At 41.1% G+C, this 71889-nt stretch overlaps 3 protein-coding genes across 4 annotated transcripts in view; all 3 read right to left on the bottom strand.

Moving 5' to 3' along the window:
• mgat3b (beta-1,4-mannosyl-glycoprotein 4-beta-N-acetylglucosaminyltransferase b) overlaps positions 1–2810 on the bottom strand; it is a 64957-nt gene extending 62147 nt beyond the window's left edge. The window contains exon 1 of the mRNA XM_053331905.1: positions 2507–2810. The gene's annotated coding sequence lies outside the window, so the exon portion shown is untranslated. The remainder of the gene's footprint in view (positions 1–2506) is intronic.
• Positions 2811–26628: 23818 nt separating this feature from the next.
• Positions 26629–61188, bottom strand: tab1 (TGF-beta activated kinase 1/MAP3K7 binding protein 1). Of its 2 annotated transcripts, none has more exons than XM_053334549.1 (11): positions 61155–61188; positions 57472–57602; positions 55335–55488; positions 53733–53828; positions 52805–52940; positions 46189–46305; positions 40749–40860; positions 35755–35899; positions 34359–34572; positions 31362–31515; positions 26629–27248 (listed from the first exon to the last, which is right to left on the bottom strand). In XM_053334549.1, exons 1-11 carry the CDS (start codon positions 61185–61187, stop codon positions 27023–27025), a joined length of 1518 nt encoding a protein of 505 aa, XP_053190524.1. In that variant the 5' UTR covers position 61188; the 3' UTR covers positions 26629–27022. The 2 variants fall into 2 exon arrangements, with proteins under 2 accessions (XP_053190524.1, XP_053190531.1); XM_053334556.1 differs by having other exon boundaries at positions 26629–27245.
• A 5464-nt stretch (positions 61189–66652) lies between these two features.
• LOC128374282 (synaptogyrin-1-like) overlaps positions 66653–71889 on the bottom strand; it is a 30022-nt gene continuing 24785 nt past the window's right edge. Inside the window, exons 3-4 of the mRNA XM_053334570.1 lie at positions 71112–71257; positions 66653–66871 (exon numbers count right to left, since the gene is read on the bottom strand). Of these exons, the coding sequence (XP_053190545.1) occupies positions 66653–66871; positions 71112–71257 (365 nt within the window). The remainder of the gene's footprint in view (positions 66872–71111; positions 71258–71889) is intronic.

The raw sequence follows: 71889 nt of genomic DNA, 5'->3' as shown, positions 1-71889 counted from the left end.
TTATAGTTACTGTATGTTAAGTAACCAGGAAGTGATTGCAAGTCTGTGTCAATACCCTACAAGTGGGTTAAGTAAACCTGTGTGTGTGTGTGAGAGAGAGAGAAAGAGAAAGAGACAGAGAGAAATCATAGGAGTTTGTTCTTAATCTAATCTGGCACAAGACGTGAGCTTCAGCTGTGGGGCTCAGGTGGATCTCTGGAGTCTGGAGTCCGAACACTGTCAGACAGACGACTGGATAACATCCCATCGCTTCCATTTCCTCCAATGATTCTCTCATCTTCATATATACACACACACACACACACACACACACACACACACATCCATCCCATTCTCTCCATTTCACCCTGCTCTGACCTCTCACTTCAACCTACTCTTCTCTCCGCCTCTTCTATAATAAACACAACATTACATATCCAGGTTTGACAGCTGTGTTTGCTTCCCAGCTGTGACATCCAAAAAAAAAAAAAAAAAAAGACAATTTTTATGTATTTCTCTGCTCTTTCTGCACACACACACACACACACTCCTTCCTACTCCTCCTGCTCCCCCCTCACACACACACACACACACACATCCACCCACTGCCTTGTCTCACAGCATCAGCATCACTGCGGAGTGAAAAGGCCAGCATCCCCATGAGATGTGGTCTTTGTTTATGTTGTTGTTTTGAAATGTGGGGCTCTAGGATGTTGGTCGGGGCATCACCGAACCATTTGAAGCCACGTTTAAAAAGAAAGAGAAGGAGCGCTGGCTGGTGTGGGCCTGTGCCACTGCTTGTTGCTTGTTGTGAAGCATCTATTTCAAATTCTTTTCCTTCTCTGCTGTCTTTTTTACTACCTGGCATGTACAGTACAGATCTACAGCCAATCTGCTGTCCAAACGAGTCAAAAAACATATACATCATCAACACACTGCCATCTGGGTTCAACGGGCCCAAATCAACAGTGGTATCTTTCACATGTGATCTGATCTCTCCTGGAGCAAGCTTAGATTCTCAAATAATTACCTCTACACCCCCCACATGCATCTTTAAAAACCTGGATTCCTCCTAAGGGAACTCACTGAGCATGCTCATCAGCAATGCCCGGCTTCACACGTTCACACCTGGGAGCTGCCAGGTACAGCTACAGTCTGCTGCTACTGCTGCCGCCACGCTGAAGCTGGAGCTGGAGCTGGAGCTGCTCTCTAATGGAGTTATTGCTGATTAATTGCCTTGCTCAAGGGCAACATGTCAGCAGGTATCAAGGGAAAGAGACAGAGAGAGACTGTTTCTCCACAGCCACAACACCTTCATATGCTTCTTTATCACATCTTCTTCTTCTTCATCATTATCACCAAACCAACGCCTCCTCATTCATTTCTACTGAATTTACACTTAAGTGCCTATCAGTGGCCCGCTTACCTAATCCCTAATATACTATAACCCATCTGGTTCCCCGGATCAATACCTGACCCCTAAGCACCGGCTAGGGAGCCCGGCCTCCTCTCGTGGGAAATTAGAAATGGATTCAGCAGATGATGCGGTGTTGGGTTTCTTTCTTTTTTTGATTTGACTACTCAGTAGATGAAAATGTTTTTTTTGTCAGCGAGGCAGTTGCAGTTGCCGCATACAGAAGACAACCCAGACCCGGTGAAAGAGGGAAAGAGGGAAGAGGGAAGAGGTGGTGGAGGGGAGTAGGTGAGTGGGGAGGGGGGTGATAAAGACGCGGTGAGGTGGCGGTGTCGCGTAGCAGGGCTTTCCTCTGGATTGCAAAGAGCTGTGACAGGGCTGAACGGCTGCCATCAGCTCAGGTGTTTGGGAGAGAGAGAGAGGGGGGGGGGGGGGGGGGGGGCAAGGTGTGACAGTGTGAAAAATGGAAAAAGTAGCTTGTGCAACACGCAGGGCAGCATCAGTGGATACTTTTATGCCTTCATCACATCAAGCGTGGATAGTTTCAACAAGAATCAAAAGCTACTCACATGTGCCTATAGCTCATTTTTAAAAATCTGAAGGCCTAAAATGTGTTGAATATAGGTTATAAGCTTGGTTTCTAAGTGCTGAACTATCCAGGAAGACTATTTTTGTTTATAAAGAAACTAAATCACACACAAGCAAGTAGGATGCCAAAAAACCTGACAGCATAGAAATAAATAGAATAGACTAGAATCCACTCAGATGGCATATATGGTGTTGTATCCATGCTGACCGGCAGCAGAGGGCCATCTGTTTCATTTACTCCCCAATTTCGTGAGAGGCAACTTCATCCCAACATCACACACACACGCACAGACACGGATCCACCCCCCTTTTTCTTTTTCTTTTTTTTTTTTTTTGCATTGCAGTCTTAAAAAACACTGAGTGCAAATGGCAAAAGGGGTCCTCACGTCACAATCCTACAAACAGAACAACCCTCCTATAGTCATACCTCCTCCTCCTCCAACCCAAAACCTCCATATCCTGGAATTATTATTATTATTATTATTAAAAGAAAGAAAGAAAGCAGAGCAGAGCATCTCCCCTTACCCATCTGTGCTTGTGTCGGATGTCTTTCAGAGGTTCATGGTGGATGATGAGAGCCCTGCTGATCGGAGTCTGGTAGTTTTTGCTGCAGAAAGCGCTATGCCATCGTATTGGTGATGCTGGAGGGGGGCCGGGGTCTCTCTCTCTCTTTCTCTTTCTGCTGTGCTTCAGCCCAAATAAAAGGGGAGGGCTAGGGGGGGTTTACCCGACAGTCATCTCGCAATGCTTTCACCCCCCTTCTCCGGTTTTATCCACCGGCTCGGATGCGCCGATGATCGTCCCGGTCCCGAGCTACACTGTGTGGATCCTGTCGGTGTCGGCGGTGATGTCTCAGCTCAGCTCAGCCTCCCCTCTCTCTCTCTCGCGCTCTCTCTCTCTCTCTCTCGCTCTCTCTCTCTCTCTCTCTCCCCTTCCTCCTCGTCCTCCTCCTCGTCTTGGTATTTATTCTACGGAAACACCGAGCTGGATGATTTTAAAATAAAATAAAAATGAAAAACGGAGCAGCGGCTTTTCTTCTTTTTTTTGTTGTTGTTGTGTGGTTACGCGCAGGGATGAGCCAAACAGCGCAGAAGGGATGGAGATGGAGTGATGAGGAGGGACACGGGGGTGGCTGGTGGGGGGTGTCTGCCGTCCTATTCGCCGTTTTCTGTCGTGTTTACGAGCCGCTGTCGCCTCCTCCCACCGCCTCTCTCTCTCTCTCTTTCTCTTTCTCTCTCTCTCTATCTGTGATCCCTGTCTTCCGTCCTCCGTCCTGCCTTTTCCTGCGCGCACGAACATAAGACCCCCCACCACCAGCTTCTCTTCTCTTTTTACTCCTTTTTCATCATCTTCACCCCTCTCTCTCTCTCGATCAGGCAGCAGGAGGAGGAGGAGGTGTATACAATGAGTGTGTATGTGTGTGTATGTGTGTGTGTGTGTGTTTGGGCCAAGTGAAGGAAACCGGAGGGAGTGGAAGGAGGAGCCCCGCAAGAGGAGAGCTCCTCCCCGCTATGCTGCTCATCAGAGGCGGACGAGGAGTAAGAGAGAGAGAGAGAGAGAGAGAGAGAAAGAGGGGGGGTAACTGTTATGTATGATGGAGATGCAAAGCAGGAAATATGATGAAGTGGTCGCAGTGAACTTGTAACTACTGCTATCGTTATTGCCCTTTTTTTTCCTTTCTTTCTTCCCCCTGTCACAAGGCTGAGAGGTCTCCCCTAAATTTATCCACCAATAGGCTCTAATAGAAATTCTGCACACAAGGTAAAGTGTATGCGGCGACACAGAGCCCCCACCAGGCTGAAATGCACATTACACACCAGAAATAAAATATGTTGAAGGGGAGGGGGGGCGGCTATTTGTAGATTTGTGCTATTAGGGGGCAAAGAAGGTGAAGTTTAAAGGGGGGGGGGGGGGGGGGGGGGGGGGGCCAGATAGAGAAGTTACTTAAAAGCCCCGCCCCCCCCCTCCTCCTCCTCTTTGTTTGAGCTTCATTGTGAAGACTGATGCATGTGCAGAGTATGACACATTCACCTGCTTAATGTGGAAACTTTTCTTTATGCATATATTTTCCAAATCTCATTTTAATATAATTAGCAGGCCAATTAGCAGGATTTGTGACGTCACACATAGTTTTGAAGCCAATCCTGGTCCATTGTTCAGCTTACAGGAGTGTGATATGGAAACTTGAGGCCTCCACTGAGTGCACAAACACTGATAATGGACTCTGCATGCAGTGAAGAAGGCGATTTGGAATAGGCCATGCTATTTATACATTGTGGGATTTTTTAATGAGGGAGAATAAGTAGGTGGTATTTTATGAATTTTAACAAGATTATGTAACTTGTTTGTGGAAACAGCATATCAGACACAAATTAGTATTCAAAGTAGATTATTTTTCATATATATCAAGACATGCGTGGAGGGGTTTTATTCAGTTTCTTTAAATACTTTTACTGTGTACTACTTTTATTATTATTTTTATTCTTATTCTTATATTCCATTAATTTTTTTATTACTTATGCTTTCTTTTCTGTTCTTTTTTTAACCCTTGTGTCGTCCTCCCCGGTCAAATTGACCCCATCTCTCGTTTGACTATTCCTTCTTTCCTCCCTCCCTCCTTACTCCTTTCCTTCCTTTCCTTCCTTCCTTCCGTCCTTCCTCCTTTCCTCCCTCCCTCCCTCCTCCTTTCCTTCCTTCCTTCCTAAATTCGTTCCTCTTTTCATCCTTACTACTTTCCTTCCTTCCTTCCTTCTCTCCTAAATTCCTTCCTCCTTTCCTCCCTCCCTCCCTCCCTCCGTCCCTCCCTCCTTTCCTTCCTCCCTCCCTCCCTCCATCCATCTTTCCTTACTCCTTTCCCTCCTCCTGTCCTTCCTTGACCTGAGGACAACAGGAAGGTTAAAACAATGCTTTATGCTCCTTTTATTTTCCTTTTATAGAATATAGAAAGCTCTATTGTCATTATATTTAACATATAATGGGATTACAGGTGCCACTCTATTTGTGCTTTAAAGACAATAAAAACAAGCCACACACACACAGCTAAAAAGATAGTTGGAGGGTATTGCACTTATTAAAATCAATAGAAATAAAGTTATTATTATAATTATTAGTAGTAGTAATAGTAGTAGTAGTAGTAGTAGTAGTAGTAATAGTAGTAGTAGTAGTAGTATATTTTAAATGAGCTTAAAAGATTTTAGCATTTTGGAAAATATGCCTGTTGTATTCACTTCCTTACAGAGAGTTAGACAAATATAAACGTGTCCACTCAATATGAAGTAGAAGCTGCTTTCTTCACGCATACAAAAACTTCAAGCTTAATCTTTATGTACCAATTAAATAAGACAAGTTAGTTGTGGTAGATAGATTTTTCCACTTATGCTAAACCAATAAGCTAACTGGTTTTAGCTAGCTGTAGCTGTAGGGAGTGCCCATTAATCCAAAACCCCAGTAGTACAGAAAATGTCCCATTGGACCAGAAACCCATTAGTCCAACAGCCCATTACTCTGAAAACAAACATTCATTGCTCCGAAGATCCATTGCAGTGGGTGAGCGACGACCACACGGCCATTATTTATGGTTAGGCGTTCCAATTAGACTACCCCAATGTCGTTGTTCGGGTTAGCGTTAGCATGCATTAAAAGCACTAAAAAGCAAGCATTTTGGTAAACAGTGTCTTTGGATTTGCACATCAAAATACACATTATGTGCAAAAAACCCCAGGGAGTGTATTTTCAGAGGAATGGGCCCTTCGGAGCAGTCGGCTTTTGTTTTTTGGGATGAGGGGCTGTTATACTAATGGACTTTTGGTCTAATGGAAAGTTTTTTGAAGGCTTTCTGACCAGTGACTCAGTACCGTTAATCTCCATTTCCTGAATTTGATTAAAAAACAGGATGAGACTCAAATCTAGGATGCTACTGTGTGTGTGCGCGCAAGTGTCGTCACTGGGAGATATAATTCAGCTTTTGTCAGAGCAAGTTTTGTCACCATGGCGATGCAAAAACAACGGCGTTAGCAACAGGATTTATGGACTGCTTGGATCTGTTGAAACAAGGAGGGATTACCAGACTGCTACGCAATCAGGGGGACAATCAGACGAAATTTGAGCATGTAGACACTGGCCAGAACACGGAAAGCAAAAACATGTCATTAAGGGTGTACCCAACACACACACACACACACGCACGCACACACGCACGCACACACGCACACAAACACACACGCTATCCTAGGTCATCTTTGGGGACATTACATTGACTTACATTAATTTCCTCAAGACCTACTTTAACACTATAACATTTAACATGGACCCCACGAAGAGTAGCTGTTGCCTCGGTAACAGCTAATGGGGATCCAAATAAACTAAACTATAACTTTAACCTCAACCACTGACCCAAAAATCAGCATTTCACCAGTTTTCTCCCCAATTGGACAAGGCATCCCCAGTCAACCAGTCTTTAGTCTGAAGTAGCCCATGACAAGAGTACAAGTTACAGTGCAATGTAAGATATTAATCAAAAGCCTCAAATGTGATTTAATGAAAGGCAGTGGCAAACAGAAAAGTCTTCAACATTAATTTAAAAGAACAGAGAGTTGCAACAGACCTGCAGCATCAAAACTGGACGCTGCTTATCTATGTTAAGTTTGAAGTCTGAGGACATAAAGCAGGCCCAGATCCCAGACAGTCTAAGACAGTGGTGTCAAACTCATCTCCATTAAAGGGCCACATACAGACCAATCTGATCTCATGAGGGCCGAACCTGTAAAAAGAGGGAAGGAAGGAAGGAAGGAAAACAAGACAGTAAGGAAGGAAGGAAGGAAGGAAGGAAGGAAGGAAGAAAGAAAGAAAGGAAGGAAGGAAAGAAAGAAAGAAGACAGGAATACAGGAAGGAAGGAAGGAGGGAAAGAAAGAAGACAGTAAGGAAGGAAGGAAAGAAAGAAGACAGTAAGGAAGGAAAGAAAATAAGGACAGATGACAGGAAGGAAGGAAGGAAGGAAGGAAGAAAAGAAGGACAGATGACAGGAAGGAAGGAAGGAAGGAAGGACAAAAAAGAAAGGAAGGAAAAGAAGACAGGAAGGAAAGCAGGAAATAAAGGTAGAAAGAAAGGAAGGAAGGAAGGGAGGAAGGAAGGAAAGAAAGTGGGCCGGTTTGGACACCTCTGCGTGCCGGTTCTGGCCCACGGGCCACATGTTTGACACCCCGGGTCTTCCTTCCTTCCTTCCTTCCTTCCTTCCTCTTTTTGTCCTCACTCCTTTTCTTCCTTCCTTCCTTCCTCCTTCCTTCCTTCCTCTTTTCCTCCCTTCCTTCCTTCCTTCCTTCCTTGGCCTGAGGATAACAGGAGGGCTAAGAGACAGTACAGCCACTGTACAGATCTGAGAACTGGAGTGATCTGGTCTATTTCTTGGTCTTGGTGAGGATGAGAGCAGCAGCGTTCGGATTCAGCTGCAGCTGTCTGATTGATTTTCTAGGGAAACCTTTGAAGACACAGTTACACTAGTTGAGTCTACTTAAGATAAATGCACCGGCATGTTTTTCCAAATCCTGTTGAGACATAAGTCTTTTAATTCTTCATATATTTTTCAGATGATCGTAGGTTGACTTGGTAATAGTCTGAATCTATGAGTACGTTAAGATATCTGGCTTGGTTTGAGGAATAATAATATTAATCCTTGTGTTATCCTCCTGGGTCAAATTGACCCCATCTCTTTTGACTGTTCCTTCTTTCCCCCCTCCTTCTTTGCTCCCTACTCCTTCCTTCCTTCCTTCCTTCCTTCCTTCCTCCCTCCCACTCTCCTTCCTACCTTTAATTTTTCCTTCGTTCTTCCCTTCCTTCCCTCTTTCTTTGCTCCCTCCTCCTTCCATACTTCTTTCCTTCCTTCCTTCCTTCCTTACTCCTTTCCTTCCTTCCTTGCTCCTTTCCTTTCTCCCTTTCTCTCTCCCTCCCCCCTCCTTACTCACTCCCTTCCTTCCTTTCTTCCTTCCTCCCTTCCTCCTGTCCTTCCTTACTCCTTGAGGACAACAGGGGGGTTAAAGCAGACCTGTCATGGATGGTTCATAATGTAGAAGAGTATAGAGTAAGTGTATAAGATGCACTTTTAATGCAATTTTATTTACATTGAAAAGTGGGGTGCATCTTATACATCGGTGTGTCCTGACATCAGTAAAATACAGAGGCAGGTTAGATCTGATAGATATGATTATAGGTATGCAAAAGGCTGTCCACACTGTTAACTATAACTATAAAGATAATGATGTGAGTGTCCACACTTTAACGTCCTATAAACAGTGGTGTCAAGCACGTGCTGCACGCTCCAGCAGATAATGATAATAGACCCGGTTTTTGGGGGGGGGGGGGTTGTGTATGGAAAATTAAACAAACCAGGCAGGTTCATAGGCATGTGCTGATTCAGTGTATTGATCAGAAGTATTTTGGGACACTATTCAAAACAGCAGCAGATTTTGAAGCACGATATGCAAACGCACACAGATGAGCAGCTTTTATTGAGCTGTGGCAGCGTCACACAGTATGAGCACATCAGATCTGAAGAGTAACGATTCACTAACTTAATTGTTTTTCCACTGGATGGAACAGAGGATGATCCTTTGTTTGACTCTGGGACTGACACAGAGTCCAGGGACAGTGCGCTTGGTGAGACTAACAGGAGTTTAAACGTATGTGTTTATAAAAGAATAGCTACTGGTACATTCAAATAAACTAGCCTTTTAAAGACAAGTGTTTTTCCCCACATGACATCCCCCAAAATAGACTGCGACTCATACACCGGTTTTTACTGTATTTTGAAATCAGTTCTTCAAAAGACAGGAAGCAGATCTGAGAACTGGAGTGATCTGGTCCACTTTCTTGGTCTTAGCGAGGACTAGAGCAGCAGGGTTGTGAATCGGCTGCGGCTGTCTGTTCAATTTGTTATGGAGACGTTTGAAAGACGCCCTTACAGTAGTTGAGTCAACTGAAGATAGATGCACGGGCAAGTTCTTTCAAATCCTGCTGAGACATAAATCCTTTAATCCCTGATATATCTTTCAGGTAATGGCAGGTTGACGTGGTAATTGTCTTAATGTGGCTGTTGTGGCTGTCAGGTCTGAGTACATGACTAAGACTAGATTTCTGGCATGGTTCAAGGGTGTTAACATTATTGACTGAAGCTGAGCACTGACATTTAAATCTTTCTTCTTTGGCTCCAAAAAAAATGAATTCAGTTTTTTTTCTTTGTTTAATTGAAGAAAATCCACATCCAGTTGTTTATTTGTGAGATCCACTTCTACCAACACTGAAATTCTACCACAGTTTGGCTCCCAGCTTGGGATCAATAAAGTCTATCTATCTATCTATCTATCTATCTATCTATCTATCTATCTAAAGTTGAAGTTATTGAAACCTTAAGAAGAGCAGTCTCAGTCCTGCTGTGTGGACAAACTCCCGACCGGAGGAAAAGAAGAAGAAGAAGTGGTTTGATATTGGCCTTTAGTTGTTCATGAGTAAAGTGTCTCTATTGTTCTTCTTTTAAGTGGCTTAATGACCGCAGGATTCAGGACCTTTGGAAAGAAGATCTGAGGCCATGCAATTTGAAACATTTTGGAAAAGGCCTGTTGGCAGAATATCACATTAGCAGCAGGAGGAAGAGGAGGATTTCAGATGTTGTTTAATGTCATCCAGGTTTTTATGGTTGATTGGATGAAATTGTGTCGAGGTATTTGAATTGCTTTTAAATGGACACAGGTACAACACACACATTTACTGCAGGCCCTGGAGGGTTCATCTGATACTGGAGGGGTTTGTTGGCCTGTTGACAGTAGCGAACAAGGTATTATTACTGTTTTTGGCGAAAATGTCAGAAGAAGAATCAACTTGTATAAATTATACAGTCTCTCTTTGACATAGTGAACTTGGAGATTTGTTTTCAGCTTTTCAACACTCTTTTTTTCTCTTCTTATCAGTGCAGCATTTCTTGACAGGGACAATCTTTACATTAGTGTGTTCAATGGTATGAAAAACATTTTGTATTTTAAAACTAACACTATCTACAAGCTCACTGACTGAGACCTAAGAGAGGACAGGTGTGGGAAAGAAAACCTGCATATATATATATTAAGCAATGGGTCACTTATTATTACTGACAAAACAAGTTCCTCCAAAAGCAGCTCGACTTTGTTTGTACTGGCATTCCTTGTCAGTGACATCTGTTTTACTTGCATGACTGATTTCAATATGGATTTGAAATGCTACATTAATATCATCAGGCAATTAGTGATTTTTAATGCTCACTTAAACAACTACAACACTACCATACAGCCATGCTAGCAGCTGTGTGAGACTACTAGCCTTGACTTGCATAGCAATGCTTTGAGCTAAATGTTGGCATGCTCCAATGTTAACATGCTGATGTTTATCAGGTAATGTTAATCATGTTCAACACAGTTCATGGCGCTTTTCCACTACACAGTTCCAGCACTACTCGACTCTACATGGTTCCAGGAACGACCTTTTCCATTACAGAAAGGTACCTACTCAATGTGGGCGGGGTCGTCATAGCACGGCTCTGTGAAACTGCCGTTTATACGTGACACGAACACATAAACAATGGAGGACATGGAGGTGATGGTGTACTTGCTGCTGTATGTGGCTTTCTGTCACACACAAAGAAAGAACATTGAGCCGTATGGCTGTAACGCTGTTGCCGGTATTTAAAAATGCCGGGTTTAATTCTTGTGTGGGACGGCTCATGACGGCTCATGACGGCACCAGTAGCCGGCAGTCTGTTGACGTCACATTTAGTATCGGCTTGGCTCGCTTGGAACCTCAGCAGAGCAGGTACTAAAAAAGCACCAGGTACCAGGTACTATCCCTAGTGGAAACACAAAAAAAAAACCAAGTCGAGTCGAGTCGAGTCGTGCTGGAACTGTGTAGTGGGAAAGCTCCATTAGTGTGTTAGCATACCAACATTTGCTGACAGCATGAAACACAAAAGTATAGCAGATGGAAATTTAATTGGTATTATTTGGTCATATAATAAAAATACTGACAAATTAAACTGATGATGGTACAAGTCGAAAAGTAAGAGGATCACTGAAGTTGTTATAATTCATCCTTAGGGGATCAGGAATGTGTGTAACAAATTTCATGGTAATCCACCCAGTAGTTAAGATATTTCACTCAAAACCACAAATGTAAACTACATGGTCAAAGGGGGTAATTAGGATTCATTCTAGCCAATGATATCTGGTCCAAAACAAATCAATGCATATCATAGTTGAGATTTTTCAGTCTGGACAAATCATAGAGCCACTATCACTAAAACAATCAGAACTAATAGAAACCTAAAAGCAGCCTTTACACTCAGCCATCAGTGAATGTCATCTTAAGTGAAAAGCTTGATGACTTAAGCCTTGTGTCATCCTCCCGGGTCAAATTGACCCCATCTCTTTTGATTGTTCTTCTTTCCTTCCTTCTTCCCCTTCTTCCTTCTTTCTTTGCTCCCTCCTCCTTCCATCCTTCCTTCCTTCCTTCCTTCCTTACTCCTTTCCTCCTTCTCTCCTTACTCCCTTCCTTCCTTCCTTCCTACTCCTTTCTTTCTTTCCTTCCTTCCTACTCATTTCTTTCTTTCCTTCCTTCCTTCCTACTCCTTTCTTTCCTTCCTTCCTTCCTACTCCTTTCTTTCTTTCGTTCCTTCCTTCCTTCTCCTTTCTTTCCTTCCTTCCTTCTCCTTTCTTTCCTTCCTTCCTTCCTTCCTTCCTACTCCTTTCTTTCCTTCCTTCTTTCCTACTCCTTTCTTTCCTTCCTTCCTTCCTACTCCTTTCTTTCCTTCCTTCCTTCCTACTCCTTTCTTTCCTTCCTTCCTTCCTACTCCTTTCTTTCCTTCCTTCCTTCCTTCCTACTCCTTTATTTCCTTCCTTCCTTCCTTCCTTCCTACTCCTTTCTTTCTTTCCTTCCTTCCTTTCAATTAGCTTTCTGCTCTGTCTGCAGGCTGGATCATTTCAAGAAGCTTCACAAACTCAGGGATGGGACGTCTTCCAGCTTTTGACAGCTTGTGGAGACATACTTGTGTTTGTTAATGTTGTGCAGGACAGTGTTTGTTATCTTTGATAATTTACTGATTCTATAGTTGTACACAGCTACCTCTCATCTTCTTAGACAATGTGACCCTTTTGAGGCTGGGTTATGCTGATTAAGCACTGTGCAAATACACTTGACACTTTTTATATTTAATCAACTCTTATCCAACGTTCAGGGTGATCAATCATAAGCAGATTAGCATATTGACTTATTGCACCACACCATGTAGTGTCTCTAAGTCAAGTTAAATGTCAAAAAATATCTGACAAAAGAATTTTATGGGGGTGGGGGGTGGGGGTTACAAAGACCTATGACCACAGCTACTTACAATTTTAACAAGTGTCCATGTCTGTGCAGTGAGTCGCTGAAGTTGGCAGCACCTCAGCTTGTTAGTTATACAGTACAGCTGGATGTTCGGCCTCCAGGAGTCTAACATTCCTGATATCAGCCAGAGATCTTCAACCTCAACAGCCTCCGTTTGTTCTCCTTCGGACCAGCTGTTGGAGCGAGGCTTACACACCGACCGCACATCTCAGTCTGTAATATTGATATCAGCCTGTCAGCATCATCCAATGTGACAGCTTTTTGTCCCTGGCAACATGGGACTGTCTTATAAAGCTGGATTATGACGTTAGTTTGTGTAATACCTGGAGCCCCAACAAATCTGAAATATGGACTGATGAACTCTTCCAGGCTTTACTCTGCAGTCAGGGCAGTAGAATGTAAACACAGTGTGGATTCAGCAGACTGATGCCAACAGATATTGCATGCTATACTTGTGTCATCCTCCCGGGTCAAACTGACCCTATCAATTTTGACTGTTCCTTCTTCCCTCTTTCTTTGCTCCTTCCTTCCTCCTTTTCTTCCTCCCTTCCTTCCTTCCTTCCTCCTTTTCTTCATCCCTTCCTTCCTCCTTTACTTCCTTCCTTCCTTCCTTCCTTTCTCTTTTCATCCTTACTCCTTTCCTTCTTCCTTTCCTTCCTCCCTTCCTTCTCTCTTAAATTCCTTCCTCTTTTCGTCCTTACTCCTTTCCTTCCTTCCTTCCTCCCTTCCTCCTTTACTTCCTTCCTTCCTCTTTTCATCCATACTCCTTTCCTTCTTCCTTTCCTTCCTCCCTTCTCTCTTAAATTCCTTCCTCCTTTCGTCCTTACTCCTTTCCTTCCTTCCTTCCTTCCCTCCTTCCTCCTTTACTTCCTTCCTTCCTTCCTTTCCTCCCTCCCTCCTTACTTCTTTCCTTCCTTCCTCCCTCCTGTCCTTCCTCTGGCCTTACTCATGTCCTTTCTTCTGTCCTTCCTTGACCTGAGGACAACGGGAGGGTTAAATTTGGCTTTAAGCAAACTACTGTATCTCATGAAGTAGGCTATTATGTTTTATGCTAGAAATATTGGATGCTGAGTCAGGTTTAGGCTTGTTTGTTTATTCCATAATCAAATATTTCCTCTTTTAAATTTAAATAGAGAAAACTTCTGGCTTTAAACACTGGGTTGGTTTCTCATATACAAATGTTTTCCTGCTCCAACAAGAAGCTGAATGTGTAATACTAAAGAGGGAAAAATAGATTGAACCTGCTCTTAGATCAGTTCAAGCAAATAAAATATAACTCAGTAAGTTTACTTTGTGTCATAAATAATTTAGATTATCATTTCATGTAAACATACAACCAGCTGATGTTTCACCCAAGCGTTGAATAAAAAAACAAAAAAAACAGGTTTTCTGAGTGGCCATTTGAAAGCGTTAGATGTGATCGGACAACAAATCAACCAAACAAGCTCTTATCTAGCATTACATGGTTCTTATGCCTCAGAAAAAAAAGACAAATTAAAAATAATTATTAATGACAAAAGCCTCATTTCAAGAGAAAATGGAAAATTGATGATGATTTTCCACATGGATCCCATTTTTCTACATTACACACACACACACACACACACACACACACACACACACACACACACACACACACACACACACACACACACACACACACACACACACACACACACACACACACACACACACACACACACACACACACACACAGTAATATATTCAGCTAGAGACTCTACTCAGATGACACTGCTGGATATATGAGGGTTATATGGAGGGCTTTGATCCAAGTCCAGCAAAACTGAACAGGCTACAGGATTCATTTCCACCACCACCATCGAACTTCCCCCATTAGATAAAATTCCAGAGTGACAGAAAGAAATCCAGAGTTGGAGTCGGACTATCAGACTGTCTGAGTTTAGTTTTTCTAAGACAAAACTAGACAGAAAGCTAAAGGATGGCCATGGTGATGTATCTGTACTGTACTATACCCAAAAAAAGCTTGATGACTTAACCCTCCTGTCGTCCTCCCGGGTCAAATTGACCCCCATCTCTTTTGACTGTTCCTTCTTTCCTTCCTTCCTTCCTTCCTTCCTTCCTTCCTTACTTCTTCCCTCTTTCTTTAAAATTGTCCTTCCTTCCTTCTTTTTTTTAAATTTTCCTTCCTTCCTTCCTTCCTTTCTTCCTAACTTCTTCCCTCTTTCTTTAAAATGTTCCTTCCTTCCTTCCTTCCTTCTTCCCTCTTTCTTTAAAATGTTCCTTCCTTCCTTCCTTCCTTCTTCCCTCTTTCTTTAAAATGTTCTTTCCTTCCTTCCATCTTCCCTCTTTCTTTAAAATGTTCCTTCCTTCCTTCCTTCCTTCCTTCTTTCCTTCTTTAAAATTGTCCTTCCTTCTTCCCTCTTTCTTTAAAATGTTCCTTCTTTCCTTCCTTCTTCCCTCTTTCTTTAAAATTGTCCTTCCATCCTTCCTTCCTTCTTCTCTCTTTCTTTAAAATGTTCCTTCCTTCCTTCTTCCCTCTTTCTTTAAAATTTTCCTTCCTTCCTTCTTCCCTCTTTCTTTAAAATTTTCCTTCCTTCTTCCCTCCTTCCTTCCTTCCTTCCTTCCTTCCTTCCTTCCTACAACAGGAGGGTTAACTAACCATATTTGGTTTTATAAGAGCATCTACATCACTCTCATGTTTGTGTGGTAAATATGAAGCTAGAGGAAGGTGACGGTTAGCTTCGCTCAGTATAAAGACTTGAAAAAGGAAGAAATGACTAGTGTGTCTCTGTCTGTAGACAAAAACAAACAAACAAAAAAACACACAATAGACTCTTTTCACAGCAGACATTACGAGTTATCAAAGCAGGAAGGCACAGGTGGAATGAGATTAATGACGGCTGCAGTCTGTGAGCCAGTTCAAGGCCTTCCGCTATTGTGCCTGCAATTAAGGGACAATTCACTGAATGGAGCATTGTTACTGTTATTATCCACACCTGTGCTTCTCCTGCTTTGGCAACTCAACATGTTGGCAGTAAAACAGAGTGTATAGTCCAGCACGTTGTTCTCCCACTGTAAATAAAACCTTGTAGTTTATACATATCATTTTCTAACATGTTTATAATGTGAGCTTGATTTATACGGCTGGATCTATGCTCGACACGGAGTTTGTTCTGTAAATACGTGTGAGTGGGTCTTGATTTGTATTCTCTCTCATTGAGATCACCATGACAACAGTAAACCGGTGTGTGTCATATGTAATCAGGCCTCAGCATGCTTAAATTATACTATTCACTGTGCTTATACTGTTTCATTCACTTTATGATTCAAGTGATAAATATTTGGACTACACTTAAATCATAAAGGTACAGTCCATAAATATTTGGGTTGGGGTTCATTAAATGGGGCAGATCAAGCTTTTAGTGATTTTTGTATAATGTCAGGTGTCTACAGTATGTTAAATATAGTCAAAGCTCCAAACATATGTGAACCCTAATTATGCCTGAAAGTCAAAAACGAGGGTTTCAGCCAGTAAATGCTTCATTTGAAATATTACCTCTATTTCCCTGTTGTAAAGCCATGGTTTGTTTTACACTTTTTTTTTTTTTAATTGATTTTAAGATTTATATAAAGAAAGAAACAAGGTATGAACTTTTTCTTCACAAACATATAGACACCAAAAAAACCCCAAAAAAAACAATAACCAGGAATAAATTAGAAGAAAAAAATAAAATAAAATAATAAAATAAATAAAAATAAAAATAATAAAATAAAATAAAATAAAATAAAATAAATAATAATAATAATATAAATAAAATAAAATAAAATAAAATAATAATAAAAAAATAAGTAAATCAATAAATCATTTTTTTTAAATGAATAAATAAAAAAAAAAAAAGAAAAGAAAAAGTGGATAGACAAGCCATTGTTTAAAAGGCTGATGTTAAGGTTGCTCACATCGACTCACATATTTCGGATTAGACTCAGACAGGAACATGCGTGGGTGTATTTGAGAACTTTCCATTCTGAGCAAAGATCGAGAATAAAAACTTGACATCTGATTACTATTCTTTCTTTTCACCTCCTGAAGCCACCAGAAGTCTGCCGATGGACAACTTCCAAAAGCTATAACCAATCAAAAACAGAAAGGGCTCACTGGGGAGTCGGGCTTTAAAGAGAGACAGGAGCTAAACCTGCCTGTTTCAGACAGAGGCGGAACTGAGTGGTTGTAAAAGATAAATACAGTGGGGGGGGTTTTAAACTATAAATCATACAAGGATATTCTAGTTGAGTCCCAGAGTATGAATACAGGCCTGAATATGCTCATGATACTTCCCCTTTTACTGAAGAGGAAGCTACTTTGTGTAGTCACAGCATGATTCATTTACTGTGACAGAGCGGGTGTCATGGAGAGCAGAAAGGGCCCAGAGGAGATGTCTTAGCGACGTGTGTGTCTTTTTTTTTATTTTTTATATCATGCCTCATGTTGTATTCAATCCAGACGATATCTACTTGGTATCAAAACCAGCTGACCAAGCACAGACTCACATGGTCCACAATGTCAAATTATCCCCTGAACTTAGCGCCACCCCCAGTTAGCAGCATGATTTAGTTAGCTTTCATGATTTCTTGGTATATTCAACGGTTACATATTATTGCTGACATGCATTGATAACTTCCTGTTTCTGTGAGCTCAAATATCAAAAGTCATCTGCTACATCTACAAGACAACAACAGTGCAACTAAAAAGTAAAACTCATTTTTTTAAAACTGCTGTAAAGCTTCAAGTACTAGCAGGAGGATATCAGTGGATTGTGTGATTATGTCTTTCTATCACTGCCTTTAAAAGAAAGTAGAAATACCATCGCAGTTCCTAACACACACACACACACACAAGCATATGAGAAACTTTCAGCAGAGTTGCAACTCTGAGAGACATGAAGTGACAGATTTCATTATGCTCACAGCAGGAATTCACAAACACTCAACAAAATAAAAGATCACAGTGTTTCTCTCTGACAAGCAGGATAGTGGCAGACACACTATCATGACAGCATCTGTTTATACATACACATACACACATACACACATACACACACACACACACACACACACACACACACACACACACACACACACACACACACACACACACACACACACACACACACACACACACACACACACACACACACACACACACAGAGAGAGAGCTCCTCTTCTCTCCCATGCAGATATTTCCTTTAGTCAGCATAAATAAGAAAGCTTTGTGTATTTACCTTTCAAATCTTAAAGCCAGAGGTAATGGTTCAGCTCCAGGTAGATATATCTCTCTCTCTCTCTCTTTCTCTCTCTGTCTGTCTGTTGTGTCCTGTGGTTGAGTTCCTGCATCCAGGTGACACTAACGAGCACGGCCATTAAAGGTGAGAAGAAGGTGTGTGTGTGGTCCGTACAAACATAGCAGGTTGGCTAGTGGCTGGTCCATCCTGTTGCTAACAATTTAACTCCTCCCCAGTGGTACAGGGCACGGTGTAATGAGAGTGACAGTAACTGCCTGTATTGTTCCCTTTTTTTTCATTTTTGTTCTTGCTGACTCTACAAAAAGAACAGGATCAGATGCATTTGCTGTCTTGCACAATATTTAATATGGCCTGGGTGTTTTTAGTGTTATTATAAGTTAGCTTAAAAGCTTCAGCTTACAGGTTGGGTGGTTATGTTGTTGCAGAAATTAAATTGAGTCTGAATTTAAATCCTTAGATTGTCTCTTTAAAGCTCACCTGTCAGTTATGGTCAGTGACAGTTCTGGCTCCACGTCGCCATCTGATGGACGGGTTCAAATCCACAGCAGACAAATGGAGCAGCAAGTGGAGGCTCAATATGTAGGTTACTTTGTTAACCCTTGTGTTGTCCTCCCGGGTCAAATTGACCTCATCTCTTTTGACTGTTCCTTCTTTCCTTCTTTCCTCCCTCCCTCCTTCCTTCCTCCTTTCCTTCCCTCCTTCCCTCCTTCCTCCCACCCTCCTTCCTACCTTTAATTTTTCCTTCGTTCGTCCCTTCCTTCCTTCTTTCCTCCCTCCCTCCTTCCTTCCTCCCTTCCTTCCTCCAACCCTCCTTCCTACCTTCAATTTTTCCTTCGTTCTTCCCTTCCTTCCTTCTTTCCTCCCTCCCTCCTTCCTTCCTCCTATCCTTCCTTCCTCCTTTCCTTCCTCCCACCCTCCTTCCTACCTTTAATTTTTCCTTCGTTCTTCCCTTCCTTCCCTCTTTCTTTGCTCCCTACTCCTTTCTTTCTTTCTTTCTTTCTTTCTTTCTTCCTCCCTCCCTCCTTTCCTTTCTTCCTTCCTTCCTTTCTCCTTTCCTTCCTTCCTTCCTTACTCCTTAAACAACAGGAGGGTTAAAGGGAATTACATTTGAAACATAAATCCTGTCAGAATAAAAGTCATGTTTAGCCCCATCAAAGCTTTATTTAAAGGTTAAAACCGCAGAGAGAGAAAAGACCATTTTTCTCTTAGTGTGTTTAGCTGTGTTCATGTGAGGCTCTGTCTGGATTTGGTAACAGATGATGAAAATAAATGTAATCTAATTTCAAGTGTTTTCTTTTCCCCCCATTTGTGCTGCAAGAGTTTCAAGGGACTACACTTTCTAGGAGCTGAACTGGAAAGGGTAGCAACTGGCAAGATTTGTCTTATTTTTTTAGTCCAAAGGGTGTGCTCGCTCGCTCCGCTCTCTGTCAAAGAACAAAGAATGGACTTGTGAAATAAAAAGACAACTTGACAACTGAAGCTTTTTCCTAAAATGAGCTTAAACTTAGATTTACTGTTAATAATTTAATGAAGACAAATATTAGAAATGCTTCTTTTTTTTTGTTCCGCTGGGTGAATGGGCATGTTTCCAACGTGTGTGATTGACATTAGCTAGCAGGCTACAGGTGTTATATACAGAGGGGAGACTAAGTAAAGTAAGCTAACTGCTGTAACTACAAGCCATAAACAGGCTATGTATCGCTAAAGGGGAATTTGAAGACCAAACCTGTAAAACCAGCTTATAATGGGTCCAAGGTGACAGATATAGTAAAGGGCAGATATGTTTACTGTGCTGCCTGCAGTTACGCAATTTATTAGCTACCTAGCTTTCTAGTGTTCACTTTAACCCGGTGGTGGATATTTGTATGGTGGCTTGTTCAAGACACGTTCACATTTGTATGTTGGATAAGAAGGAGACTTGAGCAGGAACTGTGCTGTCTTTAAAGTTAAGTTAAATTAGTTAATAAGTAAAGTTAAGTTAAATGATTTAATAAGTTTACGACGGCGTATTAGGGCCATATAAGTAAAACAATAAATAAATACTGACCTGGAGGAGGGGGGGGGGGGTACTTTTCAGAGAAAAAAACTCAGAATTTCTGAGATTAAATATGATATGTCACTGTCGCAAAGGCACGTTACGCCGCTCTGGAGAGGACGCTGAGAGGTGCAGAGCATCCAAGGCCCAGTTTCTTGCAGTGTCTTTTCAAAGTCCTGATGCTTAGGATGATATGGTGACTCTGGGCTAAGATAACAAGTATCTCCTTATTGCTGAACCCAATTGAAAAGTACAATTTAATAAGTTCTTCCACGACAGGCATAATGAACGATGAGCGACCTCTCTACAATGTTGCAAAGTGAGGCTACGTGATTGCTTGGCAGAATAAAACACCTTTTTTCTGACTTTTTTCTCACAAATTTGTGACTTTAATCTCAGAATTTTTTTTTCTCGGAATATTACCCCCGTCCTCCAGCTCAGTATTTTATTTTATTTTTTACTTACAGTATATGGCCCTATTACGCCATCGTAGTGGAGAGTTATCAGACACTTTTGGTTTTTGAGAATGTTATGTTGTAAACTTTTCTATTTTATGGGATGTGTACTGCTAGCTAGCTAGTATTTATAGCAGTAGACTTTAGCTGCCTTATTTTTTTTATGAGAATTGTGCATTTTTGTAATTAAGAGTGTGATACTTGCCATTTCTATTAATATGTTATTGTATACTGATTTATGTTCTTGTCTCTGTAATATTTCAGTTTTACAAAACAAAAAAGGACACTTCAGTAAATGTAAGAAAAGTCAAGCCTTGTGTCGTTATTGGAGGACTCATTGTACTGTATGTTAACTGGCTGTCTAGCTTTGCACAGGACTACGCGCTGCAAGGGCAGTACAGGAACTCTGATGTGGGTTATTACTCACAGATTGTGGCTCTTTTGTTGTGTAACAGGATGCTGTCAGGCTCAGTGCAACCATCTGCTCTGCCTCTACTCAAACACCACCATACTGCTTTACTCTTACTTTGTTTTCCTGTATTGACATAAGTACTCCAGTTTACTTAAAGAGAGCGTGGAACAATATTTAATTAAGATAATTCAAACCAAGGAGGCACGATTTGGAAATGATAGCATTTAAAACACGTTGTTTCCTTTGATTTCATATTTGTTTTAAAAGAGAACACATAAGTGATTCACAGAATAGATATTTATTCTGTAGTAGACAAAAATGCTATTTAATTTCAGTAAGATGACTGGAATGGGTTTTGTTCCCCAGCACTGACATTGAAGTTGCTTTAACCCTCGTGTCGTCCTCCCGGGTCAAATTGACCCCTTCTGTTTTGACTGTTCCTTCCTTCCTTCCTTCCTTCCTTCCTTCCTTTCTCCCTCCCTGTCTCCTTTCCTTCATTAACTCCTTCTCTCTTTCCTCCCTTCCTTCCTTCCCCCCTCCTTTCCTTCCTTCCTTTCTTCTTTCCTTCCTTCGTCCCCCCTCCTTTCCTTCCTTCTTCCTTCCCTCCTTCCTTCCTTCCTTCGTCCCCCTCCTTTCCTTCTTTCCCTCCTTCTCTCTTTCCTCCCTCCCTACTTCCTTCTTTCCTCCCTCCTTCCTTCCTTCTTCCTTCCCTCCTTTCCTTCCTTCTTTCCTCCCTCCCTCCTTTCCTTCCTTCTTCCGCCCTCCCTTCCTTCCTTGACTCGAGGACAACAGGAGGGTTAAAAATGGATTTCCTTGTGCTTTTATGGAAAAGAAGAACAATTACAGTCTACTAAAAATCATTTAATGTACAGATGGGAATATGAGAGAGAGTCTTCAAAAAAGGAAAAGTGAACATATCCTTTTAAGTATAACTTTGCATAATGCATGGCTGCTTCAGACGAAAGTTCTTGTTCTTGAAGTTAAAAAAAAAAAAGAGGAAGTGTCTGGAGCACAGCCGACCCCACTTAAACTGAGCTCACCCTGAAACCATCCATCACCTAAGGATACATTTCAGTACAGTAAAGCACTATATCTGGTTGCAGGCAAGCAGATTGAAATCATACAGCATGAAAATCAAACAAAAGGTTTCACTAGTGTGTGTCTATGTGGCAGCTCAGTTTAACCTCACATCATTCACCTTAGACTTATTAACTTCCTTTCATTTCCTTCAAGGAGCAACTGAGTTAATTAAACCCACTTTCTGAAAATTATGTCAAGACCTGAGTGGTGGAAAAACACCAATTACCCCTAAAACGAGCAATTATGCCTCATGCTTGCTGTGATATTAAACAACACTGTGACATTACAGCTCCAACTTGTGACTTGAGGGTTTAATGTGAGACTATTAATCCCCCCCCCCCTCCACCATTACTTTTTTGTGTTTCTAATCACTTACCAGATTAAGCCAATTAGAGTTTCATAGCAGCGTCAAGTTAATTCAGGGAATGAGATTAACTGCTGACTGCTAATAGAAAGAGCTCTCCAACAATTGTTTTTAAAATAGCTTGAATAAAATCATATTTTTATTACCACAGATGCATAACACCGGTCAAAAGTGGACAATACAATATGATGTTGAGAAGTGTAACAGATGGTATTTTTCCAGCTCTATTTCAACGTCATTTCAAATCTCAGCCTCCTCCACTTTTGCACGAACAGTTACCTGAATACATCTGTCATTAGTAGAGTGTGAAATGTTTTTTTTCTCATCTGGCACATCCGCCTCTTCCTGCCTGAAAGTAATTCTAGAAAACAGGAAAACACTATCAGCATGAGGCCTCTGAAGGGAAACTACTACATCGAAAAAGTTCCATCATAAAATCCCATCATCCTATGGTTTCAGCAATATTACTATGATGAAAAAAGACTGTCTAGGTAAAAATCCTTGATATGAGACTGGGATGTCAGATAAGAATCAAAAATCAATCCAAGGTTTTTGATGGTTGAGCTTTCAGAAATAATGCAGCTATCATTGTTAACACTCAAGTACTCATACAAAATGTGCATATTTGGCTGATCTTAGAACTAATAACTCTGCTTTATCATCATTTAACAGCCAGAAGTTAATATCCATACTTTTTTTTAAAAAATTGCTGATAGACAAGACCTCAGAACGGGAGCCAGAGCAAGCACCAACTCTTTGCTGGTCTAAAGCAAGAACCGATTACGTCATCGGACTAGGGGCAGGGCTAACGTTTATTAGCCGGCTAGAGGGGCTAACGTTCATTAGCTGACTAGCGTGGCATTTACAGAGGGTTAAAGATTTGTTGATTAAAAGTTATTTTCATTTTTTTTCTATAATTTTTTTGCCACAGCTGTTGTCATCTTCTTCTTCTTCTTCTTCTTCTTCTACATCTTCTTCTTCCTCGTTTCCAGCAGGCTAGATGCCTTGTGCCATGTTGCTGCCTCTCACTGGTGAATCATGGAAGTGCTTCAAAGGCGAGTGCTTGCTACGTTATACAGTGACGTAATCGCGTGGCTCCTTGCCGGTGGAAAAGCAACAGGTTCGTAAGAGGTGCTTGGATTAGCACCAACTGAGCACTGGCTGTAGCACTAGCTCCGAACCAGCACTGGCTCCAGCTCGGTGGAAAAGGGGTAATAGTTAAATGTTGTCAGTGATAGAAACTTAGGATTGTGCTTCAGAGGAATGTGTTGTTGACTTCTAATAACCACAGCTAAATATTCAAAGGTTGAGAAATCTCAAAAGGTGAATTCAGTACAGGTAAAGAAATTAGAAAACTTGATTGCTATTCCACTCACTTTCTTGCCTTAGCAGAAATAGTCTGGGGGGTGGGGCTCGATAAGTGTCATTGATGCAGCGGATGAGAAGATGTTGAACATACTGAGGAATAATATCACTAACAGCTCTTTCTACAGGCTTAATGTTCAATAATGCACATTTTAAATCATCTGGGGAAGACATGGAAGGTGCAGAAACAAGCTGAGTCTTATTTTGAAATTTTGAAACTTATTTTAATCCTAGCTTTAGTAGGACAGGTTTATTGTGAAAGTCAGTGTGTGTGTTAACTGGGAGGGACCCTGCTAAGTAAATAAGACAGGGATTTAGTACGAGGCAGAAGGTTGTAGGAAACATAATTAATCACATGTTACCGGAGTAGTGCAAATAAAAGGTTGATATTGGGCTACTAAGTACACACTACTAAGTACACACTTGGTTATCGCTATGGTGATTCAGAAATTAAGGCAGGGTAGAAGTTAGAAAAAACATCAAAGCGTGACGACTCTTGAGTTTGATGGATGGCTCCATTTGGCTCCAACAATCACTCAGCTCTTTCCTGTAGAAACCTGCCCCCCCCTCTCTCCCCCTCCTTACCAATCACATGATGGTCAAATCATATTTTTTACTTCACGGCGTTATGAACACACTCTGCTGCCACTTCAAGTCTCCACGCTCCTCATCCATCACTGCCATGGTGCTGAGGTGTCAGAGAAGTCCTCGTCTTTGTCATGTGGAAGAGTCAAAACTGCTGTTATGGTAAAACATGAGGTCTTTAAAGCTGCAGTTGGTAAGTCTTATAAAAGTAACTTTTTGTCATATTTGCTAAGACTGTCACTATGTAAAGACAGCATTACATGAAACTAGTAATCTGTAAAAAAAAAAAAAAAAAGAAACAGGCTCATTTAGCCCCGCCTACTGCTCCTACTGCAAATTACCAGAATCCACTGCGGCCGGAAAAAAGACCCAATCAGAGCCAGGATTGTGTCTGATGGAGTGTCTGACAGCTGTTGATCACTGCTCACGCAAACAGGCCCCTCCCCCTTCATCCTCACAGGCCCCTCCCCCTTCCTTCTCACAGGCCCCTCCCCCTTCCTCCTCAGCTCGGTCAAGCTCATATCTCTGAGTTTCTAGGTAAGGTATAGCCATGTGAAAGTCACTGTAAAGCGTTTTATATCTAACTGTGTGGAGTGTAGCTCATGTATTACCGATTGCGTGCACGTGGTCGCGTGCTCGTGGTCGCGTGCATGTCATCCTCCTCTGGGGGCGGGACTTTGGAGGCAGGGCAGGAGTGCAGCGGAGAGGGAGGGGGAGGGATCTTATACTTCTTCAGATTTGATGCTAAGTCCTCTCTGTCCTCAAAGTTACCAACTGCAGCTTTAACTCGAGGCTTCATATTTGTGTGGTTGTGATTTTTTAAAAAACAACAAAATACATCATGAGAAGCATGAGAAGAATTAGTTTTGGGAAGATGAAGTTTTTACTCAAAGTATCAGACATCAAATGAAACTCCCAAGGTCTCTTCAAATACATTTCAAGTATTAATTCTTCAGATGATTATTATTTAAAGGATCATAGTCAATGCTGGATTTTTTCTTTTTTCTTATTGCAGTAACCATTCAGTGTATTTGTATTCTGTGTGTGTTCTCTAGCTGCTATTTTGTCGTTGCTGTTGGTGAGTCGGCTGTTTCCAGCTCAAGAAAATGATGCGTTTACTCAGAGTATGTTGACTGTGAAAGAAGTGAGGTGATGGCTGGTTGTGGCTAAAAGGTGAAGAGATTAGCTGCTCTTCTTTTCACAGAACTACACTTATGCTCAGTTATTTTCTGAAGAAGAGTTTAACCATGCTGCATTTATCTTTCTCTCTACAGAAGGTAATGTTGGTGTGTTGGTCGGTCCACCACTTTAAACCACACTGAAACATCTCATTATTTGGATAGACATTACATTCATGGTCCTCCTATTTAATGGACTTTGACTTTTCCTCTGGTGCCACCAGCTGGTAAAATCTTTAATTTATCAAATGAAACACCTCAACATCTACCAAGGCTGGGCAATAGATCAATATTATATAGATATTGTGATATATATATATATAGGATATCGTCTTAGATTTTGAATATCGTAATATGGTGATATGGAATAAGTGTCTTTTCCTGGTTTTAAAGGCTGCTTTACAGTAAAGATGTAATTTTCTGAGCTTAACAGGCTCTTCTATTATCTGCCTTTATCCACTTAGTCATTATATCCACATTACTGATGATCATTTATCAAAGCACTGATAGTCATGCCTACAATATTGTCAAAATAAATTGAGACACATCAATAGATATCGAGGTATTTGGTCAGAAATATTGTGATAATTGTCGGGAATCATTTTCTGTGTCTATTTTCTACCTATTTATTTAATTTGTATTTATTTATTAATTTTTTAACAATTATTTTATGTTTTGGCTATACTGATGCAGTTAATAATAGCTGTATGTGAAGAAGCACAATGGTAGATGTTAACCAGAAAGGGAATAAGTGTGGATGGTGATGACTGGGGAGGGGTTTGACTCTGTTGGGGGGGGGGGGGGGGGCTGGGTTGTTGTTTCATTGTTATTGTGAATAATGAAAAGAAAAAAGAAAAAATGTTAATCACAAAGAAATATTGTGATATTTGATTCTGCCCATATCGCCCAGCCTTAGCATCTGCTTGTTGGATAGGTCCAAATTTTTAGTGGTGACGGTCATGGTTCCCAGATAGTGAACCCTTATGAGTTTGGTGATGCCCTGACTTCCCATATGATATTTATAGTATTGAGTAAGCTTTATTCCAGCAAGGCTTTAGACTCTGCAGACTACACAGTGCTCTGAACACTGATGTCTTTATGATTGAAAGATTATGTCATGTGTGAGTTAAAATAAATCTGATGTCACCATGAGTCACCAAAGGTACCGCCGCATTAACCAAAAGTAGATCTCCAGGAATGACAGTTGAAGATCCTTAACTCCCATAGTGATTCTAGAATGTGTGAACTGTGACATCATCCAGTATCTATAGCATAGTCAATAGTGATCAGGCGTGTTGGGATGAAGAGGAGTCGGAGTCTAATGATTACATTGGGTGATATAATTTCATTACAAATAAAAAAGTACTTACAAGCTCATCCATTCATATTCAAAAACTTTTAAGGCCTTATGCATTTCTCTCTCTATTGACTCCACGAACCCTGAAGGTCTGTGAGAGTCATGTGTGCAGATACAGGTTTTTCCTTTTTTTTTAGGTTTTTCCTTTTTTTTTTTTTTTTACATCTGGCAAAAGTGGCTACAATCTGGATTACATATATTCACAATCATGACCCGCCTCTATTACAGAAGAGGTGAGGTCATCTCTTAGTGTGCAGCGTTGGTGGCACCACTTTCACTCTTACTCACATCTCTGTAAGGGATTATTCTCTAACCCAATACATCATGAGCTCTTTGATAGCAAGACCTTGAACCCCGCCCCCCACCCCCACCTCCAGTCCTCGATGCGTCCCCATGCACCTTTAGGTCACCTATTTTTAGCTATGATACACTAACAGCGTTCTTTTATTCATCCAAACTGTCCCTTCACAATCCATAGTGCCTCATTTTAACAAGAAAAGCTGGTCCGACTGGCACCCTCCTCTTCCTCCCTTCACTGGGGTCCCAGCCCTCCTTGGGTGCTCTGGCTGTCGCTGTGGTCGGTCCCCCACAGTCGGTAGAACTGACTGAAGTCCACGTATGGTGGGACCCTGCCCGTCTCGTCAGGCTGAGCCGCCTGGCTGCCCCTCTGGCGGAACAGGCTGCCGTCTCCCGAGCTGGAGCTGGAGCTCTGCGTCTGAGTGTTGGTGGACTGGAGGGTCGCTGTGGGGCTCTGGCTGCTGGGGAGAGTGGAGGAGTAAAAAGAGGAGGAGGAGGAGGGGGGGATAGGTGGTAGGGTGGGGAGAGTGGAAAAAGAGGAGGAGGAGGAGATAGGTACGAGGGTGGGAAAAGAGGAGGAGGAGGAGATGGGTACGAGGGTGGGAATATAGGAGGAAGAACAGGGGGCGTCGTAGTAGAGGAAGGGGTCCGTGTCGTGGGAGGAGAGACAAAAGAGAGAGGTGGAGAGAGGGAGGGGACGGGGAGGAGCGGGGGTGGTGGAGAGAGAGAAGAGGGAGGTGGAGAGAGGCAGAGGGGGAAGAGGGGGGAGAGGGAGGGGAGGGGAAAAAGGGAGTTCAATTATGGGCTGTAGGATGTCGACGGACGTTTGGCAGGTAGCTGGGTGAAACGTGCTAAAGGAGGGAGAAAAAAAAGGAGAGGCAGAAGGACAAAGTGTAGGACACAGGATGGATATTGGCAAGGCGGGACCCATGAGGAAGAGAAATATATACACCGTGAGTCAGAGAGTGAGTGACAGACAGATGAGAGTGGAAGTGCAGGTAATAAAAGAAGAAGAAGAAGAAGAAGAAGAAGAAGAAGAAGAAGAAGAAGAAGGAGATGAAGAAGAAGAAGGAGGAGGAGGAGAGGACGAAGAAGAAGAAGAAGAAGAAGAAGTAGGAGGAGAGGATGAAGAAGAAGGAGGAGAGGAAGAAGAAGGAGGAGAAGAAGACGAAGACGAAGAGGAAGAGGAAGAAGGAGAGGAAGAAGAAGGAGAGGAAGAAGAAGGAGGAAGAGGAGAGGAAGAAGTAGGAGGAGGAGAAGAAGAAGAAGTAGGAGTAGAGGAAGAAGAAGAAGAAGAAGTAGGAGGAGAAAAAGAAGAAGAAGAAGAAGAAATAGGAGGAGAAGAAGAAGAAGTAGGAGGAGAGGAAGAAGAAGAAGGAGAGGAAGAAGAAGGAGGAGAAGAAGACGAAGACGAAGAGGAAGAGGAAGAAGGAGAGGAAGAAGAAAGAGAGGAAGAAGAAGGAGGAGAGGAAGAAGAAGAAGGAAGAGGAGAGGAAGAAGTAGGAGGAGGAGAAGAAGAAGAAGAAGAAGTAGGAGGAGAAGAAGAAGAAGAAGAAGAAGAAGAAGAAGAAGAAGAAGAAGAAGAAGAAGAAGAAGATAGAGAAGCATCCTGTGTGGACGAAGTTCTAGACATTAATATTGACTCATATCACACTCAAGGTAGTTTCAGCCTCGTGACCCATCTTGACTACAAGCTCCGAGGATGCTGATGATGTTGCCAATGACGACATGATGTCAAAAAATTCACGCCTTGTTTGACGAGAATGAAGCATGAAAGATGTTTGTTTATTATAGCCGCGGACGCCTTTAAGGCACCAGTTTCAATCTGTGACTAAGAATATCTATTATTCCTGATGGCACTTTGATGGGAGGCTTGTTTGCCCCCATCATCACCACGGCAACCAGACTGAGCTCTAATTAACCTTCACACCCAATTTTTTACTGTTGTTAATTTCTCACAAGCTAAAATTGACTATGAATTACTATGAATGAATTAATCTTATGTGCATTTTTCAAATTATTATGATAGAATAAAGTTGAATTTGTAGATAAATGAACCAATCCTGACAAAAACTATTGAAATATATGTGTCGCTTTCAACTTGTCTTCATTCTCATTCAGTTGAAGGAGTCTTTCTTAATTAGGGCTGCGACTAATGATTGTATTCATAGACGATTAATTCGCTGATTATTTCCCTCAATTGATCAATTATTCATTTTGTCAGTGAAATATTAAAACAACACGGGGAAAAATGGGATTTGCAGTTTCTTAGAGGCTACACTGATTTCTACTGAATAACAGCCCGAACCTAAAAGATGTTTAATTTAGTGTCATATATGACACTATGATTAAGAGGATAAAAGCAGACAGGAAGAGTAACTTTAAAATGTTGATTATTTTTCATCCTATCAGCTAATCAATGAATCACCTAAACCAGGGGTGTCAAACATGCGGCCCGTGGGCCAGAACCGGCCCGCCAAGAGGTCCAATCCGGCCCACTTTCCTTCCTGTCTTCTTTTCCTTTCTTCCTTCTGCCTTTCCGACCTTCCATCTGTCCTTCCTCCCTTTCTTTCTTTACTTATTTTTTAATTATTATTATTTTTATTTATTTTATTTTATTATTATTATTATTTATTTATTTATTCTTCTTGTTTTGATCTTGTTTCTGTGTATTAATCTTAAAATTAATAAAAAATAAGGGGGAAAAAACTGTATCCCTGTTAAAAAATGTAGTCTGTAACGTAATCCAAGTACCATAATATTAAAGTAATGTAACTACTTTAGGATTACTGCAAGAGGAACAAACATTTGGTGCAAAATTGTTCACTTTCTATAAAATTAAACTATCTAATTGACAAAGAGCAGCACTAATTCCCTCACTGTGTTCGGGTGGAGATGTTAATGTGTTCAGAGAGTTGGTGTTAATTAAGGGTGAAATCTTCAGTCAGACTCTGAGCTACTTAAAATCATTTCAGCTACTTCAAAATAAAAATGTCCTGACGGCTCAGACGGAGCTCAGGGTTCATCTATAAATCCTCCCCAAGCCTACTTAAGAGATCATAGTGCTGGGCGGTATGACCAAAAATGTATATCACGGTATTTTTCAAAATAAAAGCGGTTTCACGGTATATGACGGTATTTTTTCTGGTTTCATATAGTTCTGGGCGGTATACCGGTTCACACTGAATACAGCTGTATATTTTCGTTATGATATGAATTTCATCACACAATGTTAGGAACACTGCGCCGCGCGACACTGTTTCAGACGGGACCCTTTTCAGTGTTGCGCTTCTTGCTGCTCAACAAACAGCAGAAGATGTTTGCCTACTGAGCAAGTTACCATGACGATAGTTCACGCATCACATCCTGGTTTTTTTAATAATTAGTCAGTAAACTCAGCATCGTCTGACGCAGGCTGGAAACTCTGCACTTTTATTTACAGTTAAAACATTTCGCTGTGTGTAACGGAGCTGCAGTGGCTTCCTGTCTAAGCTTTTCAAAATAAAACCTTTGTTAATGTGCTCTTCTTATTATCATTAACAAACAAAGTTGGGGCTGTAAATTACGGGAGATTCCCGGGAGAAAAGACAAAACGGGAGAGCCGAGGGAGATGAGTCTAAAATATGGGAAGAACGGGAATGTTGGCAGCTCTGATATTCCTAATATTCACTCATCATGACAGTAAAATAGTCCGTCCTAAGTCAATCTGCTTCAGTAGATTAGTAGTTCCTCTCTCAACTAGTAGAAGATGTTGTGAACAGCTGATTATGCATGAAAAAAAAATACCGTCATATACCGTGAAACCACTTTTATTTTGAAAAATACTGTGAAACCGCTTTTATTTTGAAAAATACTGTCATGTACCGTGAAACCACTTTTATTTTGAAAAATACAGTGATATATCAATTTTTGGTCATACCGCCCAGCACTAGTTTCATAGTTATTATTTTGACATTACACAGTACGGATTTTGACCCATATTGCATCTCGTGGGCGTTCCTATGTAGAGCTTTAACATATTCCAGTGTCATTTGTCTCTGAACACTGAAATCACATTATAAATGACCCCTAAGTCGTTCCTGATTTAATTAGATGTCGATGCATGTGCTATATAGTAAATGAAAAGTAAGGTATTAAAATTGCTTTTCCAGCCGTACTTGGATCAGTGTTCCCCTCTCAAGACTGTGAAGGGCACCATGGCGATACACACAGGACACACCGCGGGGTAGTGAAAACCACGCTTACACATAAATAAGCATAGAAACGGAGGGGGACACAGGGGAGTGAAAATCCAGCTTACCCAAAATAAATATAGAAAAAGGGGAAGTTGAATATAGTGCTTATCTAAAATACACCCAAAATAAACTTAGCAGTAGGGGAGTCAGAATGAAGCTTACATACTACAGAAGTGGGGACATGGGAGGGGGGAAAAAGCTTATCCACGACGTTCGCAGCAGGAAGTGGAACACGAGGGAGTGAAAAAACCAAATCAGCCTCGTTCAGAGAATACACAGAGAGAGGAAAGAGATAAAAAGGGAGAGCTAGACGAGAGCAAATAGGCTAACCAGACTTACCCTGGCGTCGGAGTGCCTTCCTCTAGAGTGGAGGCGGTGTTCGTCCCGTTGGTGAGGGTACTTTGGGAAGGCATGACCAGGGAGAGGGTCACACTGGTTTTACTGGTGCTCTGGCTGTTGGAGTAAGGGACTGACACCGGGTAGATACGACCGCCTGAGAGAAAGAGGAGAAAGAAGAGAAGATAATAGGACATGTGAAGGTTTAAAAAAAAAAAAAAAAAAAACCCACAGTAAAACAAACAAAAGCTTGTTTATTCGAGCCGAAATGAAAAAGTATGTGGCAGAGCAATCTTGTTCTTTTGTACATTTCGCAAGTGGTATTATCTAGAAAAAACAATAACTGTGGAGCTAGTTTGCAGTTTCAACATAAATGGGTACCTTGGGAACCTTGAATAAATTGTTTTGGGTTTTTTTTTTGTTTTTTTTGTGCCTCGACTTTGTTATTTTGGCTCCGTGTGGTATTCTCGGCTACGCCCATCAACATCTTTCATTTCTCTATCCCTGGATCTGCTGCTCAGATGTGGATAAAGCTAGTATTACAAGCGGTGGTTGTGTGTGTGTGGAGCTCTTCGCTGTTGTTTTTTAGGCGGAGGACTACGTTGAATCCAGATCTGCACATAGGACCAGTGTGGAGGATTTAATGGCATCTAGCAGTGAGAGTCTAGATCAGGGATGTCAAACTCATCTTCATTCAGGAAGGAAGGAAGGAAGGAAGGAAGGACGGAAGGAAGGAAGGAAGGACAGATGGAAGGAAGAGAAGAGAAGACAAGTAGGAAGGAAGGAAGGAAGGAAGGAAGGAAAAGAGGGAGGAGAAGGAAGAGAATACAGGAAGGAAGGAAGAAAGGAAGGAAGAAAGGGAGGAAGGACAGATGGAAGGAAGAGAAGAGAAGGAAGGAAGGAAGAAAGGAAGGACAGATGGAAGGAAGAGAAGAGAAGACAAGGAAGGAAGGAAGGAAGGAACAGAGGGAGGAGAAGGAAAAGAATACAAGAAGGAAAGCTGGAAGGAAGGAAGAAAGGGAGGAAGGACAGATGGAAGGAAGAGAAGAGAAGACAAGAAGGAAGGAAGGAAGGAAGGGAGCAAGGACAGATGGAAGGAAGCAAGGACAGATGGAAGGAAGAGAAGAGAAGACATGAAGGAAGGAAGGAAGCAAGGAAGGAAGGAAGGGAGCAAGGACAGATGGAAGGAAAGAAGGAAGGAAAAGAACACAGGAAGGAAGGAAGGAAGGAAAAGAGGAAGAAGGAAGCTTGGCCGTATTGGACCTCTCGGCGGGCCGGTTCTGGCCCACGGGCCGCATGTTTGACACCCCTGGTCCAGACTGTAAACATCTTAATACACCTCACACTCCCCTTCCAAGGTAAGGAATAAAATAAAATAAAATACTAGATACCACAAACAATCTCTCTGTGTAAATCATCTGCAATTATATAAATGTAAAATATGCATAAACTCCTCATATTATATACCTGTGATTTATTATTCCAAGCGTACGGTGGCCGCAAAAGTCATGTGCACAGTGTTTGTTTTGTCCATTCTGGGCTACCGTAGAACTAGAGCTCGACTAATATAACAGTCAGCTGATACTATCCGCTAACATTCACCTATCACAGATATATCGGTATCAGTGGATGTTATCCAATATATATTTTTGTATCTTTTAAAGTTATACAGGCAGCATTTTATGTATATTTGACCCTTTTAGTTTAATATACGCATGTTTTTTTAAAATTCATAGCTAATTTTAATTATTAAATTCCCAGAGAGGTTTTACTGTTTCAGTGCATTGATGTCATTTTATAATAATAATAATAATAATAATAATAATAAATTTAATTTGTATTGCACTCTACATTTCAACAATCTCAAAGTGCGATAAAATAAATAAATAAAAATAAACTAAAAAGAATAAATAAAAAGAAAAGGTTAAAAGAGAACATTTAAAAGACACTTAGCAAAATGCTTTAGTAAAGAGATAAGTTTTAAGGTCTCTTTTAAACACATCTGCAGTACACTACAATAAGGTTTATTGTTAAATTGTAAAATATCAAAATATCATACCTTTATTACAAAGAAAAGTGTGTTTATCTATATATTCTGTACATATAATGTTATCAGCCAATGTATTGATTTTTTTTTTTTACTCCCAAATATAGTATTGGTCAGGCTTTAGAAACATTTTGGGGCGCCATGATGGGCTCCATGGAAGAGGACTCACTCCTTATGTAGATATAAAAGTTAATTCTAAGGTAACAAAAACAAAGATTCTTCTTATTTTTTAGGTGATTATATAATTAAAAACTTTCTTTCAAGTCAATTTCTGCCAGTAGATAACCCCAAATCTTACACACTGGTCTGTTAAAAGTATCTGATATGGATATTTTAAATGTTAATAGGAGTTTGTTTATGTAGATACTGTAGAGCCTTTCAACAGCAGACATCAGAAAGTGCTTCATGATAACAATCAATAAAAAAAAACAACAAACTATAGTAAAATACAGACATAAAGAAATATACTACAGACATGAAAGGTATAAAAAATAAGATAAAAAAGTTTTCTAGAAGTCATAAAGTAAGTTGGATAAAGCTGTTCATACATTTCTAGTGTTTCTTAATACTTCCTGACTTCACTGCCCTGTCTGTGGTTCTCAGCTCTAATCTCACTCAATCCTACTGAACATGGAAATCTCTCAAATACATAAATAAAGTATAAATCTTCATATTAAAACGGACTCAGTAATATCCTAAAACAGCTGATCGTTGTAGTTTTTAAATAGGAGGAAAAAGTGCATTTTTTAAAAAGGAACTATTTCCAGCTGCAGATGAATACATATTTAGTGTTGACATATCACACACAGTACTTGTTAGGATGAGTTTATCTTTAGCTTTTAGTCTTTCATCCTTAAGGTTTTCTAACATTAGCCTTAATGAGGCCAGCGTCCTGAGCATTTCCCCATCAAACCCCCCCCCCCCGACAAACCCAAAATGCCCCCCCTTCCTACCCTGAGTGGGGGTCAGCGCTCCGTCGACCAGGGGGTAGTTGAGCGTGCGGATGAGCAGGGTCATGTCCTCGTGCCGGGAACAGAGCGCTGCCCTCTGACGGCCGGACACGAAAGCATCGTGGTGCAGCCGTTTGATGCGCTCCACCACCGACTGAGCCACCGCCTCCAGGCTGGTCTGCTGAGCCAGCTCTGCTGCTACCATGGCAACGATTTCCTACGATGGAGAGAATGAGTGAGAGAAAGTAGGAGTGGGAATGTGTTTAATGTGTTTTACTTGTTATCTGATTTTTCTTGTTATCTGTTTTATGCTTGTGTTAAAATGGTCTGTTTGCTTTTTTTTAAAGTGCTTTATAAATAAAATAAACTTGAAATGTGAAAATTAAAATGCTCCTGGACAACAAGAAGTGACAATACATGACACAGACTTATGTAGAGTCATGTGAAAAGCTGAGTAAAGAGAAGAACAGATACGCCCCATGAATCTGCCAGATAGAAGTAGTACTGGGCGGTATGACCAAAAATGTATATCACGGTATTTTTCAAAATAAAAGCGCTTTCACAGTATATGATGGTATTTTTCAAAATAAAAGCGGTTTCACGGTATATGATGGTATTTTTCAAAATAAAAGCGGTTTCACAGTATATGATGGTATTTTTCAAAATAAAAGCGGTTTCACGGTATATGATGGTATTTTTCAAAATAAAAGAAGTTTCACGGTATATGACGGTATTTCTTTTCATGCATAATCAGCTGTTCACAACATCTTCTACTAGTTGAGAGAGGAACTACTACTCTACTGCAGTAGATTGACTTAGGATGGACTAGTTTACTGTCATGATGAGTGAATATTAGTAATATCAGAGCTGCCAACATTCCCGTTTCTCCCGGTTTCTCCCGCATTTTAGACTCATCTCCCGCAGCCCTCCCGTTTTGTCTTTTCTCCCGGGAATCTTCCATAATTTACAGCCCCAACTTTGTTTGTTAATGATAATAATAAGAAGAGCACAATAACAAAGGTTTTATTTTGAAAGTTTAGACAGGAAGCCACCGCAGCTTCGTTAGTTAGAGTTTCCAGCCTGCGTCAGACGATGCTGAGTTTACTGACTAATTATTAAAAACCAGGATGTGATGCGTGAACTATCATCATGGTAACTCGCTCGGTAGGCTCACATCTTCTATTATTTGTTGAGCAGCAAGAAACGCAACACAGAAAAGGGTCCCTCCTGAAACAGTGTCTTGTGCACAGCGTTCCCAACGTTGTGTGATGAAATACATCAGTATGGCGGTACATTAAAAATTCATATCATAACAAAAATATAGCACTAGATAGAAGTTAAAAGAAAAGGAAAAGTGGCTGAGGGGTGAAGAACTTGCCAGGATGAACTTTTTACTGACCTGATTGGCCTGTTCGGGGCCGTGGGCGGACTCGAGTGCATTGATGAGGCCCTCTGACATCAGCAACAAGAAGCCCGTCACGTTGTCCAAAGACTGACTGCCGTGAATCTCCGGCTCTGCGATGACTGGCTTCGACTTGGCCGTGCTGAAAGGCGGAGGAGGAGGAGGACGGGAGAATGATAAGATGATAAGATGATAAGATGATACGTGAATAGATGAATAAAAGAGTGAAGAGGAGTTGAACAGAAGAAGAGGAGAGGAGAGAGACATTTACATATATAAAAAAAAGGAAGGAGTAAAAGGTCAAAGTTAGCAGAGAGACAGTTTGGAAAGAGAAACTGAGACATGAGTGCACCTGACCTAAACATAATAAACCTTTAATTCATCTCACTTCTGTCTATATACTCTCTCCACATCACATTTCCTGCACTCTCTTTTTATTCTAACGGCACTAAAGAGGAAATCCTATAAAGAATCTTCTGTATGCTTTATTGAGGATCATAATTGGAATGACTCATAAGATATCTGAGCCTGATTAGCTTGACCTGGACTGCAGACAGGAACAGGAAATGAGAAGTGTGAGAGAGAGATGGGGGGTGGAGGGGGTTGGGTGGGTGGGTGGGTGGTGGGGGGGTACGGATTAGGGTATTTCGAAAGGCTTAGCTGTGGTCAGAGAGAGAGAGGGCTGGAACGGAGTCAGATCTGATAATAACGACCACAATATGGAGACAGAGCGAGCCAAGTACCGCTGAGTATAAACACACTCAGTTAAAAAAAGAGGGATCTACTTTAACCCTCGTGTCGTTCCTTCTTTCTTTCCTCCCTCCTTCCTTTCCTTCTTTCCTTCCTCCCTCCCTTCATTCTTACCTTCCTTCCTCCTTCTCTCTTTCCTCTCTCCCTCCCTCCTTTCCTCCCTCCTTTCCTTCCTGCTTCCTTCCTTCCTTCCTTCCTCCTTCCCTCCTTCTCTCTTTCTTTCCTCCTTTCCTTCCCTCTCTTTCTTTCCTCCCTCCTTCCTTCTTCTTTCCTTCCTTCCCTCCTTCTCTCTTTCTTTCTTTCCTCCCTCCCTCCTTCCTTCCTCCTTTCCTGCCTTCCTTCCTTCCTTCCTCCTCTCCTTTCCTTCCTTCCCTCCTTCTCTCATTCTTTCCTCCCTACTTTCTTCTTTCCTTCCTCCCTCCCTCCTTCCTCCCTCCCTCCTTCCTCCCTTCTTCCTTCCTTCTTCCTCCCTCCTTTCCTCCTTGACTCAAGGACTAAGGACAGGAGGGTTAAAAGAGGAAGTAGTTTATTCATTTTCAGCTCTATATTTTTATTCTGTGACTCCACTTGAGTCACTCTGCATGATTCAGTTAAAAAAAAACAAAAACATTTTTATCTTATTCTGGGTTTTTATGCAGCTCCTCAGTTCAGCCTCTGTCTGAAACAGGCCGTTTTAGCTCCTGTCTCTTTAAGAGCCTGCTCTGTTCTGATTGGTTAGCCTCCTAAAGCTTCAGGCCGCTGGGAAGGCTACGTAAACAAACTATTAAACAACAGGAATAAAAGTTCACTTCTTTTTCTCTTTTTTTAGTCAAAATGTCAACTTCTCAAACACATATGTACATGTTTGAGCTGAAATATGAACTGAAATAAAGGATTTTCGCAAAAACAACACATGGAAAACCTTAGCAACAACCTTAGCAACCAAGGCTACATAATGGATGTTCGTTTAAAGGCAAATTGACCCTGTCTGTTTTTTACTGTTCCTTCTTTCCTCCCTTCCTTCCTTTCTCTATCCCCCTTTCTTCCTTCCTTCTGTCCATCATTCCTCCCTCCCTCCCTCCTTCTTTCCTTCCTTCCTTTCCTCCTTTCTTCTTTCCTCTGTCCTTCCTTCCCTATTTCCTTTGGCTTCCTTCCTTCCTTCCTTTCCTTCCTCCCTTCCTTCTTTCCTTCCTTCCTCCTTTCTTCCGTGCTTCCTTCCTTCCTTTCCTTCCTCCCTTCCTTACCTTCTTCCTTCCTTCTTTCCTTTCCTCCCTTCCTTCCACCTTCCTTTCCTTCCTCCCTTCCTTCTTTACTCTGTCCTTCTTTCCTTCCTTCCTCCATCCTTCCTCCCTTCCATCCCTCCTTGACTTGAGGACAACAGGAGTGTTAACTTCAACATTATAATGGATATCTCAGTGACATGCAGTATAATATGTCTGCAGGATTTAGTTGTCAAAGGGATTTAAATAAAATCCTTGACGTGTGATTGGATCTCTCAGAGTGGGCGTGAAGCTGTAGAGAAATGTGGAGATTTAGACGACTTAAGATATAATTATCTAGTTTAGTTCAAGATGAGTCATCAAAAACATTTTAATCTTTGACACAGAGAGGTAAGAGAGGGAACACTCAAAATGATCGTGGCAAGAAATAAAAGAAACAATTAACACAACTTTTCTTCTTTTCTTTTTTACTGTGACTTTATGTTTCTTTAGATGTCACAGATCCAAGCGAGACACATTTCTCCAAAAAAAAAGTCCCGCTCCGGTCTGAAATGGCTTTTCCTAAAATGTGACTTCAGTCGGATGTTTGAGCTTCACTGTGCAGAATGATTTATATGCAGACTTTGACACTTGAAGGCTGTTTTAACTTTCATCTGTCGAAGGTGGAAAGTTTCTCGTAAATCTGAGCTGAAGGCTGAGGCTGATGTGGAAACCCGAAACCTTCACTACACACACACTTAAAAACAGATCTATAGTGAAGTAGGAGACATCGTATGCATTAAGCTTATGTCATAAAAAATAGAAGGAAGGGGTCATTTAAGGAGTTTAACTATGTAACTTGACTTAGTGGAAAAAGCATATTAGACAAATTTGAATTCAAAGCAGTGTATTTTTATATCTCTTAAAAGATGCCTGAAGAGGATCTATAACTTTATCTAATATCTGATTGATGTATTGACATTATTCAAGCTTATTGATTCAATTCATCACCCTTATATACTGTTCGGGGTCAAATCTGACCAACTTTTTATACTTTAGAGCTGTAAAAACAACCACATACACATTTATTTAAGCCGGACTTTTCCTAATGTGACCCACAGTATAGAAAATGGAAATAAAAGGCATCATTGTTTTTATTGATTTTATTGATTTTAAAGCAAATCATTATTTTATGCTACAATCTTATATTTAATGCTCTATTCTAGGATTTTATTTCTCTCTTTCTATTTTTCTGTACTTTGTTTTTATTATTAGTGTGTGTGTGGGGGGGGGTATGTTTTAATGTTTCCATGTGTTTACTATTATTGGGTTTTATTTTTTCTGTTTTATGTAAAGCACATTGAGTTACCATTGTGTATGAAATGCGCTATATAAATAAAACTGCCTTTCCTTATTTTTGTGAAGCTGATAAACATTTTTATATATGCAAATTAACAAGTTTAACCTGTGTTTATTTACAAATTTAAAAAAAGTTGTATTCATCATATTCTATAATGATTGTGAATGTATTTTTTTTAAACATAAGATTAATCAAACATTTATGAATGACCGATGGGGGAATTAATGAATGTAAATTGGTGTAGAGACTAATTACGAGTCAGAATATGAACAGTGTTATTTGTTATTGCTGATTCACTGTGGCTTTGTCTTGCTACCTTTGTTTAATGTTAAGCAACGAGGAGAAACGGACAATGCAATAAAGTTTTATAATTCTACATTAACCCTCCTGTTGTCCTTGTGTCAAGGAAGGAAAGAAGGGAGGAAGAAGGAAGGAAAGTAGAAAGGGAGGAAGGGAGGAAGGGAAAGGAAAGGAAAGGAGGGAGGAAGGAAGGGAGGAAAGGAAAGGAAAGAAGGAAGGGAGGTAGGAGAGGAAGGAAAGGAAGGAGAAAAGAAGGAAGGAAAGAAGGGAGGAGTAAGGAAGGAAGGAAGGAAGGAAGGGAGGAAGGGAGGAAGGGAGGAGGGAAGGAAGGAAAAAGGGGGGAGGGAGGAAGGAAGTGAGGAAAGAGAGAGGAAGGAAAGAAGGAAGGGAAGAAAGAGAGAAGGAGGAATGGAGGAAGGACAGATGGAAGGAAGGAAGGAGAGAAGGACAGGAGGAAGGGAGGTGGGAGAGAAGGGAAGGAAGGAAAGAAGGGAGGAATAAGGAAGGAAGGAAGGGAGGAGGGAAGGTAGAAGGGGGAGGGAGGAAGGAAGTGAGGAAAGAGAGAGGAAGGAAAGAAGGAAGGGAAGAAAGAGAGAAGGAGGGATGGAGGAAGGACAGACGGACGGAATGAAGGAAGGGAGGAAGAAGAGAAAGGAAGGAAGGAAAGAAGGGATGAATAAGGAAGGAAGGAAAGGAGGGAGGAAGGAAGGGAGGAAGGGAGGAGGGAAGGAAGGAAGAAGGGGGGAGGGAGGAAGGAAGTGAGGAAAGAGAGAGGAAGGAAAGAAGGAAGGGACGAAAGAGAGAAGGAGGGATGGAGGAAGGACAGATGGGAGGAAGGAAGGAAGGAAGGAAAGAAGGAAAGGAGGAAGGGAGGTAGGAGAGGAAGGAAGGAAGGAAAGAAGGGAGGAATAAGGAAGGAAGGAAAGGAGGGAGGACGGGAGGGAGGAAGGGAGGAGGGAAGGAAGGAAGAAGGGGGGAGGGAGGAAGGAAGTGAGGAAAGAGAGAGGAAGGAAAGAAGGAAGGGAAGAAAGAGAGAAGGAGGGATGGAGGAAGGACAGACAGAAGGAAGGAAGGAAGGAAGGAAAAGAAGGAAAGGAGGAAGGGAGGTAGGAGAGGAAGGAAGGAAGGAAAGAAGGGAGGAACAAAGAAGGAAGGAAAGGAGGAAGGGAGGAACAGTCAAAAACAGAAGGGGCAATTCTCCTCCTCCTGCTGGCTTGCTGACATTCTGTTTACTAAAAGCATATTACAACCATTTCAGAGAGAGGAGAGCGTTAGATATCTATGTTTAACTCTAGATAATCTACCAAAGTAGATAATAAAGGAAACAACACTGTTCCTCTTCCAATGAAAAACATTTCAATACTTCACCGCTGCCACTATCTGTTATGTTTGTGTGTATTCACCTGAGCAGGTCCATTTCATTATAGTTGAGTTTAACCCTGTAGTCTCCGAGCCTCCTGGTGCTGTTCTGGCCAGCGATCTGCCCCGCCTGCCTTATACGAGCCGAATCCACTCCTGGAAGATAAAAATATAATAAATAAATACATAATATATATAAAGCAAATAAAAATGGAGGAGAAGAACATTAGAGAGACATAAGAGGGAGGGGCAGAAAGTGAGGAGATGACTTTGAAGATGGGTATATTATGAGCGAGAGGTTTTGTATGAGGGGGGATGTGGGGGGGTGGGGGGTTGTAGAGGAGGAGGAAGGGGAGGAGAGGATGTGCATTTTGAAAATATGAGGGGAGAGGTCACCTTCAGCTGGGTTAATGAAAAGACAGCCATTTCATTTAAAGTCATTCAGAGAAGGGCTTGAACAACAGAATAATTATGTGACTCTCGACTGGCAAGAGAGCGAGAGGAGGAGGAGGAGGAGAGAGAGAGAGAGAGCGAGAGGAGGAGGAGGAGAGAGAGAGAGAGCGAGCGAGCGAGAGAGAGAGAGAGAGAGTGAGGGAGAGAGAGAGAGAGCGAGAGGAGGAGGAGAGAGAGAGAGTGAGAGGAGGAGGAGGGAGAGAGAGAGTGAGAGGAGGAGGAGGGAGAGAGAGAGAGAGAGAGAGTGAGAGGAGGAGGAGGGAGAGAGAGAGCGAGAGGAGGAGGAGGGAGAGAGAGAGAGAGGAGGAAGAGAGAGAGACAGAGAGAGAGAGAGAGATAGAAAGAGAAACAGAGAGAGAGAGAGAGAGATAGAAAGAGAAACAGAGAGAGAGAGAGAGATAGAAAGAGAAACAGAGAGAGAGAGAGAAAAAGAGAGAAACAGAGAGAGAGACAGAGGGAGAGAGAGAGAGAGAGCGAGAGGAGGAGGAGAGAGAGAGAGAGCGAGAGGAAGAGGAGGGAGAGAAAGAGAGAGAAAGAGAGAGAGAGAGAGAGAGAGAGAGAGAGACAGACAGACGGAGAGAGAGACAGAAGGAGAGAGACAGAGAGGAGAGAGAGAAAGAGAGAGAGAGAGAGAGAGAGAGAGACAGACAGACGGAGAGAGAGACAGACGGAGAGAGACAGAGAGGAGAGAGAGAGAAAAAGAGAGAGAGAGAGAGAGAGCTATGCCTTCTCATCTAGTACTGTGATGTGAAACGCAGCAAATGTACCTTTTCTATTCAGACTGCACCTTTAGTTAAATCATAATAAATGTATTTATGTATCTCCTGCTGCATTCATGACCCTCGTTCCCTCGTTCTCTGACTATTAGCTCGGCCGTCCGCCATGAATATATCGCTCCAAGTGTGTTTTTATGACAGCTACTCTTCCACTAACAGCTGTATACAGATATGTAATATAAAGGAAACGTGTGTGTGTAAATATAATGATGTCACTGTTCTCATCTGATACATTTCAACACCAATACGACCAAGATATTTCATTTCCTGCCTTCATTTCATCATTTTCTTGCCTTTCTTGCTTTAATTTGAGTTTTTTCCTTGAATTGCTCTCATCTCCTTTAAAAATGGTTTGTCTGTTCTTTCTTTTTCTCTCCATCAAAACACTTTTTACTCATCAAATTGTTTCTATTTGTTCTCTTTTATAAACCCAGTTATTTTATGATTTGTGTATTTTTGAAGCACTTTGTAACTTTGATTTTGAGAAGTACGCTCTAAGTAATGTTTATTATGATTATGATTACTTGATTATTTTATTAAAGTTAAAAACTGTGACAAAAATCGGGGGGGGGGGAATCCAGATAGTAATCCAAATAGCTTTCAAAAGCCTTTTTGAAACTTTTGAAAATAAATTAAAATGAAAGACAATTAAAATAGATTATTAAAGTAGAACTTGCTGTTTCTTCTTCATGCCCAGAAACCCCCCCACCCAAGCATCCCATATCAGTGCAGTCAGTGAGGTAGAGGAGGGGACACAGGGTTGTTATGGTTACACAAAATATTAGCTGAAATGGGGATGGCAACCTACTACTACTCAATTCAACACAAAACTCAAAATGCCAAATGTATTCAATCATTACATTTTCAATCTGAGCTCTAAATAAAATAAAAGTGAAAAGTTAGTTCAGGAAGTGGGGCTGCAGCTAATCATTATTTTCATCATTGATCAGTCTGTCAGAAAACGGTGAGAAATGTTATAATAATGTTTCCCAAAGCTCAAAGATGTAACCTTAAATGTCTTGTTTTATACCGATCATTAGTCTACAACCAGGATTAAGGAGTAACGGGATACATGTAGCGGCATTATGTAGTTAGGATACAATAAAGAGGTAACTGTATTCTGCTACAGGTACAGAAAAAAAGGTATGTTTAGTAAAAATGAGGATTATTTAGTACAGGGGTGTCAAACATGCGGCCCCCGGGCCAGAATCGGCCCGCCGAGGAGTCCAATCCGGCCCGCTTTCCTTCCTGTCTTCTTTTCCGTCCATCTTTCCATCCACCCTTACTTCCTTCCATCTGTCCTTTCTTTTTTTCTTTCTTTCATCTTTCCTTCCTTTCATCTCTTACACTCCTTCCTTCCTTCCTTCTATCTTTCTTTCACTCCTTCCTTCCTTCTATCTTTCTTTCACTCCTTCCTTCCTTCCTTCTATCTTTCTTTCACTCCTTCCTTCCTTCCTTTCCTGTCTTCTCCTCTTTCCCTCCTTCCTTCCATCTTTCTTTCTTTCCTTCCTTCCCTCCCTCCTTCCTTCCTTCTTTGTTTCCTTCCTTCCTTCCTTTCCTGTCCTTCCTTCCTTCCTTCCTTCCTGCCTTCCCTGTATTTTAGTGGTCCGGCCCACATGAGATCAAATTGGGCTGTATGTGGCCCTTGAATGAAAATGAGTTTGACACCTCTGATTTTGTAGGATTACAATTTTAAAACACATTTTACAATAAAGACTTTATGCTACCATGCTCTGTAAAAGTTCCAGACGTGAGCAGAGCAAAAGCGAGAGGGAACATTATCTCTTTGATCCACGATGGTCTGAGTAGAGGATGATACCGCATGACGCATGTACACACTCTTCACACACGCATTCAATTTAAAAGTTGGCAGGTATGTTTGTTACGCCCTGAGTCACTCCCAAAGACTCGTAGTTTAAAGAGAGCTCCAGTTGATAACAGCTTGATGACAGCTTGTAGCGCTCATTACTGCTCTCCACTGATATGACTGTGTGTGTGTGTGTGTGTGTGTGTGTGTGTGTAACATGTTGACCTGATAGTGGGTCACTGGTCAACACTTTCAGTACTGAATGAGTCAAAGAAAATTTGGACTCAGACTTCACACAGCCAGCGGGTCAGGTGCTGTTTCATCAGAGATTTTACCTGAGAATGTTCCAGCACCGTGAATTGCGGAGTATTTGCACCCGTTTTATTTCTACCTTATCTGCGTTAATCTGTAGCTTTGAGCAACATGCAGACGTATGTCACAGCTGGCTGCAGCTTCATACAGCACCTGAAACAATAAGTGCGTCTCCAAAATGAGAAAAGGGCTGTGCAAACTAGAACGCACAGACATTAAAACCTAGACTCTCTGTGATCTCTGAAGCAGGTTTGGAGAGTAACAGGATACATGTAGCAGCGTTACGTAATCAGGGTACAGTTACAGAAAAAAAGACATAATCTGAAAAATGTGGATTATTTAGCAGGATTACAACATATTATATACTAACCATGTACTGTGGACTTCACACAGCTTAACAGAGTTTCATCAGAGGATTTTGAGTTAGCACCTCCACGCTAAACACCCAGGTGCAGCCAAGCGAGCCTCAGCTCCACCAAAGGACCATTTTGGAGTGTGGGAGTCGCAGCAGAGCCGTGATAGATTCCCAGTCAATAACAGGATTTTAAACATGCAATTCAAAACGCAATTAATCGTGATTAACTATGGAAATTGTGCGATTAATCTCGATTAAAAAAAATAATCATTTGACAGCCCTAGTTTAAACCTTTCAATTCAATTTCCAATTTGTGAATTTCAAGTAAAAAAAAGTCATTTATTTCCTCATTTAACTTTTCTTATTGTTAAAATCTCGTCTCGATCTCGTGAACCCAATATCGTGTCTCGTCTTGTCTCGTCTCGTGAGCTGAGTGTATCGTCACACCCCTAACACCATGTACTGTGGACACAGCCAGCGGGCTAAACAGAGTTTCATCAGAGGATTTCTTGAGAACATTACACACCGTGAATTGCGCAGTATTTACACACCGCAACCTGCTCCGTTTCATTTCTACCCACTAAAGACGTCGTGCTAATCTACAGCTGACTGTGAGTCACAGCAGCTGGAACAAAAGGTGAGTCTCCAAACTGAGAAAAGTTGTAATTGAATGAACACCAGATGGATCCAGATGTTACAGAAATGAATGTTCTGCTGTAAATCTACAGACTCAGGTTCATATGTGGGATTGTTTATAATATAGCAGAATTTATAGATGAACCCTGAGCTCCGTCTGAGCTGTCAGGACATTTTTATTTTGAAGTAGCTGAAATGATTTTAAGTAGCTCAGAGTCTGACTGAAGATTTCACCCTTAATTAACACCAACTCTCTCAACACATTAACATCTCCACCCCAACTGTGTGAGGGAATTAGTGCTGCTCTTTGTCAATTAGATGGTTTCATTTAATAGAAAGTAGCCAATTAATAATCCTAAAGTAATGGGAAGTAACTAAGTTACATTACTTTATTTACTGACTACATTGTTTAACAGGTAACTAGTAAGTATGTATTGGAATATGATTTTAAAGTAACCGTCCCAACCCTACAACACAAAGATATTCTGTTTACTATCAGAGAGGACTAAAGAAACCAGGAAAGATTTTCAAAATAAAATTAGTTGATTAACCTTCCTGTCGTCCTCCCGGGTTTGACTGTTCCTTCTGTCTTTCCTCCCTTCCTTCTTTCCTTCCTCCATCCCCCTTTCTTCCTTCCTTCACTCTTTCTTTCCTCCCCCCTACCTTCTTCCCTTCCTTCCTCTTTTCCTTTCTCCCTCCCTCCCTCCTTTCCTTTCTTCTTTCCTTCCTCCCCTTCCTTCTTTCCTTCCTTCCCCATTTCCTTTCTCCCTCCCTCCGTCCCTCCTTCCTTCCTTCCTGTCCTTTCCTTTCTCCCTCCTTCCTTCCTTCCTTCCTTCCTTCCTTCCTTCCTTTCCTTTCCTCCCTCCTGTCCTTCCTTTCCTTCCTCCCTCCCTCCCTCCCTCCCTTCCTTCTTTGACTCGAGGACAACAGGAGGGTTAATCGATTATCAAAATAGTTGGTAATTAATGTTCTGTCATTTAACTCTACCTCAAAATGCACTATAAACAAAACGGTTATTACATCATACATAAAATACATTTTAATTTGAACAGTGGACCGAGCCAGCTCTGATCAGATAGTCTTATTTATGTATCTGTAGGTCAGTTTGTCGTCTTTCTACGTGTCTGTCTATCTGTTCATCTCACCCAGTGCAGCCAGTCTCTGCAGCTCTTCCTCGTTATCAGTACTGTGCGGTCGCCCGATCTGGAGAACCTGGTTCTGGCCGTCGCTGCTGGACTTGCACAGCAGTGCTCGGTTGGTACCTGAAATATCAAACACAAGAGCATTTAACAACACAGGATTGTGAATAAAGAAGTCAGGATTAATCAGTTTAACTATTGACCCCGATTATAAATGTCACAGTACGAGTTTTATGAATTAGGGTATCTCCTGTGAGTCGCATCCTGTGTGTGTGAGCGTGTGGTCATACTATCTGCTCAGTGTGTCACATATTCAGCTTATCCGGTGAGTCACAAAGCTGAAAATGGCAGAGGGAAGTGATTATAGATTATAGAGGTTATAGGTTATAGACAATTATAGTTCGTTTTTAAACTATAGCCTAACGTTTGTCTACTTAAAAATAAGTAATTATGGACTGATGATTATTTGGCTATATTAATATTCACTTTCTATTTTTATAAACTAGACTTGAAGTCTTTTATTTTTTATTTGCAGAACCAAAAGAAAGTGTGCGTAACATTCAATTTAACCCTCCTGTTGTCGAAGGAAAGGAGAGAGGTAAGGAGGAAGGAAGGGAAAAAGAAGGAAGGAAAGGAGGAAGGAAGGGAGAAAGAAGGAAGGAAAGGAAGGAAGGAGGAAGGTAGGAAGAAAGGAACGGAGAAAGAAGGAAGGAAAGTAGGAAGGAAGGGAGGAAGAAGGAAGGAAAGGAGGGAGGGAGGGAAGGTAGGAGGGAGGAAGGAAGTAAGGAGGGAAGGGAGGAGGGAAGGAGGGAAGGAGGGAGGGAAGGAGGGAAGGAAGGAAGGAAGGAAGGAGGGAAGGAAAGAAGGAAGGAAAGAACGAGGGATGGAAAGAAGGGCAGAAGGAATGTAGGAAGGAAGGGAAAGAAGGAAGGAAGGAAAGAAGGAGGGAAGGAGGGAAGGAAGGAAGGAAGGAAGGACAGAAGGAAAGAAGGACAGAAGGAAGGAAGGAAGGAACAGTCAAAACAGACGGGGTCCATTTGACCCGGGACAATGACAGGAAGGTTAAAAAATGCTCAGTGTTTCCTTCGTAAAATCAGGACTCTCATAATAATTGTGCCACTAAAATCTGACATCGTGACATCACTAATCGTAAAGTAATGAACTAAAATTATGGTGCAGTATTGATCAGTTATCAGAACAGCAACACCCAGGGTGAAGGAATAGCTGGAATTAAAATGTAAGTATGTTTTTAGGTTATATTTCATTGTGGTGAATGAACTCGACCACATTACACATTTAAAACTGTTCTTGATATTTAAATGATAAAATATCTTGAATTCTTCTTCTTCTTCTTCTTCTTCTTCTGTGTCAGATATTTATATCCATGAGACATTTCGCCTTCAGATTTTTTTCCACACATTCATGATTCAGTGACAGTGATGCACTAATCTCGCTCGCTGAGGTGACTCACAGACCCAAAACCTCCACTGATGAATCACTTAAGATACTGTAGTGCTTTTACAAAAGGGCTAAATATTAATCACTGCTATGAAGTCACGAGCTGACACATAAACTGGCCATGGATTAATGAATGAATAATTCACTTTTTTTTTAAAAACATTTTTGGGTCACTGAGCTCGAGGCACATCACAGAGTTATAACAGGACACCAACTTTACCAACTTGATGAGCTTGGTGAGAATAATCCAGGTGGGGAGTTCTGGTCCTCTGAAATGAGGCCAATGTGGGAGTAACTTAGAACTGCATTCTATCAAAAGGCCACCAGGGGGCGACCGTCTCTATACAAGTCAATGGAGAATTCACCAACTTCTCACTTGATTTCTAACCTCAGTAAACGTTTTCAAAATGTGTTTATGGTCTCAATCGCTAGTTTAAAGCCTTCTTCAATGCAGTATGATGTTCATTTGGGACATTTTGGCCTCCCTGATTTTATATTTGACGATAAATCAGGGTATGCATTAGGGCGTGGCTACGTCCTGATTGACAGGTTGATTGACCAATGTCCTCGAGATCCAGCCCTCGCAACCATAGCAACCTCCCCGCTCCGCCCATGGCCCCGCCTCATGACCTTATAAGTATAATCAGTGTTTTTATTTTTCCCAGCATGCACTGAAATTTTCAAGATGGCGCTGCCTAGATTCGAAACTATTGGCTATTCAGCAGTCCACAAACCAATGGGTGACGTCACGGATGTTACGTCCATTTCTTCTTTCATGTTTTTATGTTCAAAAATAAAAAGCTCTTATTGCTTCACATCTGCAGCCAGGCTCATTGTATCTCCATATATACCCTTGAATCCCCCCCACACACTCCCAGCATATCAAATTATGGGTCATACAACCTTCACTGTCAAATAGATTTCACATCAACACACAGCTGGAAGTGCTTTTCAGAGAACACTTAGTCTTATGTTCAAACCCTCGCTGGGATTCATGTTCGGTCAACTTTGAACTCTTGACCCTCACGAATCAGGCCGGTGGGGAGAATCTGCTTTCTTTCTACCCCCGCTACTAATTGCTACACCACCACCCTCCCACCCTCATTTTCTGCTCTCTGCCATGTCCTTGAGGACAAAAAGTAAATTAAATCCAAGAGTAGAAGAGTGTGAGGCTCTCTTCCTTTATCTTCCACATAATTTAATATGAAAGCAAAAGCGCAGAAACATCAAAAAACATTTCAGGGGATTTGCAAACACACACAATCAGAGAAAAAACAGAATTACTTTGAATGAATGCAACTCCACAAAAAAAAAAAAACACATTCATATCCTTCATTACTGTTTAAATCAACCAGAAGTAAGAAGACACAGAGTCTAGTTACATGAAACAAACCCCACATAGAGCAGCTGGGGTCTGTTGCTTAATAACTTAGAGGATTTCTTAAAAGAGAAAATACTTCACACACAAACACACACACACACACACACACACACACACACAGACAGAGAGAGAGAGAGAGCTCAGGGGTGGTGGTGGTGGTCCCGCAGTCTCATTTGAATTTCCTCTGATAGGGATCTAAAGCGGCCTGCAAGTTTGTGTAGTAAAATATTAAAGATAGACGTTCCTCTTCGATTCTGTGCTTAAAAGGTGTCGAGGGGGGCGGGGGGGCTTGGGAGGGGTCCGTACACACAAACGCAGTCATATTGATGTTTGCACACACTGAGACTCTCAGAACAAGCTACCATGCTACTGCCTCTGCAGCTGTTGCCTGCAGGAGTCGGCTTTGGCAACAGGGATTCAAAAACAATGAGAGACGTTCTCGGTATATTTTGGAAGAGTCTGAAATGATTCAAACATCTGTCTGAAGAAAACACAGAAAACACAGAAAACAGAGAAAACAGAGAAAACAGAGAAAACAGAACTTGTGGGAGGACTTTTTTTTTCCCGTTTCAGGAACAAATAAACTTGGTATAATATGTGAAGCATGTGTTTGTCGTTGGGTCATTTCATGTTACAAAGTGAGACCTGCTGATTTTAGTTTAGCTGAATCTAACATCTAGCAAAAATGATCTGGATTATTTCTTCAGATATTCATTTTATGTATTTAGGAGAGTGGGCCGCTACATTTCTGTAAAAACACAGACTACTATTATGGGCCGGGAAAGAGTTATTTACCTTTATTTTCATATATAGGGCTCTATAAAATCTGTTTTATTTTTTCCCAAATTCCATTTTTTCCCTTTTAATTTTTGTGAATCCTGTTTTTTTTACCTTTAACTCTTATTTTACTAACAAAAACAACAGTTCACCTGACACATAGAAGTCCTTCGGGAACTGCTGGGCTCTGTGCTGAGGGGTTAGTCTCCAGTTATTCTTTGAAGTTTTTTCGCCAACGAAGACAGAGCCGTGTTCAGCCGCTTGGCCATGCTTACATTGTTTTGAAGGGGGATGGGCTCAGTGTGTGGAGGAGGGGGGCTTGTTGTGCCACCCTGATTTGCTTCCCTCCATGCAGTTTTCCACAGACATACATTCCTCTTCCACACGTGATATTCCGGAATGTTAAAAATAAATTCCATTTTAAAATCGGCCAATTCCGTGATTCCGGAACTCATAGGGCCCTACACATAAGCAGCGCAGCTCACTTCTGCAGTCTCTACTCAGGATGTGCAAAATGAGGAATGGAGGCAACTACTCGTTTAGCTAATGTGACATGAATAGCCTCTTAGCTGCTAATGTGAAGTGTGACGATACTGAGGTCAAAAAATGATTGAGGTCATGTCCATGTATCATAGGATAAGTCCATATATAGACACGATGATGTCGATACGATACAATAAGTCGATAATGTAATTATTGTGACAGGCCTGTGTGTGTAAATAAGAACACATGACAAAAATATATTAATATAAGCATTTTGTAACATGTATTGTTACTTCATTGTTACGACCCCTCCCTTTCTGCTCGCCATCATGCAGTTGATTACTTCCTGCAGGAGTTGGTAGTCAGGGAGGGTTGTTAGGGCAAGGTGCTGACACCTGGCTAGGCCTCTACCAAGGTGATAAATGCCAGCCTGGTCTCTCTCTCTCTCTCTCTCTCTCTCTCTCTCTCTCTCTCTCTCTCTCTCTCTCTCTACAATAAAACATTTTCTTTTGGCACTTCAAACCCTGACTTGCCTCCCCTCCTTGTCACATATGTTGAGCCAGTTTATGACATCATGCTTAAGCTACTTCTTATTCGCTGTAATGTGACCTGTGAAGGAATTTAGAAACTTTGGACTCTGCATAAATTAGCTGTAAGTTTTATTGCAAATTACTAAATTTGTGGATTTAAAATGTGCCAATTTAAGAATGAGCATGGTCCTTAACAGAATTAGACAGTTGTTGTAATGCAGAAAAATGCCCAAAATCTTGTGGATAATCCTCGATGTTACAGACGTCCTTTCTTATAGCTACTCTCACACTGCAAGCTTTAGTGCTGAATTTGGATTTACTACTCTCCCATTGGATTTTTCAGCTTGGCTACTCACATTATTTCCTGACTGTTGGCAATATTAGATTGATATTGTGAATGGGTCGCTGTCCTGAACTCATACAGAAATAAACACAGAGGCCACTGATTCAGCATTTACAGCTCCATTTACAAGATGATGTGCAGATGATGATGAGGATGAAGAGAAAGAGGAGCAAAATTTATCAATTCTGGCTTTTTTTTTTTCGTGGAGCGATGGCTCTTAGTTCTGCAGGGGAGGAGTGTGTGTGTGCGGATGCCAGGAACTCGGAGCCAGGAGTGGCCGTGACGTAAATGGCTTCACAGAAACAGATTTCATTACAAAAATTTCAGGATGTTATGAGAGAGCAGCTGTGTTTCCATGTTTGTATTCACAGGGCGACTCCTGCCAGCGCAGAGCTGTGATGAATGTCCATCCAGAGTGACGTAAAAGTCGGCAGTCATCACATTTGAGCCTCTTCTGTGCCTGCAGTCTGAATGCAGCCTAAATGCTCTATAGAAGCTTTTGACCTTGTCCTTTAGTGGATCTATATCGTATAATTTTACATGACCGGCAACTATAATTTTAGAGCGTATATATTGGATATCAATACTAAAGCAGACAGTTATGAGATCAAAGCAACAAATCTGATTTAAAAGAAAAGTGACACTCAAATTGCATCAGGATATTAAAAATGCAAGAGGCATACCTGCTCAACCCCGAATCCAGCCCTGCATGAAGCTGATTCTGAGCATCCAGAATTAACTCGGATAGCTGCTAAAAATAGCGCCTGTATCCTCTTTGTAGTGAAGCAAAAAAAAAAAAAAAAAAAAAGAGCAATGGAGGACGTTGTAAATGTGTGTGTTTGGCAGCTCCTCTGTTTGGAGAGCCAAATAACGTCATTTGCCAGTTTTTAAGATATCTGCAACTATCAGGAAATGAAATGTAAGAGTTCTTTTAAGATCTTTTCAATGCCCAGTTTGAATTAAATAAGCTGCTCTGATGTTGCTGGCTGCTTAAATGGCTCCTGAGTATTTTCTACATCTACTTTTATCTGTTTTAGTAAATAACTGCAACAACATATTTCACAGAGCTCAGTTTTAGTCTGTCTGCTTATTTATCTTAGTTTTTCTTCACTGTTAGTTTCAGTACTACAGATTTAAGGAAATCTCTATGGCAGAAATAAAACACAGTAGTTTCCCCCACACTGTCAGAAATTAGATACATTTATACAAATATAATCCACACAGGCATATGCTAAAAATAACTGTATGTTCTTTAATCTCATTTGATACTGAATTCATCCACTTAACATAAGCAATGAATTCATAAACTTTGTGTAAACAACGTCCCACTGAGACAGCTGGAAGTGAATTTCAATGCTGATATAAGTGTCTAGTTTGTGGATTTTCAAAGAGGAATTCAAAGCCAAAGCTAGCTAATGTGTGAAGCCTGACATCTACTGGCATAGACTAGATCCTGAAGTGGTTGTTGGCTGGTCTTTGGTGTGAGTATAATTATATAAATACTACAAAGATGAAAATTAAAAGGTAAAAACTAAAGATATAAATCAGAGTATAAGTGCTATGAAAGTCAGGATTTAGGTGGAAAGATAACTGTGGCACTGTGGTAATGTGTGTTTGTGTGTGTTTGTGTGTGTGTGTGTGTGTCCATACCGACGTTAGCGATGTAAAGCTTGTTGTTGAGGATCAGCGCCACCACGGCCGTAGCTCCACCTGACACTTCCTGCTCCAGCTCCTTCAGACGCTCCTGCACCTTTTGATTCTGAGACGAAATCTGGAATGACACGTTCTAAAACCAGCCGGGCGGAGACAGAGAAGAAGAAAAGAGGAGGAGGAAGGTGTAGTGAGTGGGAGGAATAGGGAGGGAAAGAAGAGGAGTAGCATGATTGAAGAGGACAGAGATCAGGGAGAAGAGAGAGAGAGTGATATAAATGATTAGAGAGGAGGTGAGTAATGAAAAAAAAAGAGGCAAGATAAAAGGCAGATGGATACAAGAGGAGAGGGACAGAAAGGATGAAAAAAAAACAGGCGGGAGGTGAGATGAAAAAGGATAAGAGATGAGTAAGAAACATGAACACAGAGAGATAGTAAGCATGACAGGCGGATAGAGAGAACAAGAAAAAGGAGGTTATGACTATATGTGTTCTTTAATGAAAACATCTCACAGCAACACAAAGTGACTGACATCATCACACCAGAAGTAATATCACACCTGGATATAACACTATGTGAAGCAGATGACTGGAATAAAGAGAAAAATATGGAGGTGGAGTATGAAGAGGGGTGGGGGAGGTGGGGGGGTGAAGACGCAGAGAAAGAGCTGAATCCAAAGAAGAAGGAGAACTGGGGCCGGCTTATCTAATGATACAGGCTGATGAGACCAATTAGAACGTAACAAGCTCATTCTCCGATGTCTGAGCACTAGCTCGCACTAATGCCCAAATGTCTGGTTGCTATGGTAACCAACGGGCGGATTCCTCTTCTCAATTTTCATCTTAATCTGTCGATATGCTTCGCAGAGTGCCCGTGTGTGCGTGTCTGTGAGTGTGTGTGTGTGTGTGTGTGTGTTTAGTATACGCACCTCATTGTGTGGTACGATGAAGTTGGACAGGTGAGCTTTCTCCGCCAGAGCGTCATCTATCGTGCTGAAGTAGCTCTTCTCCACCACGTCGAAGGCCTGAAACAATAAGAGCATGTGATGTGTCGGGATGACACAGTGTTGGCAACGCTTCCAGTCAGCTCTGTTCAGTGTGGATCGCAAGCAAGCACAGACAAGTATGAATGAACTCACTTAAACACTGAGGATTGTTTAAGAGACTTCAACAGAACAGGTGGTTCCTTCTCTAAATGGAGCTACATTGTATAAAGTATAAAGTATGGGACAATCTTATCACACTTTATTTTTTTAGGATAAGGCTAAAAAAAATGTTTATATATTTTTCTTGTCAATAAATCTCATGTGTAGAGACAAACCAGCAATGAATCATTCCTATTTTACAAGTACAGTGTGATAGATCTTATTCTGCTTTGCTGTAGACAATGTTCCTGGGATTAAATAGTAAGGTCTGATCGGCTATATCAGATCGGCTGATATTTAGCAGTTTATGCAATTTGTGAGATCGGCTGTAATGTCTTAATACGGTGATCCGATCAATGTCGTCATGTTGAAACTTTTTGCAGATGCTCCCGTTGCATAGATTGAGATCTGTCTCGTTTAATCTGAAGAAGTTCCACACCACCAACATGTCCGACAGTTAGTTTTGAGCCCTGTCACGATGTGACGGACAATAAAGTTTTTTGAATCTTGAATCATGAGCTGTCGGATTCAAACAAACATGCAACACTAAAGAAGCTCGTGGGGAAGCATCTGCAAAATGTTTCAACACCACAAATGTACCTGGATAGGGAACATGTCCTCCAGTCAAGGAAGGAAGGAAGGGAAGGAAGGAAGGAAGGAAAGGAGGGAGGAAGGAAGGGAGGAAAGGAAAGGAAAGGAAAGGAAAGAAGGAAGGGATGAAGGAAAGGAAGGAAGGAAGGAAATGAGGGAGGGAGGAAGGGAGGAAAGAAAAGGAAAGAAGGAAGGGAAGGAAGGAAGGAAGGAAGGAAGGGAAGGAAGGAAAGAAGGAAAGGAAAGAATGAATGGATGGAGGAAAGGAAAGAAGGAAGGAAAGAAGGACAGAGGAAAGAAGGAAGGAAAGAAGGTAGGAGGGAGGGAGGAAAGAAGGAAGGAGGGAGGGAGAGAGGGAGGTAGGGAAGGAGGGAGGAAAGGAGGAAGGAAGGAAAGAAGGAATGGAGGAAGGTCGGGGGGAGGAAAGAAAGAGAGAAGGAGGGAGGGAGGAAGGAAAGAAGGAGGGAAAGAGGAAGGAAGGACAGAAGGAAGGACAGAAGGAAGGGAGGGAAGAGAGGAAGGAAAGAAAGAGAGAAGGAACAGTCAAAACAGACGGGGTCAATTTGACCCGGAAGACGACACGAAGGTTAAGAAACGGAGCGTGGACAAAGAAGACGTGATCGGCCCCAAAAGTCCTGCTCGTGTAAAGCCTAGTAAGGACAGCATCAGTGTTTTTTACTGGGAGGTACTGGGAGCTGTGGTGTTGTACAGTTAGAGGCATGTGGCTGATAGAGTTTATTTCCCTCCCTGAACTTCCTGTCTCTTTCTTCATGATGATGATGAACAGACACAGACCTGCGTGAGGATCCTGCGGACGTCGTTGTCCGTGTGGCTGGAGTTGAGCTGTCCGAGCAGCAGTTCGGCCGTCAGACACTGCGAGGCGAAGCTGGACACTTTGCTGCCGTCATAACCATTAAAAACCCCATACAGGAAACAGCCGTCCTCGCCTCTGATTGGTGGAGAAAACAAAATGATGCTGATACACATTTTTCTATTTGGGTTGATGACCTTGTTTTTGGGTCCAAGCAGTTTAGTCAAACTTAAAGGTGTTAAAATGTGAAAATAAACATATGAATAACTTGCACACATCCTTTTTTTGTGGACCCAGCATCAAATTTCTGCTTTTAATCCATTTTGAGAGAATATATTAGAGGATTATGACAAATATGTCTAAGTGGTGTAACCATAAAAACTGGACAGAAGGAAGGAAGGAAGGACAGAAGGAATGAAGGGAGGGAGGGAGGGAGGGAGGAAGGAAGGAAGGAAGGAAGGAAGGGAGGGAGGAATGAATGAATGAATGAATGAATGAAGGGAGGAAGGAAGGAAGGAAGGAAGGAAGGGAGGAAGGAATGAAAGAAGGAAGGAAGGAGGGATGGTAGGTAGGAAGGAAGGAAGGAAGGAAGAAAGGAAGGAAGAAAGGAAGGAAGGAAGGAAGGAGAATATATTAGAGGATTATGGTAAATATGTCTAAGTGGTGTAACCATAAAAACTTTGTACCAAATAATTCAACTTGCTGAAAAATGCTAAATTCTCAATAAAACACCATATCAACAAGTTTGGTATGATCTTATATTATAACTTTTTATATTAAATAAAGGTAATGGGATAAAACTGTTCTAAATATTACATTTCATCTGGAGAATCATGGAGATCAGGAAACATTTACTTAATTACTTAAAGACATAATTATTAGTAAACTTAAATACATTGTAACATGTTATAATATAATATTTATCATTCTTTTGTGGTTACACCATTTGACATTTTCAGGAGCATTCAGTCTTACTTTTAGTAAATAAATGGTGCAAATGTCATTTCAAGTGATGCATTTTAACAAACCTGAAGCTCACCTTGCCAACCTTTATTTGCCACTGACTCATATGCAAATGTAACATATTGTTTCTGTATTGTATCTCCATAAATAAATATCATACACTGTGTTTGCAGATTAATCAAACATGTATTAATTACTGACGGAGAGTTTATGAATGTGACTAGACTGGTGTAGGGACTAATTATGAGTCAGGATATGAACAGAATACAGTATGTAAGGGTTAATACTGTAAGCCTGGATATTAATGAACTATTATGATGGCAACAAGTCAGGATCAGTAACAACACTTCTTATTTGCTTATTCATTCACCACCATTATAAACACTTAATCAGACTGTCTGTTAATCATTTCTACAAAGATTAGGATTTTAACCCTCCTGTTGTCCTCGAGTCATGGAAGGAAGGAAGGAAAGGAGGGAGGAAGGGAGGAAGGAAGGAAAGGAGGGAAGAAGGGAGGAAAGAAGGAAGGAAGGAAGGTAGGAGGGAGGAAGGGAGGAAGGAAAGGAGGGAGGAAGGGAGGAAAGGAGGGAAGAAGGGAGGAAAGGAGGAAGGAAGGAATGACGGAGGAAAGAAGGAAGGAGGGAGGAAAGAAGGAAGGAGGGAGGGAAAGAAGGAAGGAAGGAAGGAAGGACAGAGGGAAGAAAGGACAGAGGGAAGGAAGGAAGAAAGGACAGAGGGAAGGAAGGAAGGAAGGAAGGAAGGATGGAAGGAAGGGAGGAAAGGAGGGAGGAAAGAAGGAAGGAAGGAAGGAAGGAAGGAAGGACAGATGGAGCAAAGAAGGAAGGAAGGTAAGAGGGAGGGAGGGAGGAAAAAAGGAACAGTCAAAACAGACGGGGTCAATTTGACGAGGACAGGAAGGTTAAGAGGACATTAAATACTAGAAATTCTACTAATTAGCCTGAAAAGTTGATTGGTGGACGCTTCCAATTTGATATGATCAGTTGGTTGAATAATCTACAGTTTGATAATGTTATATGTTATTATTTACAAACAGCACCAGTTCAAAGTTTGGACTGTAACACTAAAAAACAAAAAAAAAAGTGGAATCGTAAAAGAATGACAATATCTTTGCTGTTTTTCAATATTCCATTTTCTTACCTGAACCTGAGGTGTCCGTCCTCGTTGGGGTGGCTCTCGGTGCCTTTACCCTCTGCGGCGTACACACAGTTGGGTGCTGTGCCAACCCCGCACATCTGACACAGCGGCAGGTCATCTGTCCAGCTCTGATGCTGAGGAGGGGAACAAAGGAGTCAGAGGAGGCATGTTAAAAAAAAAGGTTCTTCCTCTATTTATCACAGCGGAGGTGGTGAGTGACTAATGGAGCTTTCCCACTACACAGTTCCAGCTCGACTCGACTTGTGTTTCCACTAGTGATAGTACCTGGTACCTGGTACTTTTTTTAGTACCTGCTCTGTTGAGGTTCCAAGCGAGCTGAGCCGATACTAAATGTGACATCATCAGACTGCCGGCCACTGATTGGTCAGAAGAGTTGTCGCTGGAAGAGTCATGAGCCGTCCCACACAAGAATCAAACCCGGCATTTTTAAATACCGGCAACAGTGTTACAGCCATACCGCTCAATTTTGTTGCTTTGTGTGTGACAGAAAGACACATACAGCAGCAGGAAGGAAGGAAGGAAGGAAGGAAGGACAGAGGGAAGGAAGGACAGAGGGTAGGAAGGAAGGAAGGAAGGACAGAGGGAAAGAAAGAAGGACAGAGGGAAGGAAGGATGGAAAAAAGGAAGGAAGGAAGGAAGGAAGAAAGGACAGAGGGAAGAAAGGAAGGACAGACAAACGGAAGGAAGGCTGGAAAAAAGGAAGGAAGGAAGGAAGAAAGGACAGAGAGAGGGAAAGAAGGAAGGACAGAGGGAAGGAAGGAAGGAAGGAAGGAAGGACAGAGGGAAGGAAAGAAGGACAGTTTTGTTGCTTTGTGTGTGACAGAAAGCCACATACAGCAGCAAGTACACCACTACCTCCATGTCCTCCATTGTTTATGTGTTTGTGTCGCGTATAAAACGAAGTCACGGCAGTTTCGCGGAGCCGTTGCTATGACGACCCCGCCCACGTTGAGTAGGTACCTTCTTGCAATGGAAAAGGTCGTTCCTGGAACCGAGTCGAGTCGAGCCGAGTAGTGCTGGAACTTTGTAGTGGAAAAGCGTCATTAGTGTTGCAGATCAACTCGCACATGAAACCAAAACCTGTTTAAATTTGCTTGGGGAGTCGACCACATTGTTAAAGTATAAAAGTTAGTCTATGGTGACTTAGACTTTCAGGTGTAATATGTGTTTAAAATAAAAGTAAAATGAGAAAGTTTTGGAGTATAAAAATAATTAACTACATTCAAATAAAGCAGTCTTTAACAGAAAAGAATAAAATAAAGTGCGTCTTACACACTTATATTTTTTACTGTAACTGTAAAAGCATGTGGAGTCTACCTCTAATGGAAAGTGCTCTATAAATGGAAGTGATAATGCTTTTAAAGCCTGCCTTACATCAGCATAACCGCTGCTGCTTGTTGCTGTAACAGTTTGACACAGTTTGGGCTGAAGAGGAAGCACAAAAAAAAAAAACTACGCCACAGGGGTTGTGTTGTGTAATCACTGAAAGTCCTTAAAAAAAAGGAATAAAAAAGGACTAAAGTGATGTTAAGTTCCCGTCATTATTATGTAGAGTATATACCAACACCGTCTCCTTAGAGCAGGGATGTCAAACTCATTTTAGTTCAAGGGCCAAATTTGACTTCATATGGGAGGATTTCCGGAAGGGAGGAAGGAAGGATGGACGGAAGGAAACAAGAATGGAAAGAAGGGAAAAGTTATAGGAAGGAAAGGAGGGAAGGGAAGGAATGATGGAAGGAAAGAAGGAAGGAAGGGCAAGGGAAGAAAGGAAAAGAAGACAGGAAGGAAAGATGGAAGGAAGGAAGGGAAAGAATGACGGAAGGAAAGAAGGAGGGATGGAAACATGAAAAGAAGAAAGGAAGGAAGGAAGGAAAAGGGAATATGAAGGAAAAGAAAGGGGAAAGGAAGGAAGGAAAAGAAGATGAAGGAAAGATGGTAGGAAGGAAGGACAGAGGGAAGTAAACAAAGAAGGACAGAAGTAAGAAAGGGAGGAAGGAAGGAAGGACAGATGATAGGAGGGTAGGAAGGAAAAGAACACAAGAAGGAAAGTGGGCTGGATTGGATGCTTTGGCGGGCCGGTTTTGGCCCACGGGCCTCATGTTTGACATCACAGGTTCAGTGAATCTAGTGTGATATAAAATGAGATTATGAGGTGCGTCAATAATGAAATAATAATAATAATATTAATAGTAACGACCTGGGATGACCCCTAGACCCCACTGGAGACTCCTTCAGCTACAGACTCCGTCAAACAAAGTGTGTGATGGAGCGATATCACAGCTTCCTTCCTTCCTGCAGCTGCCAGACTGTACAATCAGCACTGACCCCAAGAGACCCCCCCCCCCCCCCCCCCCCCGCCCCCCTCCCCAAACTGACTGTGCAATATTAGTATTTCAGGTATACTACTACTTCAGTTCAAATGTGCATTATATACACATTACTGTGCAAGAGTCTTAGGGCCATCACCATTATACAAACAGGAAATACAAAGTTTAACATTCATTATTAAATATTATTATTAATTAAGGTTCCACTCTATTCATGTTTAAGAGAGCCAGGTTCCTGCTGTTGCTCAAGTGTTTTTTCCCTTTCCTGTATTTCCTGGTTGCATTCTAATAAGTATACTGAGAAATAGTTATATATGGTTATTATAGCATTGCTGAAACAACTAATCTAATGGTGGCCTATGACTTCTGCACAATACTATATATTTTTTTACTACTATTGTTTTTATTGCTTTAGTACCTACTTAATTGTTATTTATTGTTCTCTATTCTTTTTTTAATGATGCTCTTCTATTTTTATTGCCTCATTGTGTGACTAAGAAATATTTTATTTTATTTCTAATCTCATTAATAATAAGCAACTGTATTTATGGAGCACAATTAATGCAGGAAATGCCACAAAGTGCTAAATCATGAAACACCAGTAAAACATAGGAAACATAAAATGGGATAATATTAAATTAAAACGAGAGGACAAAACAAATGTTAGATAAAAGCACTTCATAAGAGAGCAATGGTGAACAAATGTCTTAAAAGTATTTGTGTTTAATAGTGATAACCCATTTTAGGTCCTTTAAACCCTTTGACAGGCTATTATATAGTTATAATATGCATAATAATAATGATAATAGTACGTATGAATATTAAAACAGGTACCATGAACCACTATTAACAACTACTAAAGCTTCTTTTAAAACCAATAACCACTTCAAACCATCTGACAACTTAATAAATAAAGCTAATAATTAGTTAATAATGTTTGTTTACAAAGCATCCAGCTAGCCGACTGTGACTCTCTGCTAACTCACACAAGCTTTCTGACAAGCAAACCAGGGGAGTAGATAGTTGTTATCCACCACACAGTTACCTCCTCCACTTTACTTTTTAGTTATATTATCTGTCTTTAGAGATTAACCTCTGATAAATCTTATTATCTTGAGATTACATGCAAGGCTAATGTTAGCTGGCTAAGCATTAAGAGAGATCAACTATTGTAGCTAGCACTAGCATCAAAGAAGGACACTAAATGATAACAAAAGACAAGAGAAGAGTGAAGACCACCGGGTGGGATAAGTAAGATAATAGGGATGTTACATGTGTGTTTAAACTTTACCACTGCAGGTTGAAGAGTTAAGTTTAAGGTTAAGTTTTATAACTCACGCTCTGCATCAAATTCCTCCGCTGGGCCGCCATGTTGGACGCGTTCAGGAACTCATCGCAAAGTCCGAATTCTGAGCTTCGAGATTTCTAAACATGAACGCTCACTGCATTTAATGTAAATTATTAAAAAATTAAAATGATTACCTTTACATACTGTTCATATTCTGACTCATAATTAGTCTCTACACCAGTTCACCTTCATCAGTCATTAATGAATGTTTGATTAAGCCTTAGACAGACATTCACATATCACTGTTTTATGGTCCCAGAGAAGATTTGAAGAATAATATTTTTGAATGGCTTTTTAAAAAATGTGTACATTTGCATATATAAAAAATGTCTATCAGCTGCACAAAAGTTTAAAAAAGTGATACATTTTACTTTCACATTTGTGTATACTGTGGGACACTTTAGGAAGAGTTCTGTTAAACTAAATGTGTAAATGGTGTTTCTACAACTCTTAAAAGTAACAATAAGTCACATTTGACCCTGAATAGTATGTAAGGGTTAAAACATCAAATGATATTGGGAAATATCCCTGGCTGCTTTGTCTGTTTATCCTCACTAAGGTGAATACTGAAGATTATGAACACTGATAGGCCTATTTTGTTTACATTTTACAGATGATAATAATAGAATAATTATTGACACATTTTTTGCTATCAGCTGTTCACCAGTATCTCATTCACTTTTCTAAATGTGTCCCAAATTCTGGTGGTGTTTTATAGTCAGATTTCCCAGATTCATCAGTCTTGCTCAATATTTTGGTGAGGAGCACCGACAGCACTTTAATGCAACACAAGTATCAACTCATTAGTTTTTAGTTTTTCTTAGCAAAATTATGTTGATCATCTGCATGGTCGTTTTTTATATTTTCTTTCCTTATACATATCTTTTAATTCCCTTTACATACCTTCACTTATAAAACAATTAAGAAGCCAATAAATAGTATTTCCTGTTTGTTGCTACAGTAATTTCTTTGACAATAGCGCCACCATATGGCTTTATTGTGGACTACAATAGTTTACAGCAACCAAATGTTTCTGACCTATGTTTTTATAATTGCATTATTTCTGTCATTTTGTCTAGTTTTAATTTTTCTGCTGTCAAAAAGATGTCAACTTACAGTTTGAGTTTTATTTACTGCACCCACCAATTAGGGCTTATAATAATTTGGGTGTAAATTTGAACTGTGACAATACAGTAATAACCTAAATCTGTTTCTGGTATAATGAGCTAATACCTACATTGGGGTGAAAACAAATTTATCCTTTGTTTGAGGTCTGTTTTTCTTTCTTTTTTCCCCCCATTTAATTATTGAGAAGCCTCGCTCATTATTGCACTCCAACCTTTTCACCTTTAAAAACTTAGCAACTTAGCAAAAGCAATCAGAAGGGATTTACAAATAAGCCTTATCATAAAAACACCAACTTCTCTATGAGGTGGAGAGAAAATCTTTCCTTATTATGTAATAATAATAATAATATATAGGTGTAGGTACATGTGTTGCCAGTAGAGGGCGATATGCACCACATATATTTTACTGCAGCCGTTCAGTATCACAACTGGAATGAAAACACTTAACCTTTGTGTCGCCCCGTCTGTTTTGACTGTTCCTTCTTTCCTTCTTTCCTTCCTTCCTTCCTTCTCTTTTTCTTTCCTCACCCTACCTTTCTCCCTTCCTTCTTTCCTCTGTCCTTCTTTCCTTCCTTCCTCATTTCCTTTCTCCCTCCCTCCTTCCTTCCTTCTTTCCTCTGTCCTTCCTTCCTTCCTTCCTCGTTTCCTTTCTCCCTCCCTCCTTCCTTCCTTCTTTCCTCCGTCCTTCCTCCCTTCCTTTCCTTCCGCCTTTCCTCCCTCCTTTCCTTCCTTCCTTCCTTCCTTCCTCCCTCCTTTCCTTCTTCCCTCCCTTCCTTGACCCAAGGACAACAGGAGGGTTAAATTAGTTTATATCTGCAGTATTTCTGTTCTTTCACACTTGTTTGTAAGTATAGGAAACTATGATTTCAGTTTTATTGATGCATAAATAAACTATATACATATTTCTATAATAAGAAACTGATATGAAGGCCAACCGCTGCTAATGACCTGGTGGTTTTTACTGTTATTTAATTATGAAAGGTAATAAGCAGATGCATCACCTCCCAAACACACCTGTGTAAACTAAGAAGCCAAAAAGTTTAAATCTCTAAAATCCTCGAGACTTCTGCAGAATTTTAGCAGGTGGAAAATAACCACTTAACATACGCCCCTATTTTTTATGTTGTTAGCCTAAACGACATGCTCAAGTTGTGAGCAGCACAGATCCCACATAGTTTGAGACTCAGAGATGTGTCTGGTATCATTGGAAAGGAAACACTCTCAGGATTCTTGTAAAAGTGTCTGTGTGATTCTGTGACATACTGACAAAGAGTGGCAGAGGTTACAATGATGGGGTTGTTTACTCGCCCATAGGTTTGCCTTTACAATGACATGTGTACAGACATTCAGGGACCTCTCAGCGGGATATAGCCACAATGAGGCCACAGCCACAGGTCTTGGCTTCATGCAGTCCAAATTTGGAGTCAAAAGACCAAAAGATGAATTTTTCAGAGTTATTTTTCAACAGGTATGTCCATGCGTTTTCCTCAGGTCCTTCTTGGAGACTCCAAATGGACATTTGGTTACCAAAGCTGTATAACCACAATCAAACACCTATAACTTCACATCCCCTTTGCCTACAATCAAATTTTTGGTCTCTAATGAAAGCTGACGCCATATTATTATTAATATTATTATTACATATAACCATATTTTTTGTTTGGCCATATCTATCTATCTATCTGTTTATTTTGTTATAAGTCATATGTTAAGTCGAAGAAGAACCAACCGTGTACCAAAATGCCGTGTGCGTAATGATATATGGTTCAACTCTTTTACGCACAGGGCGCACGGCGGTTACGTTTGGAGTTTGTTTATGGACAGCCAAACTTAATAGCTTAGTGTCATCAGAGACATTATGGTGTCATACACTGTTGGAAACCTCTGACTATTGGCTAAAAGGTTATCAACTTCATTTCACCGAATATTTCCATAGGCTGGAACAGCAGTCAATCAAAGCCATGTCGTCATTGTTGTCGGTCACATGTCCTCATTGGCTTTGGAGACATGTACTGCCTAATCCTAAACACCGATTGGCTTGTGTGTGGTGTCGTCAGAAGCAGGAGAGGCTCACGGTCGTAAACATCTAGTCACGTGTACTCTGAGATGAACGTGCAGGTCAGGAAATGACGTAAACGGACCGTATGTGGTTTGTTATGTGTGTTATTACGTTACGTGTTGGACTAAATACATGGACATATTGAGGAAAATATTTCGGTTTTATGGAAACGGATTTCATATTTCACAAGAATGGATACTTGGCGAGCTGTAAAGAAAGTCCTGAGTCATAAGATGATCGTTGTGGATAAAGGGAAGACTTTGAAGGTATGTAGCTTACTACTTAGCTTACTCACTTAGCTGAGGGGCTAGCCGAGCTAATCGCTAATACTATTACGGCTGTGAGCAACCATATGAGTCGTGAGTGGTCTTGAATGAATCAGGACAATCTAAGCTTTCCAACAATGTACGGCATGAATATATATGTTTAAGGGTTGGTGTTTAAAACATCCAGAATAACGTGTCGCTACCTCTTAACATCCGTCCCGTAGACGGAACAGCGTGTGTTAAGAGGTTAAAATATACAAAAAAATCCCAAACCAGACATTCATATCTTTATCAGCATTTTCTTTATTTTTATTGGTTAAAATCAAACACATCAAAAACATAGATTTGTACACAATCTTTTTTTCTTAAACCTTACTTTGCTTTTTGAACGGATTTCACAGAGGAACATCACACATGTCTACGTCTACACAGATGTACAGTATTAAGTATATATTCTGCATATATACTACTGATAATTTGGTCACATTTTTGTTGCTGTATTTTGTTAATAGTTAGTATTATTATCCCAAAATAAAAACATCTCCTTACCCTGAAAGCAACATAAACAATGACGCGTGGTGATGACCTCACCATATATCTTGTCACAATAACACTCAACAGACCATAAATCATCTTTCTTTTGTCTTTTCTTTTTTTTATACAGAACTAGCATAATGCCCTAAAATAAAGCATAATCTTTTTTTTTTTCAAACACTCTAATATACTGAATTATAGATTTACATATATTTATAGAGAGATAGATATACTTTATTCTTTCAGAAAATGAAGCAATGCATGTTCATAAATACTCAGGATGTTCATGGTTGCCTCAGCTATAGATTTGTTGAAAACAAGTGAAAAACACAATAGATAAATAACCTGCAGTTCTTCAGTGTAGTAAGTTCTCTGTCTGTAGGCCTGCTGACTTGAAACTGTAATTTTACTATAACTTGGGTTGCTCCACAATGATAAGAAATGTTTGGTTTTGTTCAGAGTTGCATGTGTTTAAGAACAAAAAAGAAAGACAAAACCCAATAAGCTTTACGTGATACTGCGCAGGTTGGGTGGATGTTGCCCTGTGTTCGTTGGATTTCGCTTGGCAGTCAGCACTAAGGCAACAGTCGAGGGAAGAAAAAGCGGGTTCTTCTAGAAAACAAGAAAACACACACCGCTCTACACCCACGAATAATTAAAAAAAACCCAAAGGAGACCTTTCAACACACACACACACACACACACATACACACAAGCACACAAACTGTTGAGGGGATTAGTTGCCGGTTATGCCACTGCTGCTTGTTTGTCTACGCTGATATCCTGTAATGCACCTCTAAGGAGTTTCGTCAGCAGAAACTTGTGTTCTGTTTAAAATCGATATGCTGTGAACGTGTGCTTGCATGTGTGCGTGTGTGTGTTTGTAGAGTGTGTGTGTGTTTGTAGAGTGTGTGTTTGTCTTTGAGGGTTTTTCAACTAACACTGATCGCAGTCATTTAGCTGACTGACAGCAGACCTCAGAAGATGAAGGCAATGTGGTCACAAGCACTGATCTGCTACATGGTGACCTTTTCTGCAAACTTTTGATCCGCCCCCGATTCTTCCCACCCACAGTTTGCCCCCGTAAACCCTCCCTGACAACTCCAACCACACCCAAAGTGTGGCATTTCCGCATCCTAAGAACCCCTTCCTATGAATCTCCAACGCCCCCTTTCTATTGTTCTAGTAGCAAGCTCACGCCTAACTGACATCTTGTCTCACTCCTAGCTGTTACCTGTCTTTCCCCAAATCTGGAAAGTTGCCCAATGATTTCTGACCTAGAGATCAATTTCTGCCTCTTTAACAGGTGACACTCCCTGACAGTCCAATAACCGAAATGTCACAAGTGTGAAATCCTCTATGACTACTGAAACTCTGTTAGTCACGTTGGCTTAAGATTATCAGCTAAATGTTGCACGTAAATGTTGTTAGGAACAAGTCAAACCATACTCTAAATTAGAAACTATGGGCAACTTCATCCAGATCTTACTACCCTCAATATCTCAGTAGTCCTGGCGCTGGTAACCTGCGGTTCCATCGAAGGCCCCATCGCTGTTAGCCTTGCCCCCTCCTCCTCCCTCTGGGCTCTCCACGTCGTCCCCACCGAATGAGGTGTATGGGGCTCCGGCTGCGTCCTGGCTGGGGTCCGTGTACTCCTGGGAGAAGAGAGCTGAGTCGGCCCCCAGCTTGTATCTCTGGAAGCCCAGGAAGGACTGGCCCGCCTTTTGGGGTGATGGATGGATGGAGGGGATGGGATAGATCGTTGGGGATAAAAGAGGGTGACAGGAAGACGATGCACGGATAGATGAATGGCGTGGAGATAGATGCCGAAGCAGAGATGTAGTAGTGTTACAGCAGAGGGGTTTGGGGGAGAAGAGAGAGAAGGAAACATTGATTAGTTTGCTGAAAAAAAGCTTGTGAAGCTCATTAGGTAGATTGAAGGAGTCATTTAGTTAGTCAGAGCAAAGTTAGATCCAAGAGCGGCAGTGAAACAGAAAAAAAAAAAAAAGGCTATTTATCTATTTTTTTATCTCCATAAAGAGAAACACCGCCTCAGCATCACTGGGACAGGTACAGTGCAATATGTGTGCATTATTAAACAGCTGAGGCTTTCACTTTTGTCGATAATTAGAGATGTTTCAAGACAACTGGGGGATAAAAGCCAGCTATACCATTGGGTAGACGGAGCAAACACAGACATTCACATACAGTAGAGAGAGAGAGAGAGAGAGAGAGAGAGAGAGAGAGAGAGAGGAAAACCACAGAGAGAGTCGTGATGATTGAAGATGAGCGCCGAGAGGTTTCAGGAGGAGGTTTTATTTACTGTTGTGTCTCAGCTCGATTAGATGTTGCAGACGCATCGACTTTAGTGTGAACACTTTTGATTGTCTTTGATAGTCTGATACAACACTCCTCTGTATTGTCAGTACTGTACGTCTCTTCAGCCTACTTGTGATTTGGACAGCTTAAGTGCATCTCATTTTCAATCAGGTTGATGGATTGCATAAAATTAAAGTCAATTTTTTTTTAGGATAAAAAAGAGGCAATTATTGTAGTCATTATATGATCTTACAGGCTGAACCCATAGCTCTTCAATGATGCATGTTACGTAATGATTTTATCAATGCAGACGTGGGAGTACTCGTGTAATAAAACTTATTTATGACTCAATAACGTGCACAGTTACAGGCCATAAAAATACCATGAATATGCAATAAAACAGTTGATACTTGAGTTAAATCGTCTTAAAAACTGCCTGAAAAAAATTCTACCAACTAAATTTAATGAGATGATAGAAAAAGTGAAAGCATGACTATTCACAAAACTGGGGGAAAAAAGTAGTCTTTGAATGTAGCTTCATCAAAAAACAGAAATACAAGCAATGCAAAAAAAAACTCATTATAAAGATTCAGAATTTGACATTTTAAACTTTTTTTTTAATTTAAAAACTCTCCCCTGGACAATTATACCTTCTACAGCAAAAAAGACAGTAGTAGCAATCAATCTGTAAACCTTCACGCTAAGGATGAGAGAAAGGAAGCCTGTCCTCTGAATTGTGACTGAACTTGTATAAGGGCACAAGTGATCTTAGAAGGATTTGGCTGGAAATGTTCTATATGTTTTCTTACTGTCAACAAATGTCATGTGCAGAGCCAAACCAACAATGACTTACGAGTATTGTGTGTGTATCCAAAGCCTGATATATGTAATTCCTCATCCAAAAACTGTTAAAAGCGCGGCAATGATCGTAACCTCTTGACTTTTTTTTAACCAAAGTTCTTTGAGAGAGTTAAGCCGCGTTCACACTGCAAGCCAAAATCCGATTTTTAGCCCATCTAGATTGGAACCGGATGGCTCTTATGAAGTCTGAACAGTTTGAAACCACCTTTGGGAGGAAGTTTCAAATCTCATGTGGACAGATGTGTCTGAGTCTGAACAGCTCCAAACACTCATATCAGATTTGACTGTCCGTGACATCTCTCTACGTCTCTACGCTACGTCACTCTATGCGACACCAGACTTGCACTTATTCCAGTTGTTGTTGCTAGGTGATATCACTGGAGGCAACGGAGGACGTTGAAAACATCAGTCCATGGACAGATGACCAAACCATATTCTTAATTTTTGGGGAGATGGCTCCGTTCAAGAGAAGCTCGAGGGTTTGTTGTTGCTGTCGCTGTCGCAATTATATGACATCACACAATACATGCTAGATGATGCCTCCGCTCTGACAACGTTGCCACGCCAACCTGTCAGATTGGTCATTAATGTGGCCCAGTCTGAACAGAGTCAAATCCGATTTGGACAATTGCTAAAAACAGTGTGGACAGTCAGGCCTAAAAATCTGATTTGAGAAGGAATCAGATTTGAATCAGATTTGAATCAGATTTGAATCAGATTTGAATCAGATTTGCTTGCAGTGTGAACGCAGCCTTACATGGGTGTGATATGTAGAACAAGCTAGCGAGTGCAGTGGTGTGGCTCATTTACGGCACAGAGGAATGACATATATCAGGTTTTGGATACACACACAATACTTGAAAGTGTATCAACTCATTGTTGATCGGTTGGTCTGTACATGAGATTAGTTGACAATGAGAAAAATATATACTTTAATAACCAAATATATCCAAAGTAACATTCAGTGTGTATGCTTTTCTTTAGCTTTTGATTCATGTTTGTCTCATAATTGAATAAAACATCAATATAAATATCAGTTGTTGGTTTGAAACAGTTCAAACATCGCCGTGTGCAGGGAGCTTTCATTGCAACACTGGTTATAGTCATTGTTGAGTCATCGATATTGATCAGCCCACCTGCAAATACATTATCATTATAATGTACACGGAACAGGAAATAAGCTGTTTAACTACAATAGGCACAAACATTGAGATACATCTTACTGGAAACCTCGATGGTACGACTGTTCTTCTACAAATACGCTCACTTTCAGCTGTATTGATGTTACAGGGTGCCCTTAAACAAGTGCAGTCACAGTCATGTAACACGAGTATGTCGAACCTCTTGCAGAGAGTTAATGCAGATGGGGGTGGGGTGGGGGGGGTGGGGAGGGGTGAGACAGAGCAGAGTCAGACAAGAGGCTGATGAGGTTGAGGTTGAGGGGGGAACAGCTTGGTGTATTCCTCTTCAAATGACACATTCTTTAACTTCTCCATAGAAAATAGAGTCTGGGCGCCCTGTTGGGAACAATATTCACACACTGATGAGTTCACATGTACACAAATTAAACAAATGAGACTGTTCATACCAGGGTTATTATTATAGCTTTGAAATTTTCATTAGTTTTTATTTCTATTTAGTTTTTCAGTTTGCTTTTTTGTTTCAGTTTAGTTTGAGTTTTATGGCGCTTTTCCACTACACAGTTCCGGCACGACTCGACTCGTCTCGACTCGGCTCGGTTTCAGGAACGACCTTTTCCTTTAAAAAAAGGTACCTACTCAACGTGGGCGGGGTCGTCATAGCACGGCTCCGCAAAACTGCCATGACTTCGTTTTATACGCGACACAAACACATAAACAATGGAGGACATGGAGGTGATGGTGTACTTGCTGCTGTATGTGGCTTTCTGTCACACACAAATCAAGAAAATTGAGCCGTATGGTTGTAACTCTGTTGCCGGTATTTAAAAATGGCGGGTTTGATTCTTGTGTGGGACGGCTCATGACTCTTCCAGCGACAACTCTTCTGACCAATCAGTGGCCAGCAGTCTGATGACGTCACATTTAGTATCAGCTCGGCTCGCTTGGAACCTCAGCAGAGCAGGTACTAAAAAAGTAGCAGGTACCAGGTACTATCCCTAGTGGAAACGCAGAGTCGAAGCGAGCCGAGTCATGCTGGAACTGTGTAGTGGAAAAGCACCATTAGTCTTAGTTTTAGTGTTTCAGGTATTAGGAGGAAAGCCTTGATTAGTAGAAGCTGTAAAGGTTGAAATAATGCTGACACTGTGTTTGTGTTCTCCCTGCTGGTACTAGCCCGTTATCTCTACAAGTCACACTGAACACTATACAGTCACCATGGAGACAATGAAAAGAAAACTAAAACTAAGCTGATGTTATCTGTAATTCACTTTAGTTTTAGTTAGTTTTGCATTGTTCATTGTAGTTTTTATTCAGTTTTTATTTTTTTACAAAACTCTTTTATTTTATTTCATTTCAGTTTACTAAATTAATATTTTCACTGCTAGTTTTAGTTTTAGTCTTAGTTTTAGTTAGTTATATTTAGTAACTATAATAACCCTGGTTCACCTACAACCAAAAGGAAGATGGAGGGAAGGTAGTTAAGGAATACACATTTATATAGCTCACTGGCTATATTGGTAAGTAAAAGAGGAAGTTTGTGGGTGTTTTTGTTCCAACCTTTAAATAAACTCACCCACCTTGCTGTGTAATATTATGTGTTTTGTTAAACTACGGCTCAATGAATAGTGGATATTATTCTTACCCAGGTGAAGATGGAAAAGAAGGAGAAGGTGATGGCTGCTCTGGCAGCGTCCCCACCCTCCCTCAGTGGGTTGTCTTCATGCTTGGTCACCTGCCACTGGTTGGCCAAGAAACAGAAACCCACAAACCACATGAAGGACCAGAATGCTGCAAAGAGAGACAGTGGATAAAAATTAATAAATAATAATAATAATGATAATAAACTTCCTATAGAGGTAAAATAGAATAGATACTTTCTGGTCATTTCAATGATAAAACAATACAACTTAACTTCAGCTGAGCTTCAAGTTCAGCTGCATTTCATATACCTTAACCCTCCTATTGTCCTCGAGTCAAGGAAGGAAGGGAGGAAGAAGGAAGGAAAGGAGGGAGGAAGGACGGTAAGAAGGAAGGAAAAGAGGGAGGAAGGAAGGAAGGAAGGAAGGAAGGAATGAAGGAAAGGAGGGAGGGAGGAAGGAAGGAAGGAAGAAGGAGGAGGAAGGAAGGGAGGAAGAAGGAAGGAAAGGAGGAAGGAGGAAGGAAGGAAGGGAGAAAGAAAGAAGGAAGGAAAGGAGGAAGGAAGGAAGGAAGAAAGGAAGGAAAGGAGGGAGGAAGGAAGGGAGGTAGAAGGAAGGAAAGGAGGGAGGAAAGAAGGAAGGAAAGGAGGGAGGAAGGAAGGAAAGGAGGGAGGAAAGAAGGAAGGAAAGGAGGGAGGAAGAAAGGAAGGAAGGGAGGAAGAAGGAAGGAAAGGAGGGAGGAAGGAAGGACAGAAGGAAGGAAGGGAGAAAGAAGGAAGGAAA

The sequence above is a fragment of the Scomber japonicus genome, chromosome 2 (assembly GCF_027409825.1).
Source record: "Scomber japonicus isolate fScoJap1 chromosome 2, fScoJap1.pri, whole genome shotgun sequence".
Classification (NCBI taxonomy): Eukaryota; Metazoa; Chordata; class Actinopteri; order Scombriformes; family Scombridae; genus Scomber; species Scomber japonicus.
This window is presented reverse-complemented; position numbering and strand designations above follow the sequence as displayed.

Bases quoted from the DNA above. Each gene is read 5' to 3' on its own strand.
- tab1 (XM_053334549.1), bottom strand. From the start codon at position 61,187: ATGGCGGCCCAGCGGAGGAATTTGATGCAGAGC. The intron at 53,829-55,334 runs GTCTGTGTCTGT...TTATTGTTTCAG, and splicing joins TCCGCAGGATCCTCACGCAG to GCCTTCGACGTGGTGGAGAA. The intron at 46,306-52,804 runs GTATGGACACAC...TTGATATTTCAG, and splicing joins GCTTTACATCGCTAACGTCG to GTACCAACCGAGCACTGCTG.